At 37.0% G+C, this 72,089-nt stretch overlaps 2 protein-coding genes across 2 annotated transcripts in view; both read left to right on the top strand.

Moving 5' to 3' along the window:
- Window positions 1-3,797, top strand: part of LOC129262210 (arylsulfatase-like) — a 12,237-nt gene extending 8,440 nt beyond the window's left edge. The window contains exons 4-6 of the mRNA XM_054900293.2: window positions 407-629; window positions 1,958-2,122; window positions 2,553-3,797. Coding sequence (XP_054756268.2) covers window positions 407-629; window positions 1,958-2,122; window positions 2,553-3,229 — 1,065 coding nt within the window. The 3' untranslated portion in view covers window positions 3,230-3,797. The remainder of the gene's footprint in view (window positions 1-406; window positions 630-1,957; window positions 2,123-2,552) is intronic.
- Window positions 3,798-29,517: 25,720 nt separating this feature from the next.
- On the top strand, window positions 29,518-49,760 carry LOC129262211 (activating signal cointegrator 1-like). The gene is made up of 7 exons (XM_054900294.2): window positions 29,518-31,135; window positions 33,444-33,588; window positions 35,081-35,245; window positions 36,103-36,366; window positions 37,460-37,650; window positions 46,255-46,582; window positions 49,074-49,760. Exons 1-7 carry the CDS (start codon window positions 31,026-31,028, stop codon window positions 49,257-49,259), a joined length of 1,389 nt encoding a protein of 462 aa, XP_054756269.2. The 5' UTR covers window positions 29,518-31,025; the 3' UTR covers window positions 49,260-49,760.
- The last annotated feature ends 22,329 nt before the right edge of the window (window positions 49,761-72,089 follow it).

Below are 72,089 nucleotides of genomic sequence, written 5' to 3'. Positions count from 1 at the left end.
TGCTTTTTGAGATCTCATGGTCGCGCATGGTATCAGCTCGTGAATGGAAGTGGCCCCCCCCCCCCGGGGTTTAAGTTAAACCCGACTTCAGAATACGGGCCAAGAAGTTGTTGTTTAATTCGGGGTGACCTGCCCGCTGTGAATCTGGGGAGTGTTTCATGAAAAAGAAGTAAGGGATTTCCACTGACCAATTTGATCGCAGTCAATCAGATGCAAGGATTTCGGTAGCTTAAGCCATAACAATCACTATTATTTTGTTTGTTGAACCGCCTCTTTGTGTGTTTTTTTTTAGGGGGGGTGGTTGCTCCATGTGAGAATATGAAAAAAAAATCCTCATTTGATTTGTCTTCTTATATTAAATGAAATACATGTATTTCTGTGTGCTTCTTCACGTTTGCGCTTATAGCTTCACAAGGACTTCCCCGATAGCGACAAATGCTACCTCTACTACAATGCCACTCTGATGACCCAACCGTACCAGCATAAGGGACTCACCCAGCTCTTCACTAACGATGCTATCGGTTTCATGGAAGACAACGCAGCCGATCCTTTCTTTCTCTACGTGGCCTTCGCTCACATGCACACCAGTCTTTTCTCCAGTGACGAATTCGCTTGCACTTCACGACGTGGTAAGTGCAATAATGTAATATTAAAAAAAAAAAGAAAATGGCCCTTTGTATAATAAAGAGCTCCTCATCTGCGACAGCTTTAATGTAGTAGCTTCCATGGTAACGACTATTTAGCCAGTCGAAATCAATATTTCCATGGCAGTTTTGATAATTGCAAAGTTGCATATATCTTACGGAAACGATAACCTATAGCACCAGAAAGTCCCTGACAATGGATTCCTACGTAGCATAAAACAAGACAGTAGAACATTTCATAAACACAAAAAAGGGGGCTTATTACAGCTATGAATTATGATTGTGAAATATTTCTATCGGTGGTGGGGGAGGGTACCGATTCATCATTTTGTTAAATTTGGCCTCCAATTGTTTGTGACTCCTTATTTTTCCGTCTAGACCACGAAGGACAACAGCATTGAAACCGACCTCACACCCTTTGTATGGTGTCAACTTAGCTTGTCAAAAAAAAATAAAAATTCGCCAAATGACAAAAAAAAGGACTTTAGAAATGTGTTTGTGCCGACAGCAGTTGCCTATACACAACATGCATACCAGGTTGTATTTATGGAGAAGAAGAAAGAGTGAAGCAAGGTCGTTTGACAAACAACAAGGATTGTGTGACCAATTTACAAGGCTCTGTGAACGATTTTTAAATAGGTAGACCTGGTTTAAATTTGGCAAGCCCTCCCCCTCCAAAAAAGTTTTCACTCCAAGATGGAGATGATTTCGACTGCATGTCTACTATTTAGTATACCTACCAGATTTCCAGAGGGTGCTGCCCCCGCTTCCTAGGGCCATGCTAATTTCTAGAACTTAAAGGCCATGCCGCCATCGTTGTACATAAATTAAAGCATGGAGACAGTTTTATACCATGCTGGAAAATTATGGACAAGAGGGATACATTGATTTAACTGATGAGAGTTGGCATCATCTTGTCTCGTTAGAATGAGTATACATGACTAAGGTATTGGTTTTAATTTCCATTAGGAATACTAAGGTATTGGTTTTAATTTCCATTAGAGAGATAATTATGTATGTCTTCTTATAGTTCTTAAAGCCTATCTTTAGCATTTGGTACGATGGTTCATTATTTTTAACCTATGTTCGTGTTGAGACTCTAGTATTCCTGATTTGGGATCGGTAGAGTTTTAAACAATCCCATCTCATGTTATAATATGTACAAACTTTTGCAGGAAACAATTTTACAATTGATGTGTATTACGAATTCTTTAAGAAGTGTGAGGAATCCAATACGAGCATCGATCACTATTCTCTTATAGAAATCCATGAAACAATATTAAGGCTCCTTTATCTTTTTTTTAACTAACAAGGCCGTTACGGTGATAACCTTCTGGAAATGCACGATGCTGTTGAGAAAATGGTTGCATCCTTGACTGAAAATGGTATCCTCGACAACACCATCATCTTCTTCATCTCTGACCACGGACCTCATCGTGAATACTGCGAAGAAGGAGGAGATGCAAACATCTTCCGAGGTAAGAGCAATAGCGTGTGGTGGGCAGTCCACCCCCATTAAATATTTGCGGGACAACCAAACCAACCCGCCTGTGCCCTGGAATGTTCAAAAGTCCATCAGCATATTAACTTATGACCCAAATTTGAAATAAAACGTTAGTACAACGTTTTATTAATAAGAAAACTAAATCATGAAAGAAATTGGAGTACAAAGTTCTGAATCTTCATATAGAGATTTTGGTCAAATTTTATGGCTATTCCATTCCTCTCAAAGGTATAAAAATTGAATTCATAATCAAAATGACGTCATGGCAAAAAGCTATTGATTTTAAGCCAATTTTGTTATAACTCATTACTCGAAATTAAAGAATTGCAACCAGTTAAGGTGGAGCAAGCGGTTTTTGACAATATTGATAACGGAGAATGCCATTTATGTTTTTTTTTTCTTAGGTGGCAAGTCCCATTCTTGGGAAGGCGGTCACCGCATCCCTTACATTGTTTACTGGCATGGAACCATTGCTCCTGGAGTCTCCAACGAACTCGTCACATCAATGGACGTTATTGCTACCGCAGCTGACCTCGGCGGCACCACTCTTCCAACAGACCGTATCTACGACGGAAAGAGCATCAAGGATGTCCTCCTCAACGGCGCTTCATCACCCCATGATAATTTCTTCTATTACTGCAAGGACAACCTGATGGCCGTCCGCGTCGGCAAGTACAAGGCCCATTTCAAAACCCAGCGTGTCCGCGCCCAGCACGAGTACGGTGAAGAATGCGCAGGTGGTTTCCCGCTAGAGGACTACTTCGATTGCAATGAGTGCGAGGGAGATTGCGTGACCGAGCACGACCCACCTCTTCTCTTCGACCTCCACAAGGACCCAGGCGAAGCGTATCCTCTGGAAGCCTGCGGAAACGAAGATGTATACGTAACCATCAGGGAAGCAGTGGAGGCGCATAGGGCTGTTTTGGTCAAAGGGGAGTCTCTACTTGATACGCTCGACCACTCCATCGTACCATGTTGCAACCCAGAAACTGACTGTGTCTGCAACTATACGCAAGAATCAGGTATGCCAGAATGCTACCAGAATCTTGTTGAAACATCTGCAAGGTACTTCAAACCATAGAGTTCCTGATGATCTGCACCCGTCCATACGTGACAAACGACTGACCAATGCTACCCTCCCTTATTTGATATCTTCCAATGTTCTATTAAAGATATTTTCTAACTTTCGGATACTATAGTATTTCTTTGTCAAGGTAAATGGTATATCTTATCTTACTTATGTAGGCCTAATTTCCTCTATTAAGAATCAAAATTGAGCATTGATTTGTCTAACCCCTTGATTATTCTGATGTTCAGTGAACTTTTTGTTGAAAATATTCCTGACTCTGCTTATGATTTGGAGGAAGAATTAATTGGCTTTTGGGTATCATGATCATGATAATGGGTATTCGTTGTACATGTATAGCAAGGCCATGCAGTTGCATTAGTTGATGATTAATAATGAGAAAAAAAGACGAAATAACCTATAGTTCCTGATTCAACAATTCCCATACATTCATTTGAGAAGTGACACGAGTCATGCTTATCTATCCGATGTCTTCTAGCTTTATCATTTCCATATAGCATTGAGTACCCGAGCTATTTACCATGTTACAGATAAAAATAAACTAAAGTTATATTGACTACAATTTTTGTCTCGAAATTTGTCTTTTTTGTATCCTTATTGTTAGTGAATTAATTGTCACTTAATTATTACATTAATAATGACTTGATCCTTATAAAAGAAAATAGTGAACGTACAAACAAGATAAGATAAGATTAAACTATCTACCCTCGATCGGGAGTATGAGAGTCTCAACACAAACATTATTTACAATAATGGAGTTGCGTATAAAGATGAACAAATAATAGGAGAAAATTCAAATTTTACTTGCATAGGCGCAGTTTATTATGTTCATAGCAGGGAGAAGGGGAAATAGAAAGGTATGGGAAGAGGGACAAAGATAAATAGATAGAGAGAGGGCAGTGAGGTGTAAGAAAAGGCGTAAGATATAGAAAAGGAGAGAAAAAAAGATGGAGGGGTTGAGAGATTGGTAGAAAGGGAATGAGAACCTAGAGCCGAGACGGAGAAATAGCGACAACACTAGAGAAAGAAAAGAAAGAAAAAATCTCAGAATAATCGTAATTTTTGTACAGTTGTCGAAGTTCTCAACAATCATAAGTCCTAGACTCTTTGAACGTCCTATGATTGTCAAACCCGAAAAGGCATCCATGCACAGTAAAAAAAAATTATACAACGCTGTTTACTATATGAACCTTGTTTAAACAGTTTAAACAACTGTTTAAATCTTAAGCAACAAAGTTTAATTTTCAATATTTAAATTTCAATAAATTGAACATGATTGTTTAAATGGTTAAACAAATAATGTAAGGTTCATATAGTAAACAGCGTTTTTACTGTGTGGTATCATAATTATCATGTTTATGTTTCGGGAATCTATGCTAGAAGGGACTTTTTACAAATAACGCGACGCAGAACGAATTCTAGTACACATTTGAAAATGCCTGTCAAATGAACATCTGCATGATCTGGGAGGCTTTAAAAAAAAGAATTGGTGAACTGGAACAGCAGGTTCGTCTTAATTTTCAGAGCTGACGAAAAAAAAAACGCAAATATTTCGTTTGTCCAGAGTCAATACAGGACAAAACTGCTGTTTTGATTCGCCAATTTTTGACAAAGACTTCTTCGTTGCTTTTTGCCATGAAGGGCATTTGACCATACATTTGCTATGTTCTTGAAAGCGTTATACGCGTTGTGGTGTAAAAACTCCCTATTATATTTTGAACACTACATTTTGAACACAAAATATCGGTAAGTCTATTACCCCCCCCCCTTCTTCTCCATGTTTTCCAAGCTGCATCGATGGCGAAAAACCCTTCTGATTAGTCTCGGAGTACCCTTTGTAATTTCTGTATACAGGTATAATGATCAACTATTGCTTTGATTTCTGCTTGTGCAGATTTGGGTCAATAAATCTTGGCATGGATGTATCGAACTGAAGTCAAGCGAGTCCCCTCCGTTCCGAATCATCATATCCTGTTGAATGTCACACAGACATGCATGGTTCTTTCAATATGTTTAAGGGATGGTATAATTTGCAGTGCAAAATGGTGAAAATTTGATTTAAAATCGGATAACAAATTACAAAGTTATTGAATTTTAAAAAATTGCATTATTCCGGGGAAACAGTTCTAGGCATGTCTTCATGAATATTTATCAGGTCCGGCCTTAGTTTCGAGGCCGATTTCGCCAGACCTCAGTCTCGGCCTCACATTCCGCTGACTCGGCCTCACCCTTGTCCTCGGCCAAGAAAAGAGAAAAAAAAAAGATAGGAAAGGGGTGAAATATTTTAGTGTTTTCTGAAAATTATGTCAAGATTATTTTACATTTATAATCAAATTTTTGTATCAGGCCTAGAAAGGTCAAACAATGTTGCGCGCTCGCCCGCAGCTATTTAGAAATGTTGCCCTATGTGCACTATATCTAGCACCCTCAAAATCTCGCATACAACCGTAATTCCGAAGCTTCGTTATTCCGAAGGTTCGGATATTCCGAAGGTTCGTATTTCCGAAGGTTCGTTATTCCGCCGAAAACGAAGTGAGGTTCGTAATTCCGAAGGTTCGTTAATCCGAAAAAGAAATGAGGTTCGTAATTCCGAAGGTTCGTTAGTCCGAAAACTAAATGATTAACTAACCTTATTTCGTTTTCGGACTAACGAACCTTCGGAACAACGAACCTTATTTCGTTTTCGGATTAACGAACCTTCGGAACAACGAACCTTATTTCGTTTTCGGATTAACGAACCTTCGGAACATCGAACCTTATTTCGTTTTCGGATTATCGAACCTTCGGAAAAACGAACCTTCGGAATAAAGCCACAAATGTTCGGATTAACGAACCCTTTTACGTTTTCGGATTAACGAACATCGAGGTATAGGCAATTTACGTGTTTCGGAATTACGAACCTTCGGAATAAAGAACCTTTGGAATTATGAAGTGTAACCCAAAATCTTTGGCTCAATACACTAATGACTTTAATCATCAACGAACTTGTTTTCATGTTTATAAACCATTACTTATACATCGATGGCTATCATTAGTTATTAGATTACATTTTTAAAGCGATAATAATACGTAAATATTGTTTCCAATAAAGAAGTCTGCAGCTTCATTTGGTTGTTCAAATGAGGATAAATTGTTTTGTTTTATGGGGAAGGGGGTGGACTACTATACGCTCCCCAGACCCGTTGCATAAAACTTTGGACATAAAAACCCTGGCAAATTTGTTGCCAGAGTCTCTTTAATGTGTAGTTTTCAATGGCATAATTTTGTTTGCCAGAGTTTTTATGGCAAAAGTTTTATGCCTACACACATACTGCTGCAAGAGTTACAAATACCTCTGCCACTTTAATTGATTTGATATTTGTATCAGACAAAGAACTATACAGTGAATGGTGAATGTTTGAAACTAGTATAAGTGATCATTATTTGGTGTATACAATTCGCGATTTCAGTGCTAAGATGTATAAAGATTCCGAATATGCAGAATTTCGTTCATTTAAAAATATTGATGAGGAAACATTTTATAGTGAATTGAGAAATATTCCTTGGCAGGTCGTAAAAGATATAGATGATGTTGATGTTGCTTGGGATGTATGGTTGACTTTTTTTCAATGATGTAATCAACAGGCACATTCCCCTTTTGTAAAAAGCGGATAAGAAAAAAAGCTTGTCCTTGGATATCTGACGAGGTCGGCAAGCTAATGAAGGAACGTGATAAGTTTCTAAAAACAGTTAAAGCTAACAAAAATAATGATATTTGGGACACATACAAATTTCTGAAAAATAAAGTTATTCATCTCATGAGAAAAAGTCAAAAAGAATATAATGCAAACCAGATTTCAGAAAATCATAACAATAGTATAGAAAATGTGGAGATGTTTGAGAGAACTTGTGCCCAAGTCATTACCTATTTCTCCCAACACCATAAACGTAGATGGAACAGATGTATCGGGCAATGCAATATTGCTGAAGCATTTAATGAATTTTTCATTTCAAATGCTACTAATATTACTAAGGACCTGCAAAGGGATACGTCTCAACAGAGAGTTCAAGTAGAAGATGATACAAATGTTGGTTCAATTCACTCTCAATTTGAGCTTAAGTTGATTACTAGAGATTTTGTTTTGAAACAGATTGATAATCTGAGTATAGATAAATCAACTGGGGAAGATCATGTCAGCTGCAAACTTTTAAAGATGACAAAAAGTGTTATCGCAGACGCAGAGTCCCTTTGTGATATTATTAACAAAGCCCTTTCTACTGGAGTTGTTCCTCGTGAATGGAAAAAGGCCCATGTAGTACCAATATTTAAATCTGGTGATATGTCTTCGTTGAATAATTACCGCCCCATTTCTATATTACCAATCGTGAGTAAAATTTTAGAAAGGGCTGTTCACCAACAGCTAGGTGAATTCTTAGACGTGAATGATTTATTACACCCAAATCAATCTGGTTTTCGGCCTACGCATTCAACAACTATACTGCCCTTGCAATGCTTGTAAATCAGTGGTCGTTAAACATTGATAACAATTTAATTTCTGGAGTTGCGTTCATAGATCTTCGGAAGGCCTTTGATACCGTGGACCATGAGCTGTTTTTAAAGAAATAAGCTTGCATTGGTTGCAGTAATAGGACTATCACTTGGTTCAAATCATATTTATTTGATCGACAACAAGTGACACAATTCAAAGGAGCCAAATCGCACCCTTCAATCGTCAAATTAGGCGTGCCAGCACAAGGGTCAATTCTAGGTCCCCTTTTATTTTCAATATATGTTAATAGTTTACCTGAATGTATTCATGAAGGTATCATAGATAAAAGTACGCTGACGACACGACACTTACCGTCAGTGCGAATGATGCGACAGTTTTGGAAGAAAAATTAAATGTTGCATTAAACAAGGTCATGGCATGGATTAAAGATAATCAGCTCGTCCTCAACACTGAAAAAACTTGTGTCATGATAAAAGGTTCTCTTGCTAATCTCAGGAAAATAGATTCTTTCACGATTTCGTTAAACGGTGATTAGATAAATAGAGTTCAATTCACCAAATGCTTAGGAGTTTTGATAGATGAAGAAAGATGAAAATGTATGTAAACTTACTCAGAAAATTATTGGCATAATAAAGAGAGCGAAACGTTCTTTGCCTGTGCAGTCCTTAAATTTGCTTTATAACAGTTTAGTGTTGCCAAGATTTGATTACTGTTCTGCTGTATGGTCGAATAGATTATATTCCCATACGATTAAGCTGCAAAAAATTCAGAAGAGGGCTGCAAGAATAATATTGAACAAGACATACGACCCACCGTCGGCTGATTTGTTCGCAAGTCTTAAATGAATGACACTAGACAAACGATTTGAGCTCAGTCGCGTTTTGATGATATATAAATGTGTTAATAATTTAGCACCTTCTTACCTTCAGGTAAACTTAACCAATCCAAATGATGTACATGAACATCATACCAGACAGAGAGACAGTGGATATTTACGCGTGCCCAAGTTTCGCACTGATTGTTATAAGTGTAGTCCAATTGTATCTTCAGTATTTTAAAGCTTGGTAATTCAATCAGAACAGCTCCTTCTGTCATTTCATTTAAGATAATGTTTAGAAGAACTTGTAATTTATAAATAACTCGCGGAACATCCTCTGTTGTGCGTATTTTGTGTTAGCATGACCTTGATGATTTGGTGTATATTATCAGTATTTTCAAGATGTCGTTCTTAGTTAATTTGATTTATTGATATTTGATTATACGTCAAACGAGTGCCCGTCTGCGTTTTGTTTGCTGCTAAGTTTGTTAATGTTTCGTTTTACATTCAAATCCTTATGGGAATCTTAATGCCGTAACATTCTGTACATATGTTATGCATTTTGTAAATATGTTTATTGTTATTCAGGGCCCCATGGAAGACCACTACTTATTGGTGAATGGGCTACCCTGTCAAAATATCAGAAATAAATAAATAAATAAAATTAATAAATAAATAAATAAATAAATTCACTGGCGTACATAGGGGGCTGATCCAAATCAAATTTTACGACCAAAAAAAGTGAACAAAAAATAATGGAAACGATAGGGGAAATAGAAATAAATGTAATTTTTTTTCAAGATTATGTCAAAATCTTACACAAAATTAGATTTTGTATTGAAAAGGTAAAAAAAAATTGCTCGTTCGCTACACTCACTCGCTGCTTTTTCGAAAAATTTGCCCCCATACACCGCCATGCCTGGCCCCTTAGAAATTTTTGCCTCATTACTCTTTTGTATAAATTTATATGATTAGGGATTACGATCAACTATCATCTCATAAATCCATGCATGGCATTTTGATAAAGCACAGTTTGACTATATTGAATGAAAAAGTATGATACTATTTTTTTTTCAAGCATGTCGGCACTCCATACAGATGAAAACCATGAAAAATTTATAAGCGAGATTGAGAAAGGAAAAAGAAGAAGAAGAAAAGAAGAAAAGAAGAAGGAGGAGGAAGAGGAGGAAGAGAAGAAGAAGTTTCTGCAAGTCTAATTTTATTTTTGTTATCCGGATGGCGGCATTTTCCTCGTTCCGGTGGTGAAAGAACGTACAGAGTATGCGGTGGTGAAAATAAAAATGCAGAGTATTTGCAGACCAATATTTTTAACTTCTATTATTTTGTTTTCTTTACAAAGTGTATTTAGTAAAGGAAGAAATAGATCCTTAGGCTATATTGCTTTTGATTTGAAATATGAGAATATGTGATCATGGCGGCATGCATTGAATGACTAAATTAGCAGTGGCCGAGTGGTCTCAGTGCCAGACGAGACTCTCCGGGGAGCGTTTCATAAAAGGACTTGTCGGGTTATCGGTTTTATATCTGACAGTAACCATAGTAACATTGCTTCTCAGCCAATCAAAAAAGTTGTCAGATCGGACAATTTGTCGGATACACCCACGGGGGGGGGGGGGGGGCGGTATCCCAGCCGGTATCCCAGCCACGGCACCGGCAAACTGAGTCGATTAAAATGCCTTGATCATGGGCATAGGTCCCAGTATGGAAATGCTGGATTGGCAACTGTGTGCTTGTTTGAATGAATAAATAAATAAATAAAATCATTGATAAATGAATAAAAATAACAAATAAACGCGAATAGTCAAGAGAGGGCAGCAACTATTTGAACTACAAAATAATGATGGTGCAATGGAGACGAACGTGGACTTCCCCAAATCCACTTCTCGTGTAATTTGCTGATGCCTGGAATTGTTCTTTTTGGACTTGCGGAAAACACTTGGCTTACCTTAAGAATACAACGCGTTATCTGCCGAAAAGAACGGTAAGTTTTTCATGAAACGGCTCTCTTCTTGTATACATGTTTAACTTGTTTTTGCAAGTCTAGTTCTTGACTTGTCTTCGGATCATCTGTTCGAAAATTCACTGTACGCTACACCGGTGGTTCCCCGTACGTTCCCTTGCGAGTGCCGCATGTTTACCGGCGCCACCGCAGTAAAACAAAAATAGACCCCGGGCGCGGCCCGGCCCTGTGGCCCAGGCGGCTTCTTGAGAGTAAAAATCATTTACTAACGTAGGCTTACTCTCAATGAAGCCAGGGAGTCCTTCCTATTCACCTACACGAAGGACCCCAAAACCTGAAACTTTAAGTTTCACCCCCGAGATTTCTACTTCTATAGACAGCTGGCAGCCGTCTGTTTCGAGGAGTTTTTTAACTTTTTTTTTTTTTTTATTTCTCCTCGTACACAGACGGCTCGCTAGCGTGCACCCACCATTAGGGGACTTGCAATGCAAAATCCCCCCGTCGGGGCCCTTCAATTTTTGTCTTTAATGAATAAAAATTTTTAAAATTAACGCGACCAAAATGCAAATTAATATTCCCTCTTGGCATTAATTGCCCAAAAATGGAGAAAAATCAAGTTAAAAGGAACAAAAACAGTGACTTACCTCGGCTGTCGCGCAAATTCACTTCCCCGTTTTATCCGATCTTAAGTACATAAACATATGGCCATTGAGTCCCCTGTACAGATCGCGCTAGAACTTCGGTCTCTGTATTTGGTGAGTGAAGCCAACGGAGTTCAGCTGAACAACCAACATAACAGGGACCAAAGCTTTTGGTCTACTACTTCTAAGAATAGATATAGGCCTAGCTCTAAGGTAGGCACGCTCACGCATCACAAGAGGGCGCTTTTTCGCGAGCTCCGTTCGCTGTACAAAAATTGCGACCGGCGGCGGCAGCGTGACGAAGCGAAATTGAGCTCCAGAGCCATGGCATGGCGTTCTTCAATCCACTCATACATGTATATATCGAATGCTAGAAAAATGATTTAGACACCATATGGCTGTGTGACGTATGGACTTACCTTCTGACTCATCGGCACTTCCAGCGAACCAACGAACGACGATCGAGAGGCCTGGAAAATCACTTGTAAGTACCAAATTTGCCTGATTTTGTAGAAATTTTGAGTTTTATGAATAATTATATTACTTGCACACTGATGCATCATGATTCATGATGAAGATGAAATTCTAAGCTTTAATTTAACACCGAAATTACGTGGGAAGAACTTAGCGGATGAAAGCGATTCAGCTTGATGCACAGGCCTGTTGCAGGCAAAATTGTCGCGATTTAGCGCCTTCGCGCTCTTGAATTTCGCGGGGGGGATTTGGCGTCTGCTTCATCTGCCCTGCACAGTCCCGCGTATCGCTTTCAGTGTGCACATTTGCACTCACTTATTACGTAGGTAATATTATTTTCTTCATTTGTTAGTCATGGACCAATTTAACATTTTATTCACTTTAAAAATGTATTATATTACAATGAACTAGATGCATAACAAAGCACACAACCTATTATTTCCTGTTCATTATGAATCATGATGGATTTACATCTTATTCTCAGACTTATGTTTTTACTTGTTTTCACTGTCTTCAGTTTATTTTTTATTTTTAGATCATTTATTGATATCGGAATATGGTATGATTTTTTTTTTTTTCCTTTTATGAATATTTGATCTATTATAGACTTGGGGAAATCGATTATTTTACACACTCAGTATTTCTATTTGTAAACTAATAAATTGTAAAATGCTAAAAAAAAATTTCAGAAATAAATTGGTGAAAGGGGGGGGGGGGGAGGTGCTCCGTTCTATATTATGATTTTTTTTTCCTTTAAATCTCTATGAAAATCACATGTATTTTTATTTTCAAAGCCCTTATTGAAAATCTTTTTGACTATGATTTGATTTATTTTCTTTTATTATTATTTTTGTTTCCTTCAGGTTTCGTAATCTATTCCTGAAAACGCTAAATCGAGTCCATTATCAACTCATCATCCGCATGTCTGGCGACTGGCGAGAAAATTTCCAGGCCGATAGTGAACATCAGTCCAGGCCAAGGATAAAGCCATGAACGACCATATCTGGCTAATGCCACATGACAAGATCTCTATGCTGGATTACAGCTAGCATATGACTAGCTTGAGAAATTTAAATATTCAAGAAAGAAACATAAGATTCTTATCTATTATTTTTTTATTATTTAGAGTTCTGTTTTGTTTGAATTTTTCGTTCTATTTTTCGTGTTTTGTTCTCGCAAAATTCTTGGAAAAAAATGATTTCTGTGTCATGTACTCCTAACAATTTCAGCACCAATTATTGCACATATTTTTTTCTGCACTGCACTGGGAAAGGGGAGGGGGGGAGTAATTTTTCTTCCAGTATTTTATCATGAGGTGTCATGACTTTTATCTTAATGGCACTTACGTTCTCAGGAATTTTTCTTCATATATGAACTGTGGTCGAAAATCTGAATTATGGAATTGTAATTACTATTATTCAATTGTTTAAAGGGTTTTTTCAGCAAGGTTGCATCATTATTTTGCCTTCCAGATATTATTATTTGGCTTTAATATAAGATCATGGCCAAAATGTCAGAAGAGGTGGATCATCTGCTCCAGCTACCAGCTGATAGGATTACTAATGGAGTTGTCATTGATCTACTGCCAAAACTCACAAGAGGAGAGGGAATTACATGGTCACAATTTCATGAAATAGTTCAAAACAAATATGACTCTGAATGTTCTTTAAAGGCCCTTCAGACCAAGTTAACAAGGATCTATGGAAGGTACATGAAACTAAACAAAACAAAACAAACTAAAGACCAAAATGATGTGAAGGTCAACTATCTGCAAGAACCTTTCGAGCCCCCAGGAAAAATTGTTCAACCTCCAAAGAATGCTAAAGTAGACCAAGATCACGATGCTGCTAGTCCTAAAAAGAGAAAAGTCTATTCCAATGATCAAGTAGAAAATTTAGGAAAAGAACTTGAGAGATTCAAGGACATAGTACAAAAAACAGAGAGGGAAGTAATGACTTACAAGAAGAAAGTGAAGCACCTTGAGAAGGAACTGAAAAAGAATAAAGAAAAGGTTCAGTCTTTCACATCTATATTTGGCAGTGTAAGAGGTGGAAGAAAACGGATTACCGAAACAATAAAGCGACTTAAACAATCTAAAAGGAAATGGAGGATAAACTACCAAATGACAAAGAGTGAAGAAAAACGGAAGACAATTGAAATTACGAGACTTCGAGCACAATTGCAAGAAGAAAAGAGAAGACGTCAAAGAATTCAAAAGAAATACACAGAGCAAGAAAAAATCAAGGTCGCCCAGAAGCAACAGGAGATTGAACAACTCAAAGAAACTGTTGAAAATCTTCAAGATGAAAAAAACAAGTCCCATCATCCTCAACAAATCCAAACCAAGATTGGTCAGTCCTACACCCCTCAGATAAGAGAAGCATCCTACTATTTACAGGTTGGCTTTGAATCAAGTTGATTTATAAAAAATAAAGTGATAGGAATTAAGTCATATAATGTTCATAATAGTAATTTCAAAACTCCCCTTGTGACATTTTTAATATGTAAAACAGGTAATTGATCAGATACATGATTGTTTCCTGTGATACAGTACTGGAAACTGATCACAAAGACCCAATTTCATAGAATATTGTAATATGGTAAACTTTGCCATTCCGGGGTAACTTGTCTGGAATCTTTGATTTTGATTGGTTGGTGATTAGCATTACCATGGGATGGCAAAATTACCATTATATTAGCTTGTATGCAAAGTTGCCCTGGTCTATGATATAAAAATTACCTACTTCAATTGTTATAAAAATGTAGCGATTATTGCTTTTACATTTTCATTAATAGCAAGGATGTTAAAAGGGATTGAAGTTCACTCAAATGCAAACTGAATAATTCAAGAATAGGATCTTTGAAACCTTGATAACAATTGGGCAAAAAAAGTTATGATGAGCATGTGTATGTTGATAACAGCATAGCTTATTATTTATCCAAAACTTCCTGTCTTCTACAGTTCAACTGGTTTCAAGGATTTCATTCCTCATTATTGTTCACAATGAAGTTATTTCTTCCTATATTTAAACCATTTTAGATAATTTTAAGTTTGACTCAGTAATCTATAAGCATGTACTAAATTTCTTAAGTTTAAGTAATTTTTACAAAGTTTAATACTGTTTTAATAACAAAAAGTTTCATTATAATTGTTCTGGCAAAAAAGACAAAGCCCAAATATGCTAACCCCAAATCTAACACTACACATTGATTTTCCTAACATAGTTTTAAACAAACTTCTGTCAAACCCTAACCGTAACCAACTGTCCTTGGATCAATTGCCACAAGAGCAAATGTCACATCATTCTGATAAAGATTGCATGCAAAATTATTACTGTATCCCTCCCCACCTTTAAAAATAAATTACAGAACCTAGGAGTCGCAGAAGGCAAAGTAAGTGAAGCAATTAGAGTTGTTGCAGAAACTCTATGTGATGTGACCTTCACGAATGAGCTACCGTCTCGGCAAACTCAAGGACGCTTTGCTTCTGAGATGAAGGCAATTTGTCGGGACCAGATTGAGGAGCATTTTGTGTCAAAAAGCAATACAACATTAAAGTATGATGGGACAACAAAATCGCGAGTTGGTCACCTAGTAGAATGCGAACTAGCTTCTAAAGAGAAAACGTACTTGGTAGGATTACGCCAGCAAGCTGGAGGAACAAGCGACGAATATATCAGTGCTATCAATGAATCTCTATCGGATGTGAATCCTTTACTGCTTGACGGCATAGCAAATACGATGACGGATCGAGCGAGTGTAAATACAGCAATAGACAGGAAACTTTCTGACCTGAAAGGGGAATCTCATATCAACAGCTTCAGATGTGGGATGCACCCTCTGGACACCCTTGGTAAGGCATGCGATACTGCATTAAAGGAGAGTGAAAGCCAAGATAAATATCATAGACTTTTCAAGAAGAGAGGGGAGAGTAATACCGCATGCCTCATCAGAAAGGTAGCTGATTTATTCCATAATGAGGCAACTGGATGTGGTATTGCTCTGACATCCTTTCTGAAGACTGCTGGTTGTCCAGCGACAACATTCCCAAGATGGGTAGGAAATCGATTTAACATTTTATTTAAATCTGCCAAGTGCTTAGTTGCAATGATGCCATTTATTTTGAATTACTTTCAGAAAGTTCAGAAGCCCACAAATGATTTACAATCAGCTTTGTACCAGTATCTTCAAGATCCCCACCTTCAGGCTTGTATTTGTTGTTTAGCTCTTATTTCACTCAAGATTACGGAGCCATGGATGAAGATGGTAGGTACAGCAGACAACATTCTTGGAATTAACACTGCATACCAGGAAGCAGTCAATTGTATGTCGAGTTGGGAGATGGATCCACAACTGATGCTCTCTACCAACACATGTGCCTTTGGAGAATGTGCAGCTATACCATTCATTGATGACATGAATGATGACAAAAAAGCTCCTCTATGTCCTATCTTGGGGAAAATGATGCACGAATGTGTCATTGTGTGCAAGAGACAACTAGAAGACCAATTGCAAGGGGGAGTCTTTTGGGAACCAGGACAGGATCTATGTGAAGCTGCTGCTACATGTTCATCTACAAACATATCTGGTGAACGTCAGTTTGCAAAGGCAGACTCTCTCTTACATAGAGCACCAAACATTTCAGTAGGAAAGATGGAAGCCAAGGTAATGTTTTCCTCCAATGACACAAGGGATTGGTTGGAAGGTAAATCTGCAGAAGAGAAAAAGAAAACAATTACTTCAGCAATGAAGAAAGGGAAGGAGGTACGTAAACATGATATAATTCTCTCATCGCATGTATCAAAAGCAGTAAAAGAGAAAAATGAAGCAAACAGACTTTCACTGACAGAAAAGGAGAAGAAACACAGAGAGAAAATTGAAGAAGTGATAGAGCATGTATTGGAGGAAGGTGTAATGGAAGGCACCTCATCAATTGACAAAGTTCTCTCCAAGAAGACATCGAAGACAAGCAAGAAAATTTTTCTTACAAATCAAATCAAATTTCAGCAATTTATTAATCCATCCCCAAACAAGCATTACCTATCAAAATGTAATGTTGAAGAACTACATCAGATCCTAGGAAATGAGTGTACCAGGAATCAAGGTGATGAAAAAATGAAAAATATCCTGATGTTGATCAAACACCCCACCTCCCTCATGAGAAAGAATTTCACCCAAAAATGGGAAGACAACCAAGGGGTGGAAGTGTGGTGGAATGGTGTCGTTCAAAACTATAATGGCAAGGAATATGAAATAGAGTTCAACGAATTAGAGGAGTTCTTCTATATGACCCAATCCGAAATTATTTGTGACATAATTTGTAATGACCTTAAAATCCTATAATGACACTGTGGATTGAAGCCTAACCAAAGGACGCGAGGCCACAATGGGATTGGAACAAATGACCCTCTGATAGCAAGGTGAGAATCCGAACCAACAAGTGGTCCAGTATCAAAACCTTTTTCCCCTGAGCATTATTCCTACACATCCAAGTCAAGGTAAGACAATTTTCTATTTATTCTATTAAGTATGGCAAAATCATAAATGTAGACCTAATATAATTATTATTATAGGAAAGATATTTCTAAAGTAATATTACCATAAATAATTATCACTCACTTGTTTTCTGAGGCCCATCTGGATCAGCGAACAATAGGGCTTGCCTGGAACTAAAAAAAAATCCTCCAACATAAAACTGATTCAAGGCAACAAAAAAGATAAGAAAATTGGGGTTAGATTTAAATAAATTTAAAATGAGTTATAGCTAGAATAAAGAAAAAAAAAAAAAACCTCCCCAAGAAGGTAACACAAACTTAAACCATTAGTGGACCCTCAACTTTCATGAGAAATTGGGAGGCACTAAGCTTGACCCCATCCCCCCCCCCCAAAAAAAAAAATGGCAAGATAACAATTACAAAAACCCCCAGCTATGTTTAACCAATCATATGATTGCCCCCCCCCCCCATCAAAAAAAGAAAAATATTCACTAAAGATTGTTTAAGGGGCACATCCTATATGTCCCCTTCCCCCCCCCCCCACCTCCCTAATCCGCCTCTGAACAACTAAAAATAGAACTTGTCAATTTCCAAGCAAACACATTTCAAGAGAAACAGCTGTGTTTACCTCATTATGCATGGGAAAAAACAATATTTATTCATGAATATGCATGTGAATGTGCGCGACGCGTCTACGCTGTTCCAATGAGGATTGCAGGCCTAGCGCTCCATCGCGCCGTAACCATGCCATGGCCCCACGCATACGCTACCCGCTCGGACCCGCCCAGCGTTGGTAAGGTGGGTCACGTGCGCGCTAGCTGGATGCGACTCTCGCCGAGCCGACGAAAGGCAATAGACGCAGCATTTTTAGTAAAAAATCTGATTTCCATGTTTTTCCGAGTTTTTCAACAAACCAAGTTAGGAAATGTTTTATTGAACATCTAATCTTTCTTTTGAGGTAAGTTTTATAAAATTTCATTGGAGTTGAAAATTTCCGTGAGCGTGCCTATCTAAGGGCCATATTAGCTAATATGCCCAGCCGCCATTAATACCGCTCATCTAAGTAAAAAATCCGGGACGGGCGCAAAACGCACACATATGAACACACGTGTACAGTGCTTCGCGAAGCGAGTGCTTCGCGAAGCGAAGCACTGTGTGTGTTCATATGTGTGCGTTTTGCGCCCGTCTCGGATTTTTTTGTTGGTAAAGCTTTACGCGGTATATATAAATCTTAATTTCACCAGCACGAGTGAATAGGTGAGCGTGGCGCAGTGCATAATACGTAGTCGTAGATATATAAACGTTCGTGGTTCGAAACTTAACAAGGTCCGTTTTTTTAAAGGGGATCGGGGATGTGAAGTATTTCGGTGCTATTTCTAAAGGTCGACATTCGTTTTTATTGCGTATTTCATGAACTTCAACAACTTTTCTATATTGCTTAAATCCGTATTTTCTTGAAATTTGTCACTCTATACTAGCACCTTAATATGCCCAAAAGAATTTTGAATAAAATTTGCTTTTCCTACTTTTCTCTTTTCGCTCTATCACCCCTCAGACATTTCGATCCCCCTGTCCGCTGCTTATATACCCCCAAAAGAAAACCCCTTTTCTCGCCCTCCGGGCCAACACGAATTATTAGAATCTTGGCTTGTTCATCACTCTATACTAGCACCTTAATATGCCCAACAACTCTTCAATATTGCTTTATTCCGTATTTTCATGAAGCTTGTCACTCTATACTAGCACCTTAATATGCCCAAAAGAATTTTGAATAAAATTTGCTTTTCCTACTTTTCTCTTTCGCTCTATCCCCCCTCAGACATTTCAATCCCCCTGTCCGCTGCTTATATACCCCCAAAAGAAAACCCCTTTTCTCGCCCTCCGGGCCAACACGAATTATTAGAATCTTGGCTTGTTCATCACTCTATACTAGCACCTTAATATGCCCAACAACTTTTCAATATTGCTTTATTCCGTATTTTCATGAAGCTTGTCACTCTATACTAGCACCTTAATATGCCCAAAAGAATTTTGAATAAAATTTGCTTTTCCTACTTTTCTCTTTTCGCTCTATCCCCCCTCAGACATTTCAATCCCCCTGTCCGCTGCTTATATACCCCCAAAAGAAAACCCCCTTTCTCGCCCTCTGGGCCAACACGAATTATTAGAATCTTGGCTTGTTCATCACTCTATACTAGCACCTTAATATGCCCCCCAACTTTTCAATATTGCTTTATTCCGTATTTTCATGAAGCTTGTCACTCTATACTAGCACCTTAATATGCCCAAAAGAATTTTGAATAAAATTTGCTTTTCCTACTTTTCTCTTTTCGCTCTATCCCCCCTCAGACATTTCAATCCCCCTGTCCGCTGCTTATATACCCCCAAAAGAAAACCCCTTTTCTCGCCCTCTGGGCCAACGCGAATTATTAGAATCTTGGCTTGTTCATCACTCTATACTAGCACCTTAATATGCCCCCCAACTTTTCAATATTGCTTTATTCCGTATTTTCATGAAGCTTGTCACTCTATACTAGCACCTTAATATGCCCAACAACTTTTATATATTGCTTTACTCCGTATTTTCATGAAGCTTGTCACTCTATACTAGCACCTTAATATGCCCAAAAGAGTTTTGATTAAAATATGCTTTCCTACTTTTCTATTTTCGCTCTATCCCCCCTCAGACATTTCAATCCCCCTGTCCGCTGCTTATATACCCCGAAAAAGAAAACCCCTTTTCTCGCCCTCCGGGCCAACACGAATTATTAGAATCTTGGCTTGTTCATCACTCTATACTAGCACCTTAATATGCCCAACAACTCTTCAATATTGCTTTATTCCGTATTTTCATGAAGCTTGTCACTCTATACTAGCACCTTAATATGCCCAACATTTTTATATATTGCTTTTTTCCATATTTTCATGAAGCTTGTGACTCTATACTAGCACCTTAATATGCCCAAAAGAGTTTTGATTAAAATATGCTTTCCTACTTTTCTCTTTTCGCTCTACCCCCCCTCAGACATTTCAATCCCCCTGTCCGCTGCTTATATACCCCCAAAAGAAAACCCCTTTTCTCGCCCTCCGGGCCAACACGAATTATTAGAATCTTGGCTTGTTCATCACTCTATACTAGCACCTTAATATGCCCAACAACTCTTCAATATTGCTTTATTCCGTATTTTCATGAAGCTTGTCACTCTATACTAGCACCTTAATATGCCCAAAAGAATTTTGAATAAAATTTGCTTTTCCTACTTTTCTCTTTCGCTCTATCCCCCCTCAGACATTTCAATCCCCCTGTCCGCTGCTTATATACCCCCAAAAGAAAACCCCTTTTCTCGCCCTCCGGGCCAACACGAATTATTAGAATCTTGGCTTGTTCTTCACTCTATACTAGCACCTTAATATGCCCAACAACTTTTATATATTGCTTTATTCCGTATTTTCATGAAGCTTGTCACTCTATACTAGCACCTTAATATGCCCAAAAGAGTTTTGATTAAAATATGCTTTCCTACTTTTCTCTTTTCGCTCTATCCCCCCTCAGACATTTCAATCCCCCTGTCCGCTGCTTATATACCCCCAAAAGAAAACCCCTTTTCTCGCCCTCCGGGCCAACACGAATTATTAGAATCTTGGCTTGTTCATCACTCTATACTAGCACCTTAATATGCCCAACAACTCTTCAATATTGCTTTATTCCGTATTTTCATGAAGCTTGTCACTCTATACAGGGCTCCACACTAACCCATTTTTTCTACTGGTCCAACCTATTCATGTCGGACCAGTAGATACCCAGTTTTTCAAATTTTTACTGGTCCGAACCTAAAATCTACTGGTCCAAAAAAATAAAGAAAACATTAAAAAAAAGGCGCAAGTTTATTTTTCTAGCCTTTCGTTACCCCCCCCCCCCAAATAAAAAGAAGGAATGAAGGACAAAAAGAAAGCAAGACAGAAACGAACAAGGAAAGAAAGAAAGAAAGAAAGAAAGGAAGGAAGGAAAAGAAAGAAAGAATACAAGAAAGGAAGGAAGCAAGGAAAGGAAGGAAGGAAAAGAAAGAAAGAATAAAAGAAAGGAAGGATAGATGTGAAGGAAGGAAAAAAAGAAAGAACTAAAGAAGGAAAGGAAGGAAGGAATAAAGAAGGAACAAAAATAAGAAAGAAAGAAAAGAAAAAAGAAATGAAGGAAAGAAAGAAATGAAGCAAGCAATACAGAAAGAAAGAACAAATCCAGAAAGTAGTAAAGGAAAGAAAGAAGAAGCAATACAAAAGAAAGGGTATAAGGAGAGATGGAAAGAAGGACAAAAGAAAGAAAGAGAGGAAGGAAGGATTGAAAGAAGGAAGAAAGGAATCAAGGAAGAAATAAAGGAAAGGTAAAATGATAGATAGAAGGAAATAAATAAATAAAGGAAGGGAAGGAAGGAAAGAAGCAAGCAATATAAAAAGAAAAAGTAAAAGAATAGATGAAAGGAAGAAAAAAAAAAGACTGAGAGACAAAGAAAGGAAGGAATGAAAGAATAAAGGAGAGAAAGGAAGCAAGCAGTCAAAAAAAGAAGAAAGGAAAGGTAAAAGGATAGATTTAACAAAGGGAAAAGGAAAGAACAAGACATAGAAGAAAGGAAGGAATGAATGAAAGAGAGAGCTGAAAGAAGGAAAAAATTAAAAAAAAAACAAGAAAGGGTAAATAAATGATGGATGGAAGGAAGAAAGAAACAAAGAAAGTAACGAAGAATGAAGGAAAGAAAAGGGTAAAAAGAAGGAAGGAAAGAAAGGAAGAAGAGAAGAGATGAATATAGGATGGATGGACTCAAGAATTAAAGAAAGAAAAATATCAAAAAAAAAGAAAGGAAGGAAGAAAGAGAGAAAGAAAGAAAGAAAAAAAGAAAGAAAGAGAGAGAGAGAGAAAAAAGAAATAGAGAAAAATATTTTTTATACGGATAGAAAGAATGAAAGAACGAATTAAAGAAAAAAAGGAAAATAAAAAAGAAAGACAGTACCAAAAAAATGAAAGAAGAGAGGGAAGAAACAAAGAAAGATTGAAAAGAAAGAAGGAAAGAAAGATAGGAAGAAAACAGAGGAAGAAAGCTAAAACTATCATGATAAATAATTTATCAGTATCTTTTTGGCTCAATTAAAATAGCTACGAAAGAAAGTCAGAAACCAAGTGTATCAACACACACATAAATGCATATGTGGGGCTAATATGTATTCAGACGATATCACCCGAAACCCGATCTGTTTGAACCAAACAGAAGTGAAAATTTCTCCTTTTACTGCTTACAAATGACAGAGTTACTCCAATTTTTAGGAAATATGGACATTATAAGAGCCTTTCATGAGTATGAACCGTGAATTTTGATAGTTCTGTGAGAGATTTCTGCCAGAGTTTAGCCAAGTTTCGTTCGCGCAGCCAGTAGAGAATTTACCACGTGGGTTGTGTGGCTGGCTACATGTACACTGTATGTACTCTAGTAACACTTACGTGTAATTCATTCTGTGTGTATTCTGTGTGTGAATGACAGAATTTGTCGGGGGGAAATGGTTTGCAGTGAATTTGACCATTTCTGGAAAAGTTATTGGCCCAACAATGGTTTTCATTACTGGTCATGTCGGACCCTTAAAATCTTGCTATTTTTGGAAAAATTACTGGCCCGACAATGATATTTTTTACTGGTCATGTCGGACCAGTAAATCTTCCTATTTCTGAAAATCTACCGGCCCGACAGCAATTTTTACCGGTCTGGGACCGTCGGACCGCCGCTAGTGTCGAGCCCTGCTCTATACTAGCACCTTAATATGCCCAACAACTTTTATATATTGCTTTACTCCGTATTTTCATGAAATTTGTCACTCTATACTAGCACCTTAATACGCCCAAAAGAATTTTGATTAAAATATGCTTTCCTACTTTTATATTTTCGCTCTATCCCCCCTCAGACATTTCAATCCCCCTGTCCGCAGCTTATATACCCCCAAAAGAAAACCCCTTTTCTCGCCCTCCGGGCCAACACGAATTATTAGAATATTGGCTTGTTCATCACTCTATACTAGCACCTTAATATGCCGAACAACTCTTCAATATTGCTTTATTCCGTATTTTCATGAAGCTTGTCACTCTATACTAGCACCTTAATATGCCCAACAACTTTTATATATTGCTTTTTTCCGTATTTTCATGAAATTTGTCACTCTATACTAGCACCTTAATATGCCCAAAAGAATTTTGATTAAAATATGCTTTCCTACTTTTCTCTTTTCGCTCTATCCCCCCTCAGACATTTCAATCCCCCTGTCCGCAGCTTATATACCCCCAAAAGAAAACCCCTTTTCTCGCCCTCCGGGCCAACACGAATTATTAGAATCTTGGCTTGTTCATCACTCTATACTAGCACCTTAATATGCCCAACAACTTTTCTATATTGCTTTATTCCGTATATTTATGAAGTTTGTCACTCTATACTAGCACCTTAATATACCCACAGAATATTAAATTGTGTTCAAAATTTTCTATATCGCTTTATTCTGTATTTTGATAAGTTTGTCACTTTATACCAGCACCTTAAATGGGAATCCAACCCAAATAAAAAATTGTTTTTATAAGGAAAAGAAAAATCAGACAAGTTGATAGGTGAAAGTTTGAACAATATTGGACAAACAACAAGAAAGTTATGAATTTTTAAAAGTTGTAAATATTGGTAATCACTGTACCCATGGAGACTTCAAATTGGCTGCATATGGGATGTCATAGTGATGTAAGGCAAGGACTACTCTTCCATGTACTCCAATTCATATTATGGCAAAAATGTGATTTTTTCCCAAAAGTTTTATTTCAAATTAATATTTTTCTTTCATGAGGACATAAAACAATATACTACCTGGGTTATATTTAGATGACTGCCCCAGGGGAATGGGTACTTAGGAGAAAACCACTAATCCCTGATAATAAAGTACATGGCCTATGGGAAAGTTGTCCTTGCCCCTTGTCATAATTTACTTATCCAGTTGCCAATTTGAAATCTACATAGTATTAGTAATCTCAATTTTAAAGCAGCTATAACTTTCTTATTGCTTGTCCGATTTCTTTCAAACTTTCACCATTCTGTTTAATTTATTTTTCTCCTTCCCAACACAACATTTAATGGCCAAGGCTAGATTCCCCTTTAATATGCCAACATTTCTGTTTTGCTTTATTCTGTATATTTTGTATGCAGTCACTATATACTGCATCAAATTAATACGGACTAAAGCAATAGAGAATTAAGAATCTTGGCTCGATCATCACTTAGTACTTTATGCCCACAAACTTTTCTTTATTCCGTATTTTGGTAAAGCTTGTCACTCTTTATTAGCACCTTAATAATTATGCCCCCCCCCCAAAAAAAAAAAAAAAAAAAAAATATATTATTGCGTTTCAACTTTACTATATCGGTTTTTACGTATTTTGTTGAAGTTTTTATACTAACACCCTAATATGCCTCCCATTTTTGTTGCCTTACTTTTCCTTCGCTCTTCGCCCAGCCAAACATTTCAAACCCAGAACACCACTTTTCCCGCCCTCCGGTCAATAGTAATTATTAGAATCTCGGTTGATTTGTCCCTATATATGCTCACCAAGTTTTCTCTATAAGCTTTATCCCGTATTTAGTGAAGTTTGTCACTATACTAGCACCTTAATAAATTTGCCCATCAAAAAATTCAAATTGCGTTTTAACATATGTTTTTCCTTTATTCCGTATTTGTAGCTAATCACCTTTGGAATATACATCTGTACCATTAAAAGTTTGTCTTGCTCTTTCTTGAGGAAAATAAAAATAAGCTAACATTGACAAAATCCATTTATGATAGAGTGACGATGGAAGAGTAGAAAAGATACGCAAAAATGTTGGACATAATAAGATGCTCTATATAGAGTTTAACAATTACGGAATAAAGCAATATTGCGAAGGAGGAAAATTGAGAAACAACATAAAAATACAGCATAAAGTGAAAGTTCATGAATAAATAAAATCATGAACAGATGAAAAAAAGAAAAAAAAACACAGAGACACGTAATAAAGCAATATACACCATAAAGAATGAAGACTATAAACAAACATAACAAATGTATTTATTTATTTAAATATCTTTATACCGGATAACAAGCTCAGATTCACTGTTTTTAAACATGGTCCTGTTAAAATGAAATAACAATATATACAAAAAGATAAAAGTGTAACTTAGGTTCTATACAAATAGTGAATGAATTCGATATCAATAACATTAAAATCAGAATCATCACTAGTAAAACAATTGTATAAAAATAACATATTCAATTTTTGAGGAATCAATTAAATGAGAACATTTCTCTCTTGCTTTATTCCATATTTCAAGAAATTTGGGCCTGTATACTAGCAACTTAATATGCCCACCAACTTTTCTATATTGCTTTATTCCGTATATTTATGAAGTTTGTCACTCTATACTAGCACCTTAATATACCCACAGAAAATTAAATTGTGTTCAAAATTTTCTATATCGCTTTATTCCGTATTTTGATAAGTTTGTCACTTTATACCAGCACCTTAATATGCCAACATTTCTGTATTGCTTTATTCTGTATATTTTGTATGCAGTCACTCTATACTGCATCAAATTGATACGGACTAAAGCAATAGAGAATTAAGAATCTTGGCTCGATCATCACTTAGTACTTTATGCCCACAAACTTTTCTTTATTACTTTATTCCGTATTTTGGTGAAGCTTAAATGTCACTCTTTATTAGCACCTAAATAATTATGCCCCCCCCCCCCCAAAAAAAATAATAATCTATTATTGCGTTTCAACTTTACTATATCGGTTTTTACGTATTTTGTTGAAGATTTTATACTAACACCCGAATATGCCTCCCATTTTTGTTGCCTCATATACTTTTCCTTCGCTCTACCCCCCGCCCAGCCAGACATTTCAAACCCAGAACACCACTTTTCCCGCCCTCCGGTCAATAGTAATTATTAGAATCTCGGTTGATTAGTCCCTATGCTCACCAAGTTTTCTCTATAAGCTTTATCCCGTATTTAGTGAAGTTTGTCACTATACTAGCACCTTAATCAATTTGCCCATCAAAAAATTCAAATTGCGTTTTAACATATGTTTTTCCTTTATTCCGTATATTTGCAGCTAATCACCTTTGAAATATACATCTGTACCATTAAAAGTTCGTCTTGCTCTTTCTTGAGGAAAATAAAAATAAGCTAACATTGACAAAATCCATTTATGATAGGGTGACGATGGAAGAGTAGAAAAGATACGTAAAAATGTTGGACATAATAAAATGCCCTATATAGAGTTTAACAATTACGGAATAAAGCAATATTGCGAAGGAGGAAAATTGAGAAACAACATAAAAATACAGCATAAAGTGAAAGTTCATGAATAAATAAAATCATGAACAGATGAAAAAAAAAAAAAAAAAAAAAAGACACAGAGACACGTAATAAAGCAATATACACCATAAAGAATGAAGACTATAAACAAACATAACAAATTTATTTATTTATTTAAATATCTTTATACAGGATAACAAGCTCAGATTCACTGTTTTTAAACATGGTCCTGTTAAAATGAAATAACAATATATACAAAAAGATAAAAGTGTAACTTATAGGTTCTATACAAATAGTGAATGAATTCGATATCAATAACATTAAAATCAGAATCATCACTAGTAAAACAATTGTATAAAAATAACATATTCAATTTTTGAGGAATCAATTAAATGAGAACATTTCTCTCTTGCTTTATTCCATATTTCAAGAAATTTGGGCCTGTATACTAGCAACTTAATATGCCCACCAACTTTTCTATATTGCTTTATTCCGTATATTTATGAAATTTGTCACTCTATACTAGCACCTTAATATACCCACAGAAAATTAAATTGTGTTCAAAATTTTCTATATCGCTTTATTCCGTATTTTGATAAGTTTGTCACTTTATACCAGCACCTTAATATGCCAACATTTCTGTATTGCTTTATTCTGTATATTTTTTATGCAGTCACTCTATACTCCATCAAATTGATACGGACTAAAGCAATAGAGAATTAAGAATCTTGGCTCGATCATCACTTAGTACTTTATGCCCACAAACTTTTCTTTATTACTTTATTCCGTATTTTGGTGAAGCTTAATTGTCACTCTTTATTAGCACCTAAATAATTATGCCCCCCCCCAAAAAAAAAAAAAAAAATATTATTGCGTTTCAACTTTACTATATCGGTTTTTACGTATTTTGTTGAAGATTTTATACTAACACCCGAATATGCCTCCCATTTTTGTTGCCTTATATACTTTTCCTTCGCTCTACCCCCCGCCCAGCCAGACATTTCAAACCCAGAACACCACTTTTCCCGCCCTCCGGTCAATAGTAATTATTATAATCTCGGTTGATTCGTCCCTATGCTCACCAAGTTTTCCGTTTTCTCTATAAGCTTTATCCCGTATTTAGTGAAGTTTGTCACTATACTAACACCTTAATCAATTTGCCCATCAAAAAAATCAAATTGCGTTTTAACATATGTTTTTCCTTTAATCCGTATTTGTAGCTAATCACCTTTGGAATATACATCTGTACCATTAAAAGTCCGTCTTGCTCTTTCTTGAGGAAAATAAAAATAAGCTAACATTGACAAAATCCATTTATGATAGGGTGACGATGGAAGAGTAGAAAAGATACGCAAAAATGTTGGACATAATAAAATGCCCTATATAGAGTTTAACAATTACGGAATAAAGCAATAACGCGAAGGAGGAAAATTGAGAAACAACATAAAAATACAGCATAAAGTGAAAGTTCATGAATATATAAAATCATGCATAAAAGTTTATGCATTATGTGCGAGATGCGGCAAGACACATCTTGATGTCAGTGGGGCACGATTGACATGGAGGGCGCAACTTTTCGCAGAGGATTAGAGTGAGGATTGTTTGAGAGGATTAGAGTGAAGAAAGAAAGGTTTGAGAGAGATGATTGATGAGCTTGCCGGGCGAAAAAAAAAATGAGGAAATTTGTTGACTTGGAATATTTTGGCGGAAGGAGTGAAGGAGGTTAAAATTCAATATAACGGGGCATTTATATATAACCAAGAAGGATAACGCAAAAGTGAGTATATGAAATTATTTACAATTTCTTGTGCATACTTTTTTTTTCAATTTTGCCGTGCCTACCAAAATGCCACATTTATTTGAAAATATCCGAGAAGATCGTATATTGGCGGACCGATAGCGACATGAGGTTTGCTGTAGAGGGGATAACTTGGGAGTTTAGAATGAAAAAAAGGAAGCTATATATATGTTAAAATAAAGTTTTAGGCCTACACGCCGACTACGAACATCAAGTGCAAACTAGTTGCGTGAGTTATTTTGTTCAATGTTTAGACCCCCTGTTGCCTAAACAGAGAAATGTTCCGGGTGTTATTTCAGGTGACTCAATATACTCAATAGTAAACGCACATCGTGTTAAAATACATAGCGATAATATAAACGAAGTGAAAAAAATAACAAAATCCTGTTTGGAATTATTGGTACCATTATCTATAGCCCCTGGATCCTTAAATATATATATTTTCTAATGAATTAAATCACTGATCGTTGATTCCCTGGCCTGCTATAACTGCCGCCGGGGAAACCTCCGTACGACTTGAGCGCTAAACCAGTTTCGGCTGTCAGCTCATCTCATGTGGCATGCTGACTACGATGCTGGACTGCAGATCAGAAGGTTCAAGTTCGATCCCCATCAAGGACAGAAAAAATAAGGTTAGTAAAACAATGTTATGTAATATGATATGAAATGAAATGCACAGTATGATGAATAAATTGGATGGAATGAATGAATGAGGAATAAATCTACCCACCATGTATCATACAGAAAACACAAAAAGAAAACGAAAATACGATGCACATAGTATTTTATTGAAAACCCGCCGATTTCATATATTTTAGTGCCCCTTCACCCCCCCCCCAATCCCTAATCCCTGCCCCTCTCTCGCACAGCTGTAATACCCATTAACACGCCACTTCTCTGAACGCCGATATCCCGCTGACTGAGCTTTGTTATTGTGCGGTCATGTGTGACACCGGTCGCACATGCTCTTACGCACGTCTAGCGATAAGAATTTTCACTGGGCTGAGCAGTTTTAATGGCGCTTGGGCACAATAGCGATTTGGCCGCTCTAAGTCTAAATCATGTTATACCGAGGTTGTTTTACCTGACTGCTAAGAAAGCACGAATGCCTGTGAGCAAGCAACCAGGGGACCAACGGCTTAAGGTCCTCTCCGAGGGACCTGAATGATGTACATGGTCATGGACATGGGATAACTTCATTTCTGACATTTCTACGCTCTCGTTGTTATTTTAAAACAAGAATTCATCAAAAAAATGAGAAAAATATTGTGAAAAGACGGAAGAGACTTGCCCGATGTTTACGCCGCCATCTTGTTTCCTATTGTACTTCCCCAACGTTCGCGATTATTTTACAAGTTGTTCATTTTGCTACATCAAACTAGGCCTACATGCATTTAGACTTTTTTAGTGACTGGTTTAGAATATGTTAGACAGGAATAGCCGTTGTTTCTTGGGATTTATTTAACAATTTCTGACATTTTAGTATAGTAACAATTTCTGACATTTTAGTATAGTACTGTATATATAGCCTAAGCTAGGATCATGAATTGGTGAGTGGAGCCAACGCAGTTCAGCAGAACAACCAAATACAGAGACTGAAACTTTTGGTCTAGTTTAGAAGTAGAACTTGGATTTGGAGTAACTTTACAAATTACAATTCAATGAATTGATTTCATGGATAGATCACACTGTAGACGTAGTGTAACATTAGTGTTAGAACGAGGCATCACAGTCACACTTCAGTTCCTGACATTGGATTCTAAAGGTAAGCCTAGAACTTTACAGAAGTGTGTCAAGTGAAGGTTGCAATAATTGCATACTTTCGCCAACGCTCCAATTGTCATGAGCAATGAATTTGGTTCTGTAAGACGGTAACTGTAGAGGAAGAGATCTCCTGGCTCTACAATCGAAGAAATTCCTGACGTAGTCTTCGGTGATGATCTTAGACTCGCATACAGTCGATGTCTATAGGAGCTAAGAAAGCTATCGGATGCTGTTGGGGTGAATGTCGGACAAAAGAAGTGGATTGATAGTAGAACACCAAACATGCCAGGAATCCTTCATCCTCTTAAATATCACTTCGTTAGCTAATCCCCCAATCAAGGAAAACTGACATTGGTCATTCAAGACCCAGAAGGTAAAGGTATATCAAGCTGGGAGAAGCTGGCTGCCACTAAGTTCGATAAAATCATTTCATAATTAAAATTGAAGCAATCAATAAACACCTTCTACAGACAGGTTCATGAAATCTGTTGGATCACCACCAGTGTGCTTTTAAATGGGAAGGCCCCCCTTGCAAGCATTTTACTATGTATGCAAGTGTGGGTGTGGGTGCATGTGCGTTTGCCCCTGGATTTATACAAATTGAAAGTTGTTGTAAAATGCGTGATTGAATAATCAAATCGTTGAAGCTAATTATTTTTCTGTCTTTAAGAGATCCCACAACAAAACGAATCGATGAAAATACAAAGAAATAGCCTACATAAATTCAAAGAACAATGAAATATATTGTATTTTAAGGGCCATACAATTATTCATAAAGATGCAAATGCTATTTGTACCAAAAATTATAAACGTAGAACTGAAATTATCAAATGATAGCATGATATTGCCAAATATGCATAAATTTGCAAAATTAATTAACCGCTGCAAACAGTGTATGCAGGATTTTGCAGCATTCATAACCTACATGTGATCCTTCAAGAACTTTTTCTTCTTCATTACTATGCAGGTATACTGTCAAGGCAGAATGGCTGTTTCTCCATCTCTGGTGACATGGTGTACTGAAGAGCTTAATCGTCTACTTGCATCAGATGTGACTCCTGAGTGGGTCAGGTATGTGTTTTCACAAAAGTTATCAGCACTTATCAGGTCTGGGGACTGTTTCACAAACAGTTGAATATTACTAATACTGTGCACTGTCTTTAACATTTTTTTTTGTACCAGCTACATAGATGTATACACTGTCTATAGGTGGTTTGAATAAAAATGAATAAAATGACTGTTTTTGACTTGCCGTATGCCCGAATGGCCGCCTTAGGGTAAATATGTCTGGCAGTATTGATATCATGCTTAATAACAGACGTGCACATGATTTTTGTCTCGCCCACCAGAGGTGAAGGCGAGACTTAGGGATCCAAATGTCGTCCGTCCGTCGTTTGTCCGTCACAAACTCTATGACACATAACTCCACAACCGTAAGTCACTTTTCAACCAAACTTGGATGGTAGATGGACTTGGGGGACCTGCATGTTCTGCTGCAGTCGGAGGTCACATGGTAAGGTCAAAGGTCATTTTCAGGTCAACGTTAAAGTTTACATGCAAGACTCTCTTATGACACCTAACTCTGCAACCGTAAGTCACTTTTCAACCAAACTTAATTGGTAGATGGACTTGGGGGACCTGCATCTTATGCTGCAGTCGGAGGTCACATGGTAAGGTCAAAAGTCATTTTCAGGTCCACGTTAAAGTTTACATGCAAGACCCTCTTATGACACCTAACTCTGCAACCGTAAGTCACTTTTCAACCAAACTTGGATGGTAGATGTACCAAGGCGACCTGCACGTTATGCTGCAGTCGGAGGTCACATAGTAAAGTGAAAGGTCATTTTTCAGGTCAACATTAAAGTTTACATGCAAGACTCTTATGACAATTGTGTTATTCCATCCCAGTCATTTCACAATGAAGTTTCGATACAATGCTGTTGCGTGCCCTCGCAAATCACGATATTTCTGGTTATTTTCATAAGTGGGCGAGACACAAAATCGCTTTTGCCTTGTTAATGTAATCGTTGAGAAATACACTGTAGGTACGTTTCCCAGCATGCATCAAACAATGCAGTGATTTGTCTTATTCCACATGCAACTGAACTGGAAATTAAAGTGTGATTTTAAGTCACACTTACATCCTTGCGAAGCCATCCTCTTGTTTTCACTTTCAAACTGACAAAAAAACCACCTCAGATCACCAAATAGGGCATGGTTGAAACCTCTTCTTTCTATCACAACCTATATTAAAGACCAAATCAATTGAGTTTTATGAGGATTCACCAAACCAGAATTGGCAGTCACTTTTTGAAGTGCAGATGTGTGCATATACCGCAATCCTCATTTTCCTCTTTCTCTTCCAATTATTATTATTATTATTTTATTTGGCATTCAAAAAAATAAGAGTACAAACAGATCATCGTCTCTTACATGTTCTGATACAAACATGACATTTACTATTGATTTACAAATTGTGACCAGCCACCCAAAACCCAAAGTAAGTGGACTAAAACAAATATTGAGATTTTTATTTAGCTTGAAAATTCATTTCCTAACCTTTAAAATAATATGTTGAAATTGACCAACAATAACCGTTACAAGTACTTGATTGAATGCAGAGGAAATTCAGCAACAGTTTAAAAAATGAGGAGAAAACAAGGTGTGAAGTTTAGGATTCACTCAAGCAAGAGATGTGTATACTGTATAAACTCAGTGAAACTTCCAAGCAGTCTGAAAAAGTAGTGACCAAGATACTCTTGTATCTTTCACAACTTAAAATGTTCACACTATGAAGAAGAAGAATTGCTCTTTCAGATGAGCTATGTTTTTTTTAAGACTAAATTACTATTTTGGCTATTGACAGAGAACCTTAATACTTGGTGGCTTATTGGTGGTTTTGTGGTGGTAGGTCACATTTAGATTTTTATTGAAGTTTCAAAAGCACATCTGAAGCTTTAAGATGGTATGAAACTTATCAAAATTGATCAACAATAACCTGCACAAGTACTTGATTGAATGCAGAAGAAATTAAGCAAGGGCTTCACAAAATAAGGAGAAAATAATGTTTGAAGTTTGGGGTTCACTGGAGCATGAGATGTGCACACTGTGCAATTTCAATGAAACTTTCAAACAGTCTGCAAAAACTTGTGTCAAAGAATCTCTGGTATCTTGTTTTCTATTCAACTTTACAACTTGAAACTTTGATGCAGTAGTATGAAGAATTGGAAGCTTACTTTTATTATTATTTTTTAAAGGCCAAATTACTATTTTGCTATTTACAGAGAACCTTCCCTTGGGGGTGGTAACCGGTGGTTGGTCACAAGTTTTAGGTTTTTTTATCAACTTTCCATATTTTTTTTCTCATCTGTCTTCACAGTTATCTCCTTGATATTCAGGATGATCAGGAGCTTGAAGAATATCTATGCCAACTTCTAGATAACTCTGATGAAAGTAGCACAACATTCATAGAAGAATTAATGAAAAGAAGAAGCAGTGGGCCGGCTCTTCCAAAGAACTTCACTGTGAGTAGTTGAAAGTAAATCAAAGCTTAAAAGGCTGATGCATAATTTTGCATGACAAAAATTAAGGGGTTCAGACTGGTAGTGGGAGAGACACTAGTTTAATCTTTTTTTAATTAATAAATTACCAGGGTTTCAGGCCACACCATGCACTGAGGACAGCTATATTTTGGCTTTGATCTCAATGTCTTTCAAGGTCTGTGTTAGACCGTCTCTGCTGTATTTTCAATATGAACTGAGATTGGCGATCAATATTCATAGTGTAGTTTAGTTTACTCCAACGATGTTGTAGGACTAAGCCTGTTCATCGATCAAAGTAGAATGTCTATTGCTGCTCTCCTTCAGATAAATTAGATGCACTACTTGTGTTGGCAGGGATGCTTCTACATTGTACTGGTCCATGGCGCTACAAATATGTTCACTATTGTTGAACTTGAACTTTGTGCAGGCGTGAGGGCTTTTTTTTAGAGCTGAAATTAGTTTTCTGAAATGGGCATTTGGGCTGACTATTAATGTCTAGTATCACTAGTCATTTCATTTGTGTGAATACACTATGGAAGCGCTATGTTTAAAAACCAAGCTTGTAGGTGTGTAGCCTGGGGAGGCATCCAAGTCTATCAGCTGTGATTGACTCTTATATTGTTTTTCCCTTGTACAAAACATTGAAATTTGCCAGAATTCATGAAAGGAATGTCACACAATTCTACACCTATCTTTTTAAGCATGCAGAGTAATATGAAAGTACTGTCAGCAAGATTTATTTGCCATTTCTACTTCTGATCTATCCCTTTAAGGGAGAAAGTGAAGAAAGAAAACAAGATTGACCTGCTGTCGATAAATAGATGTTTCTCAATAGTTTGATGCTTGTCAGGGTGTATTTTTTCACTTGCATAAAGGTGTTTCCGATTCGAGCAAAATAAAAAAAAAGATGAAGGAACAAATTCCTACATCAGCCTTTTATGCCCCCCCCCTCCCCAGACTTGTGTAGGTTTTGTCAGAATCTCATGACCATCTTGAATCTTTATAATGGATATGATTCATACTGTGAACAGATGGTAACACTTGAGTAGAATTTCAGCCAGTTTTGTGAATTTTCATTTCACTAATGATGTAGTATTTCAGCACTTTCAGCACCTTTATCCTATGCTTGCCAGTGACAATAAACTCTGATTAGCAATGAGGAGTTTCCGGTTTCCAAGGTACTTTGTAAAAGTTTGTAATACCAATATGAAATCAGAGCCATACTTGCGGGCGATAAAAAATCATCCATGATTCTTTGCCACATATGATCAACTTTGGCAAACTCTCGGCACAAGAGGTGTGGTATGAAAATACTGGTGATGTCATTTGACCAACAAAAGTGTGTATTATTAGTTTGTATTATTTGTGTATATTGATTGAAGATTTCACAAGCTATATTGTAGTAGTATTCACAAGTTCTTTCATGTATTTCAGAATAATTACCTGCATAATTTCATTTTGATCATTGCTATAGGTTTATAGAAAATCTTCAACTCAAGAAGATTTGAAAAAGGACACCTCAAAGCACAAAGGCAAATCAAAAAGCAAGGAGAAAAGAACAGTTCTCGAGGCAGTTTCACCATCAAATCTGAAATCTAATACATCATCTCAATTACCATTACAAATCCAGCCAAATCAGGTAACACCAGTTCCTATGCTCTTCACTTCCTTACACATGTATTACGGTACACCATCACATATATATACCGTGAGGAGCATGTTTATGTCCAACAACATTCCTCGGATGATTCAATTCAATTCTTGTACTTGACCATGATTATTTCACTAATAAGGAGGAAAGCCTTTGAGTTTGGCAGTTTTGCTTGTCAGGATACCTACATGTACATGTGCTAATATTTTTATCAAGGATGAATTTTACTCTTGAGTTCAGGCCCATCATTGATGAAAATGTATATTTTTTAGTATTTCATTATAATGATATCCACTTGTAGAAAGAATATTCTTGTAAAACTTCAACATTTCTGTGGTGCTGTTCATTGTTCCTGTCAAGTCACTCCATTTCCAAATACGTGTACACCAGTTGCTGATTGCAGAAATACTTACAATCAACTGCGAACCCAAAAATTAAATGCAAATTTGTATTTTCATCAAATCAGAAGTTTGGCAATGGGACCCCAGGAGATGTTTCACTTTTTTTTCATGAGATTTATTATGAATTATATGTGAATATTAAAAATGGCATTTTCTTCTTTGCTCTCCTAATGAGATAACAAATTTCATCTCACAATATAATATTCCATGTGTAAAGCCATATGTCGTTTTTTTTTTAACACCCACATTTACAATTATCCCCGGTTATAGCCAAAACTCACTTGTAAGCCACAGCCACATCTTCCATCTTCTGCTACCCAGTGAATAGTTTACAAACACTACATACATGTACATACAGTAGAGATGCAAAGATTCCTGACTTCATGAATACCTGCTTTGAAAATTATGGAACATCCAATCATTTGACACTTTCTTTTCTTCCAGCTCCAACAACAACCGACCGGCAATGGCCTCACCCATGAGGTGGATGATCATGCTCTAGCCCTTCAACAAGGGGCCCGACGGAAGACCAAATTTGTTTCACTCTACAGCCAGGAAGGTGAAGCCCGTACCGCCATTCACCTTCCCGGACGTCATCCTTGTGAGTGCCAGGCTCACAAGCATGCCTTAGTCTCAAACTGTCTAGAGTGTGGGAGAGTGGTATGCAGTCAGGAGGGGTCAGGCCCATGTTTGTTCTGTGGTGCTTTGGTAAGCTAGGTTGATGTACTTACTCCATCGCATACTAGACAACCTCTATGCAACCTGATTATGCAGATAAATGTTCTAGTATTTCATATTAAAAGTAAAAAAAAAGGTTCTATAATTTCATATATAACTTTAGAAATGAGAAATATGCCAAGGACTGTTCTTAATTTTAATCTGAATAATAAGGTTGAAAATCGTTGCTTTTCAAATCTTAATACAGTCCGACCTCTCTTATCCGGACACGCTGGGACCAGCACCAATCTGGATAAGGGATTTATCCGGATCTGGGAGACCCAATATGAAATACACGTAGCGCGCAGCTGCCTCCCCAACGCGGTCGCTACACGTAACAGGGATGCCAAAAAACTGCAATGCAAAAAATCTCATAATTTTCATTGGTTACAAGTGGTGTTCCTGCTATTAGGAGCAATAACTAAATCAGTCAGTAACATTGTTCTGTGAAGCAAAATAATGACTAATGAAAGTAGTGCTTTAAGTATTTTCATCTTCAAATTCAATTCAATTCAATTCAATTTATTTCACATTTGCATAAAAAGACAATACATATAATAAAAGTGATAAAAGGCATATAATACATGAGATCACACAAAATACAGAGAATACAAATGTGTGGAATTTAACAAAGGCCAAAGGCCTATCAAAGGCAAATCCCAAACGGTTGCAAATAAGATTATAATATCTGTTAATAAGTGCAAAGTGGGATTTGTTCCAATATTATTCCAGCAGACTAGTCTTGTAGTAAATTAGGTTGATGTATGCACCATCTCTGTAATGTATGGGAAGGAATAGTGGAGAGCTTTATAGGCAGTAGATCACTATGAAAATAAAAATCATTCCTGGCTTTCTGTTTGTTGATTTTTCTCATTTCTCTTTTTTAATCTTTTATTTTGAATTCCATATTTATCTCACACCTCATATGATATTACATTTTCTAACATTTCTATGTCTTTTGACCTTGTTTATTCTCTTCTCTTCCTTTTTTGTTCTTCTCTCTTGTATATATTTTTTTTGTAAACTTCATCTGTGTTATTTTCCTATCCTTACATCTTTGCATCTTCATGTCTTCCATTTGCAGGTGTGCAATAAAGAGGAGCAAGAGATTCTGGCCAGGAATTCCAAGAAGAGTGATAAGTTACGGAAGAAGCTGATGGGAGAGACCCTTGTCAATGGTGACGCGCCACCTCAGAAACCATCGGGCAAAAACCCAAGCAGTATCGACCGAGCCATAGCACACAAAGACAAGCTTATTGAGTTTGATAAAACAAGGTTTGTACTGGATAGAGTGTTGTCCTTCACCATCACCTCAGTGGCATGTGTCTTGTTAGAACAGACACACTCGCTTCCCCTTCCCTTCTAAAAGAAATGTTGTACATAAAACTTTTTAAGCAATATGGGCGTCAGCTTTCTTCATGAGGAGTGGATTATTTTTTGCTGGCCGCACGCTTAGTGAAAAGCACTGGAAAGACCTGTAGTAGATATATATTTTCGGAAAGCAGACTTGATATACCAGGATGCTTTGGATAAGCTCGGCGTAGCCTCAGGCAACGAGGGAAAGTGAGATAATGGCTTTAACCATAAGGCAGTTATCAGTGACATTACATAATGTCTGTTGGTCATTAACCCTTTGCGTGCGGGCCCGTGAAACCGGATACCTCTCCCTGCGGCGAAGCCGTTTTGGTACATTGCTGGTTTTTGGATCTGTGGGGGTGTTTTCCGAATCAATTGCTAATTGCGCCAAACTGATGTATTTTCATGATTTTTTGTAAATGTAAAGATGAAAGATCAGACATTTTTCTTTCTAGAAATAAAGGTTTCGCTTCGAGAATCAACAGAATAGTTAAATTTACGAGGAAAAAGTTGTGTTATTTTGTCAAATCTTCGCTTTTTCCCAAGTCAATAGGCACTGTGTACAAAAATGCGTAAGGGCAATCAACACACGCGGACAGTTCGGGTTCGATCGATACCGTTTTGTTGTCTGCTCTAGTGCTTTTTTCATTGCCTATTGTCATGCTACTCATGAATTTTACCTTCTTGTATAGAGATCATTTGCAAAGTGTATAATTACGACGATAATCCGGTTTTGGGTGAAATCACAGCATACCAACTACATGTACCTTTATTTTCCAGAATGAATAAAAAGGGTGAATATTCCCTTGCAAGTACGATGATGATGCTGCGCAACAAAAGTCCGAAACTATTTTGTGATTTTGGGCTTCTGGGCTTCAATACGATGGCCTCAATGTTTCACAAACAAATTGCCTTTGGTATCTTCTTTTCATAAATCATAGTTTGTAATAAAAAATAATTTTGTTCGATTTTGTTCGATTTGTTTTCCTGTTGCAAAGAGGGAAGGGGGTAAATGTGACTCAAATAGTAGATCTGAAATCATATCTCCCAACGCTCTCCTTATCTCGTTCTACGTTTCATTTATCTATCTCCCTTTTCCCTCCAAAATAACCATGCTACCGATTACTGTTCGTCACAATGAGAGAAAGTAAATTATTTTTATCTATGCAATTATAACATCTAAATTATAAGTGTTTTATTTTGTTCTTTCATTTTATTCATTTTTTTAACCGTTCTGGGGTTTTTCACAACCGAAAACAAAAGTAATAAATAAATCGTGAAAGATTTGTATACCGTTTTGTCTCTATCTTTTAATCATTCAATTAAATAGTATAGAGGCGTTGGAGTCGGTAGGAGGCGTCAGTCCACCCCCCCCCCCCATTCAGCAAACGTATACAAAAACGCGAAGTCCATAAATTTGTGATTTTGGGGGGCCGGATCACTCCCCCCACATTCAGCTCAACCCCTCCATTATCAAAAACGCTCAGCGGCCCCTGTTATATATACATCTTTTTCAAATATTTTAGTGTTGATGCTCACCGGGGTAAGCGCCCCAAAAGTATGTTTGCCGTAAAGGAAAAATATAAGGTCAACCTGCCTTTTTTTTCTTTATATGGATCCTTTTCTACCACGTTATTCGCCAGAAAAAAACAAAAGACAAAAAAAGAAAGTAACTGGCGAAAAAGTAGGAAAATTATTAACATTTTTTAGGGGGGGGTGGATGTAAGATTGAGAGGGGTTTGTCGGGACACACCAAACAAACGTGTTTTATTTAGGTGGATGCCTCAACGTAAATTCTCATTCTATTTCCTCAATTTCCGGCGAGGAAACGTTTCTGGAACTTTACAAATATTACATAAATTATCATTTTTAATTTTCCATTTGCAAAGGTTGTCTTTACTTGGTAGTATTCTATGAATTAATTTAAAATTAAATTGTTTAATCCTGTTGTCGTTTATAAAATCCAGTTTAAACTCTAATAATCGTTTCCAATTAAATTCAAGAGGCAAGCCCAAGAAATCGTTCCAAAAATAAATACAAGGGAGGTCTCTTTTCTCCTTTTCAATCATCAAATGATAAAAATGTCTGGCTTTCATGCCATTGATTTCTATACAGTCACCTGTTGATATTTCAATAGTGCTGGATTTCGATGACATGCTATTTACATTTCGTGCACTATAACGTAACTTGTCAAGCCAGAACTTCGGGAACGCATTTTTTATTTTCAACAATTCAAAGGTAGAAAGTAATTCCCTTTCTTTAAAAATAGTGCATATTGAATCAATCTTCTTCCATTCACCACCTGTTACGATTTGTTTAACTTTCAAAATATTGTTCTTTATCCAGATAGGAAAATATAATACATCTTTTTTATACTTTATGTTACTATTGTACCAAATAATTTCGTTTTCAATATTCGTTACTTTAAACATACAATGTATCAATATACTTTAAATCAGCCCATGAACAGAACATGTCAACATAAAATATGGGCAAATGTTTTTTCATACAAATACGATACATATCACTCTTTTTGCAATTAAAAGTCAAACAAAGAGGCAAATCCTCGCCGATTTTATGAGTCCAATATTCAAACAGGGTTTTCCAAGCACTGTCTTCACCTGTAAAATATTTATTGATCCATGATAAACGTAGTGATCGACATTTTGTCTTTAAGTCAACCATTCCTAATCCCCCTTCTTTTTCAGGATTATGACAAATATTACGTTTCACCATTTCTTTTTTGGAATTCCACAAAAAATTGTAAACTAGTTTATTAATATCTTTGATTATTTTAGAAGGGATTGGTACTGCCGTAGCAGTATGTACTATCTGTGACATTGCTAAAAATGTTATTACCACCATGGGTTACATTATACCTTTTTGGTCTATTTCCTCTTTTCCCTCTCATCCTTTCTGTCGTTTTATCATTCTCCTATACATGTATCTCGAGAAGCTCAAGAAGAAAATGTTCTTGCCATGTCTTAAGCGCCTGCATGTTTTGTCAATAAAGGAGTAAACATTTACTTTTTTAATGTTAACCCTAAGAGCTTTTTGTATTGCTAAATACGAAAAGCATTCAGTAGGTCATCCTGACGAAATACATGAATCTTCCTTTTATTCAGGGCGTTGGCTATTTGTCCCCTGCTATTTTTATAAGGAATTTGTTTGAGCGTCAGCCATGACTTTCTTTTGTTTGGTGAGTACCGATATCAAGAACTGCATTTTCATTTTCAAAAGAGCAGAGGATAAACGGTGTTCTAAATTGCTTTATTTTCTGTTTGAAATAGAAGACAAAAATAAGAGCAATAAGATGAGAGAATGAGAGAAAGCGGGGGAGGGGGGGGGGGTTCAAAAGTGCACCAGGGGCCCGTTTTATATAAAATTTGTTTACAAATTTTCAATAACACTTGAAAGCTACTGAAATCCTTCTATTTGACTGGCGGATGGTAAATTTGTTTCAGTTATTGCGCATTTGTCAAAATAAAATATACATGTATTTAAAAAATGGTACCAAGGGATTTCCTTGTTTTCCCTTTCTCTGGTTTCTAACTTGTAACTGAATGTATTATCTACCGCTTTCAGTCCCTTTCTTATGTCTATCGTATTTCTATATCCCCTCCCTGCTACACCTTTTTTTCTCTGAGTTCTCATTTAAATCATATCTGTATCGTCTTCCTTCTCCCCTATTGGGATTACGAGGTATATACCCGCCCCCATCCCCCTCTATCCGTTCTCTCTGATTTTTTTCTTCTTAGTACCTGTCATTTTACATTATATGTAATGCCCCCCCCCCCTCTCTCTCTTCATCGGAAACCGTTCCAAGAGTATGCCTCGATTTTGCCAACTTGTATTGATTGGAGATTGTTGCATTTGTAGGCCTCTCGTCCTATTGTATCGTGGCCATCACGTCGAAAATTTAGGGGTTTTCCCCCCAGTTTCTCAAATAATGTCCCGAAAAACCTTTTAAAACTACTATTATAACTGTCATTTCACAATAAATTCTATATCATCTTCCATTTTCTATATTGATAATGTGGGAAGATATCTTTCGCAAAAGACAATATGATGATGATCATCATCGTATAAAAATGCACGACTAAACTATTTTTTTTTACTTGGGGCTTAGGGTTATGGCAAGACAGAGGCCTCCATCTTTCACCAATAGTCATTTTTTATAGATTTTTATCATAAATTATATGTCTCATTTAATTCGATTTTCCACGCAGCTATAACTATAATAAAATAGTTTTGTTCCTGAAGTTTGCACACTGGTATTCGATTTGTAATATCCTGAAATTATTTCAAAGAGTTAAACGAGTAAAAGTGACTAAAATTGTAAGTCTGAAATCATACCTCCCAACTCTCTCCTTGTCACTTTCTACGTTTCTTTCTTTATCTTATTTTCCCTCAAAAACAGCCATGCTAGAAATTACTGAAAGTAAGAGAAAGTATTTTTCTTGAATAAATTATAGCATCCTCAATCAAAAGTTTTTTTTTATTTGTTCTTTCGTTTTGTTCTATTTTTAATTTGTCTCCTTGATTTCACAACCGAAAAAAAGTAATAAATAAATCATAAAAAAAACATTCATAATAGTTAAAATTCATTTTTGTCTCTATCGTTTTAATCGTTCAATCTAATACCACAGAGGCGGCGGAGTTGGTAGAAAGTTTCATTCCTCACCCCCTTCAGCAAACATGTACAAAAAAATCCGAAGTCTATATAAATTTGTGATTTTTCTTTTGGCCGGTCCACTCCCTCCCACATTCAGCTCAACCCCTCCATTATCAAAAACGCTCAGTGGCCCCTGTTTTTATTTTTTTGAAAATCATATATTTTGGTTTTGATGCCAACCAGGGTAAGCGCCCAAATGTTTGTTTGCAGTAACGGAAACAGAAATGGGTGGGTCAGTTTTTTCTATATGAATCTTTTCTACCACGCTATTTGCCGGTTAAAAAAAGAAGAAAGAAATTGGCGAAAAAGTAGGAAATTCAATCATATTTGGGTTGGTATCAACATTTTTTTGGGGGGTGGGGGTGTAGGTCACACATGAATAAAAGTTTGAAGGATTGAGAGGGTTCTGTCGGGACACGCCAGACAAACGTGTTTTCTTTATAGGGGATGCCTTAATGTAATTTTTCTTCCTATATCATTCTATTTCCTCCATTTTGGGCGAGGAAACCATGGTAAGCGCTCCAAATGCGATTTTTTTTTTTTGGGTCGTAACAGGAAAAAATTGGCCAGGACAGTCGATATTCTAAACTTTTCTACCGCGTTACTTGCAATTAAAAACAGAAAATTTCATATGGGGGGAGGCTAGGTCAAACAAGAATAATAATAAAAAGTCATCAGTTTGACAAGGGTCTGAGGACCAAGTTGCGACAAACAAACGTGGGATTTTGTTTAAGTAATCTAACCCAAAAATAAAGTCATGTTATTATTTGTTTAAGTAGATATTCATGGAATTGTAGCACACTTGTCTATTCCCCCTTTTATCGCTGTCTCTCATTCTCTCTCGTTCTCCGTGACATCTGAACATTTTTTTTCTATAATTTCCCTAGATAATTCTTCTTTCATCCTTATATGCATCATTACCCAGGGGAAGCGCTTTTATGCAATATGAATCACTGACGAACGTCATAAGCACCTGTGTTGTCGGTAAATGAGACAAAGTTTATTTTTAGATATGATATGTTGGTCGAAAAAGAGTATTCATAAAAGCTTTTTGTATTGCTAAGTACGAAAAGCATTCAATAGGTCATCCTGCTGATAAACACTAATCTTCCTTTTGTTCGGGGCATTGACCATCTGTATCCTGCTCTTTTCAGAAGGAATTTGTTTGGATGGCCGCCCAGACATTCTTTTGTTTGGGTAGTGCCGATATCATTAACTACATGGACGTTTCCCTTTTGAAAAGAGCGTAAGATGAATGGTATGCTAAACTGCTTTCTTTTCTTCTTTTTTCAGAAGAGTAGACAAAAATAATGAGAAGAGGGTAGGGAAAAAGTTCAAAAGTGCACCGAGATCAGCTCAAAGTACTAAGACATTACTTTTGTAAAAGCTTGTTGTTTTTCTGAAAATACAATCGATGAAACCAAAGAGATGTCATTCTAGAGTGATATCTCCTTGATGAAACAAATAATAAGACGAAAATGGTGAATAAACGCGAAGCTTATTACATGACGATCTTGCAAAAAAATTTAGCGTATCTATCAGAACAACGATATGGATCAAATCACGTGATCAGGCCTTGCGCGCGTGCGTGCTCGTCACAGAATTTATCGTCCCCGTCTGACTCCAACGAAAAAATCGGGTAAAGTTGAAATGATTTCCTATTTTCACGATTTTTTCCCACGTAGCTGTGTATTTTTTTCATTCTGTTATCGAAATAGGTTTATAAAGGAAATAGTAGCAGAAATTTTAGCACATAAATAACAATTACGAAAAAGCTGAAAAAATTCATCGAATTAAACCAAACAAATCTCGGCTTCTGTAGAAGCCCGTCGTAGCTAAATAAAGTGAATGACTCGCTGGGCTTCTGTGGAAGCCCGTTGCACTCAAAGGGTTAATGTCTTCCACACTCTGTGTAATTGGCATCCGAATTGTTTTAATTAAATTCCCAATGTAAACTGACGCACATAGCTCTTTAATACTGTATTTTCATTAACTAACCTGCACAGCAGTGTCCATGTTCAGGAGAAGAATTCAAAGATCCCAACTTTAAAGACCAGCGTGTAGAGATTTAAAGGACATGAATCCATGATATTGTGTGAGATCTACAGATGTCATGTATGAGATCTGACTAACAAGTGAAGGCTTTGATATAGGTGTTAGAAAGAATTTTGGATGAGCAGGAGCCATTTGGAGCTGTTAGCCTCATGCCTATAACCCTGTGGGGACAATGATTTTCTCTTTCATACAATGGTGTTTTTAAAATATGAACACCTGTAATTCTGTTTCAAAATTAAAGGAAACTTTCGTTTATAATAGTATATATACATACATACATAACAGGTACTTATACAGCCCTTTACCAAAAATATGATCAAAGCGCTTTACAATGATCAACTAATGAAATTACATTGAACAGTACTTAAAAAATGTATCTATGGGGACAGGTGCCTGATCTTAATGCCCTGTTCACCCACAGTTCAAGGAACTTGCCCAGAAGGCAATCCGGCAGGCTCATAACTCACAAGGGCTCTAAAAACAGGCCCGTTGCATAACACTTTTTACCTGAGAAAACTCAGGCTGTTTTTACCCGAGTTTTTGCCCTGTGTTAAAGTCAATGGCAGAAATCAGACTAACCTTAGTTTTCAGTTTTTACCAGAGTTTTCTCAGGCTTAACCCTAAAACATGCAAGGACGATTCCATGTGTCGTGCGGGACATTTCGACAATAATTTCTAGTCTCTTAGCTGAATGTTTCAGCAAATTTTTTTTTCAACTATAAATCTATAGTCGGCAGTTATGTGAAAAACTGATGACCAACGAAAAAAATATTTGATTATGGGTGAATTAAAGGTGAAAATAATGTGTGTCGTACAGGACTCAGAAATGTCCCAAATTTATACCAGTTAACAAAAATCATTGTCCCTAGTATATGGGGCTGAGAATGTCTGAGATTTCACATTGGTGAGTGTAAAGCACAACTGCTGGAACCTGTGTTAATTATTCAGTATAATTATTTACTCCTGGGTCTTTAACATGGCCATCTGAAGAAGAAAAAAAAGGATTGGTCATAGAAACCACACACCGAACCAAATTCCAATAGTTTCCACCCTGGGGCCTGTCCAAGGTCACATTCACCATGTGGTAATCTCTTCAAATTACACCCGGACATGTTGTTTTGTAGCATTATCCAGCCAATCAGAACTCTGGATTTCATTCTACTCAGAAATTTCAGAAATCTTGTCTTGTATCTTGATGGGAATAGCTGGATCCTGACCCATTTGCAATGTGCCACATATCAAGATTGACATTGTGAGAAAGTACAAAGAATGAGCTTTACAATGATATAGATATTATTTGGACTCAAAATATAGTTTTACACAATTTGCAAGAGAAAACAGAGGGAGAAAATTCTGTATTGAGACATCTTTTCAGGCTTTATCAAAATGTTTCATTCAAAATAAATGACCATTATAAAAGAGTGACATTTACTCTTTCCTATTGTGTAATAATATTCAATTTTACTTGAAGATAAAGTGGTAAAATTCTTTCAGAAAGAAAGTCTCACAATTTACACGATTTTGCAGGGAGGTGAATTTAGCCACAGGAGGGTTAGAATAAATCTTGCCTATATGCTCATTAGTACAGGGCCCTGCAGTCTGATTATCTTACTCTGTATATATCTTTCACGGAATTTTAATGGAAAAAATGAAATAAAATGTTGTTACAATGGTCAGATATTGAACCATGGACTTGGTATGTGGTTGGACACTTTGACCTCATGACCAGGATACCTGGAATGATGATGCACATGCGGTCAATCAATTGCTTGTATGTTACATTTATTTTACAGTGTAAGGAGAACCAAGGTCCATGATGACCAATCGGACTACTTCTCTAGTGACACGAATCAATGGCTGAGCACCAAAGAGCGAACTGAACTCAAGAAAAGGGAAGAGGACCTTCGGGAGAAGAAACATGGTTCCAGACTAAACAAGAATTTCACCCTGGACTTTGCAGGGAGGAAGGTTGTTGAGGAGGAGGTGGAGGAGATGTACAACAGCCAGGATGAGGTTGTACAGAGGGTTATCTTTGGAAATAAACCGAGAGGCGAGGAAGTGTCGAGGGGAGGGCATGATGCCACAATATTGAACCCCAGCATTACAAGAGAGGCTCCCAAGGTAGGAATGCTGTACTCAGAAACATTTTTTTGGGGGACGGGGCCATTTTTTTTTACATGCCAAAGATTGTACTATTGGACTTCACCTTTATTTGCAGCAGTCAACAAAAATACAAGTGGCAGGTGGGATAGCTCAGTCAGTTAGAGCACCTGTTTTGGATAAGATGATATGCCAAGTTAGTTTGACTCCTGCTAATACCGTAATAATCTAACAAAAGAAAAAAATTGATGCTATAACATTTGTGTTAGCATGCCTCACTTCTGGAATCAGTGCAGGTGTGAATGCGGGGGAAAACACTCCGTCCATTGGAAAGGATGCAAGTGTTGGTCCCATACATACATGTAGATGAGTCACAACTATGTGTGTGAAATCAATTTACCATCCATCATATATTAGGGGGTTCAACCTACTGGTCCCTTGAGTTTTTACTTTATGAATTTTATTGCTTAAATGGAAATTGTCAGCGACACTATATCAGTTGCAAATGGCATGAAATTGATTGCTTTTAATCAGTAAAGGTATGATACATTTATGAATTTTGGCTGCATACATAATTTGTTTATGATTTGTTCATGAAATCGAATTTTTTTAGCATACTTTTTGGCTGACATGCCCAAACAAAATGATGCATAACTTCGGATCTGTGTACCTGGGCATTGAAGGAAAAAGTTATGAAACATGGTGAAATATTTTAGCTTGAAAAATGTTAAGGGGGGCTAAAGCAGCCCCATCACCCCCCCCCCCCCCCAGGCTAGATAGAGTTAATCCAAAGTCCTTTCCATGTCATTGAACTGTATGGAACTCCATACTTGAGTCGCAGGATTGTGCACTTGACATAACCTTTCAAGACCTTTAGTAGATATTTAGATTTTAATGCAGTTGAATTGATGCTCAATGTAGATGTTCGTTGTACAGGTATATCAATAGGTTATGCTATATTCATTTCAGTATTGATAGGCAGTTGTCAGCACCTCATTTCCGTCCATGAGAAAAAAATTTCAACATTGCACGCTCATCTCTTCCTGATTTCGGTTTGGATTCTCCCTATGGGTCATTCAACTAGCTCACAGAATTCCCTTCAGCAGTGTACAAGACGTGAGGAATGACCAATCTGTACGTTGCATACAGATCAGTTACTCAAGGACAACACTTATACCTTTGTAACCCCCATGATGATGATGGTGATTTACATTCATATGTGAACAGAACAATTTCACAAACCATGGACACTTCTTGCTTGAGGGAATGTAGCTTGAAAATATTTTCACCTGCACAGCTTTGTAAATTATTACAGTGTACTCACAAAGCAGATAATTGTACAATGTACAAACTCTTTTTTTATTTTTTATAATCTTTTATTCCTCAAAAGTGCATTTTGTTTCAAATTCAAAGATCTGATATCTCATATTTAAACCATTCTTATTTTTGAAAGGTGTCTTCTTGCTGAACTAGATCCTTGCAAGGATTATCATTAACAGTCTTTGTACGGGAAGCCGACTCTAATGGCCTTCCTGCGGGAAGGCGATGAACAGTGCGTGCTTACGGTCTTTGTGCGGGAAGGCGACGTGATCATACATAAATTCCTCTCGGTCAAAATGAACAATGTTTTTTCACAGGCTAGCTTCAATTAATAAAGCAGAATCCAAATTAGTAAAGATTATTGAAGCCAGCTTGTGTAGAAAGAAATATTGTTCATTTTGACTGAGTGGAATTCTACTGTGCCCTTGTATAGTTTGATCAGTTTCTTTTGGAACCCGGTTTATATTTACCACTCTCCACCCAGTTGTAGTAAATGGGAATTCCGGAAATGCTCGAGAGCCTGGTCAGGGTAGCTGTATTTAAACTAGTGTAATAGTATGCAGCAGTTAGAAAATTTGTTTAAAGGGATGCTCCGGCTGAAGATATTTATAGCTAAATAAATAGAGTAAAATTCACAGAGCAAAATGCTGAAAATTTGATCAAAATTGGATAACAAATAACATAGTTATTGAATTTTAAAGACTTGCATTATTCTGGTAAAACTGTGCATGTCTTCATGAATATTTATTAGGTGGGCTGTATTTTATTTTATGAAATTAGGTTTATTAAATTTTTTTCTACCAAGAACTAAAACAATTGGATTGACAAGTGATTAAATGCATTACTTATTTCTTGCTGTATTTTGTTTCATCATAATGGAGACACGTCATTTACACATTTATGAAAAAATGAAAGTTATGATTTCATGTAATAAAACTAATAACATAAGAAAAAGGAAAGTGGGAAAGAAAATTCATGAGGACATGCCTAGAACTGGTTCACCAGAATAATGCAAATCTTTAAAGTTCAATAACTTTGTTATTTGCTCTCTGATTTTGATGAAATTTTCAGCATTTTGCTCTGTGAATTGTACTCTCTTTATTGAGATATAATAGATATCTTCAGCCCACAGCATCCCTTTAAAGCACTATATAAATGTTGACCACTATTGTGATTACATTTATCATTGCAGTTTGTTTCCAATGTACCCACCAACTTACACCAAGGATCAAGCAATCAGATATCATCAAGAGAAGGATCATCGAGAACCAACCATCGAGTTCAAGATAAAGAATTAATGGAAATGTCTGATGAAGGACAGTGTCTCAGCATGCATCAACCATGGGCATCGTTGCTCGTTGCTGGTATAAAGAAGTAAGTCCAATTTCATATCAGGTAGCAGCACCTGCCACCCATGACAGTATCTTATCATGTATCTACATTGGGCATCGTTACTTGTGGCTGGTATGAAGAAGTGAGTCCAATTTTATATCAGGTAGCAGAACAACAGTTGCATCTATTCAATCGAGGGGGAGTGGTGCCCCCCTGCCTTGCCTTTGCTATATAAAGTGACTAAGACTTTTGTGAACTTACCATATTGATACGCCTTTGCTCTGTTACATTTATTATCATTGGGTGTGTCAAACCTGGAGGTCGGGGATTCAAGCCCCATCCGCTTCAGACCAAAATACGTTAAAAGATCGGAGATGCTGCTACACTGTTAGAGTTCAACGATGTAAAAGATAGAGCAACATCGATCTCACGCTGCACAGTAGCTGCTGGGCCAATGATCACTTGGGCAAAATGAGTTTTCGTAGTATTTCTATTTCAGATTTTATTTCAAACAATAAATATGGATTTTAATTTTAAAAAACATCTCAAAATATATGATAAAAAAAAAACAGAATTAATTAATTCATGAATGTAACAACTGCTTTAAAAGGCAAAGGAACCTTATTGGTGCTACTACCAAGAAAGAGCAAATACAAAAAACCTATATGTGTACACCTAAACATAAAGGAGGGTACAGCATGAAATATGTGAAAAAGGTCCAATAATATTTTGGTCATTCTGTAAAAATTATAATAATAATATATAATAATAATCCGTTTTTTATATAGCGCTTAATACATCGGAACGACGTGTCTAAGCGTTTTACAGATATATTATTACCCCGGTCATTGGATTCAATCAGTCATTCCCGCACACAATGTGTGCACATCCTCCACTCCCTGGGGAGTATTCCAGTCAGTCGCCGGTGAGGCGCACACAGTACTGGACAAGCTACAATGACTTTCACATCCTACCGGGTACCCATTTAGCACCTGGGTCGAGAGTGGCAAAGTGTGGGTTAACGCCTTGCCAAAGGACGCCAGACCGCGGTGGGATTCGAACACACGACCCTCTGTTTACAAGGCGAGAGTCAGAACCACTACACCACGGTTCCTCCACAAAATTATTGTATCCCCCGAACAGAGTTCGGAGGATACTATGGATTTGGCCTCGTCGCGTCGCGTCCACGGCCGCAGAGATTTCCTTGTGAGCGCTCTATCAGCTGCATTTCTTCTCCGATCATCTTCAAATTTGGCATGAAGGTTGAGTATGGTATAGCGAAGCCGCCTATCGATTTTGGTGTGGGCGGAGACATTGTTGCCATGGCAACAGGTCAACATTAAAGTTTACATGCAAGACTCTTATGACACCTAACTCTGCAACTGTAAGTCACTTTTCAACCAAACTTGGATGGTAGATGGACTTGAGGAACCTGCATGTTATGCTGCAGTCGGAGGTCACATGGTATAAAGGTCAAAGGTCATTTAAGGTCAATGTTGAAGTTTACATGCAAGACTCTTTCTCCGCAATCATAAGTCCCTTTTCAACCACACTTGGATGGTAGATGGGCTTGGGGGACCTGCATGCTAGGGTCACTGTCGCCATGATAGTTGTATTTATTTGTCAAATTTCTGTGTGAGCTCTATATATCGCAATGATGGATGACGTGGTGGGTTCGGGGGATACATGTGCTCCGCTGCGCGACCCGCCAAGCATCTCTAGTTTCATCCTCCTTTTGAAAGCTGACATAGCATGACTGTTTCTTTATGCAATGGTTGATTATTCCAGATCATGGGACCTTTTAAGAAATAGATTTGTGTACGTTGTTATTCTTGTCATTGGCAAGTGGAAATGAGAGGGACTACATACGTGTTGGAATAAAACATGCCATTAAAAAGGAAATTATTTTTGGAAAGCTACTGAACAATCCCATGTCTTGACCAGCTCCCCTTGAAAAATACAGCAGGAACTTTATTACCATAGGAGTGTCACAGACTTAAGTTCCACAAGATAAGGGTATTTGATTGTCAGTTGAACCAGAATGGTGACTCAAGTCATGATGATGAATACATTGGGTGATTTTAAGTTTATTGTTGTTAGGTGTTGGAAGCGTGATTGCTGAATTTCAGGGGCTATATCTCTTTAATTTTAGTAAGGGCAGTTCTCATTATTATGCTTTATATATAAAGCAGAAAATCAATTTGCATGTATGCAAATTGATTTTCTATAAACTTTCTTTAATATTGTTGTAGCAGATATTGGCGCAACTTAAGAAAAGTTGGTCACCCGAAACTTGCATTCAATTTGGGAATTTTAGGGGGGATTTGGGCTGTCATAAGGCAGGTTCGCAAACTACCTCTTTTTTCCAGGAGTTACCACGTTTTAAAGATTTTTTATCAACCAAAAAGAGGAGCACTCCACTTTTGTCTCGCCTGCATATCAGAGCGAGGCTATAGGCGTTGAAATCTTAACCAAATTTTTGAAATGTCATCATAACTTAATAAGTTTATGGACCTAGTTCATGAAACTTGGACATAAGAGTAACCAAGTATTACTGTACATCCTGCCTGAGTTTCAGGTCACATGACCAAGGTCAAAGGTCATTTAGGGTCAATGAACTTGGACCATGTTGGGGGAATCAATATTGAAATCTTAACCAAGGTTAAGTTTTTGAAATGTCATTATAACTTCGAAAGTATATGGCCCTAGTTCATGAAACTTGGACATAAGGGTGATAGTGTATCATTAAAGATCCTGCCTAAGTTTCAGGTCACATGACCAAGGTCAAAGGTCACTTAGGGTCAACAAACTTTGACCATGTTGGGGGTATTTGTGGAATCGTCATCATAACTTTGAAATTTTATGAATCTAGTTGATAAAACCTAGCCATAAAAGCAATTATGTATCCCTGAAAATCCTGTGCGATTTTCAGGTCACATGACCAAGGTCAAAGGTCATTTAGGGTCAACAAATTTGATAATGTTGGGGGTATTTGTGGAATTGTCATCTTAACTTTAAAAAATTATAGATCTAGTTCATAGGAACTTGGGACATAAGAGTAACCATGTATCCCTGAATATCTTGAGCTTGTTTTAGGTCACATGACCAAAATCAAAGGTCATTTAGGGTCAATGAACTTTGGCCGTGTTGGGGGCCGGTATTTGTTGAATTGGCATCATAACTTAGAAAGTTTATGGATCTATACATGTCATTCATGAAACAAAGACATAAGGGTAATCAAGTTGTTTTGCACATGTTTGAGGTCACATGATCATGTTCAAAGGTCATGTTGGGTATTAAAATGGACATAGTATTTTATTATCATATAAGTGTTTTCATTTATGAGTAATTATTTAATAGCTGTTTTCAAAGTCAGCACTGCTTGTATATCAAATCGTGTAATGCAGGCGAGACTGCAAGAGGCGTTCCACTTGTTCCATTAATTTAAGATAAGAAATAAATAGCCCATGTGTATTTGGGTGGTGGGGTATGGGTGTGTATATAGGTGCAGGAGTAATATAATGAAGTTCAACACTTGTAATTTTTCAATGTTAAATATATACAAATGCTAAACATGTCTTAATTAAAAAAAAAGGTGAGGGGAAAAACACCTGACATCGAGCAGAAAAATTTGCGCCGCATGATTAGGACTCCTTTTTGTCATTTTCAAGTGTTGACAGGCCTGATAAGGGCAAAATGGCCCATCGCCCTCATGTATTGCCTATGCTAGTGGCATTTAATGTTAATTATGATCATTATGGCTGTCAATCTTTCAGTAGTACTTTACTCAAAACCTTTGATACCTCCAAGTTTAAAGGGGAATCCAGCTTTGGCCATAAAATGTTGTGTTGGGAAGGAGATAAATAAACCAAACAGAATAGTGAAAGTTTGAAAGAAATCGGACAAGCAATAAAAATTAAATTAAAATTGAGATCACTAGTAGTATGTAGATTTCAACTTGTCTGATTTTTCTTTTTCTTATAAAAACAAGTTTTTATTTGGGTTGGATTCCCCTTTAAAGCCCTGGGACATTGACTATGGAGGCGGGTCGTGTGGTCCAGTGGTTAGAGCATTGGACTCATAATCGCAAGGTTGTGAGTTCGAATCCCAACTCTGCCATTGTCTCCACTTTGATAAAAAGGCCCAAGAGTGATATCTGTCGTCTATTACGTCAGCCACTATGACTGATTAATCTAGACGGAAAATGTTTCCAAGGTAAGTGGGTATATACCAGCTTGGCGTTTACCAGCAAAATGCTGTCCTGCCGAGTTCCTACGGGAGTTACCACAAACAGAAACAGAAACAGAGGCACTGTGATCTAGTGGTTACAACCCTCATCTTTCAATCAGAGGAACGTGCATTCAAATCCCAACAATGGCCTGTTTTTCTTCAAGCAAGAAATTTACCCACATTGCACTGCACTCAACCCAGATGAGGTGAAGGGTACCCGGCAGGATTAATTCCTTCAATGCACCAGGCGTAATATTCGGTGTGCTGGCCATTGAATAGGCAACTAGATAATCAGCACTTCATACTGTATATACTATTATCATCATTATATTCATTATTATTATTACCATTATTATTATCATCGGTATTATTATTGTTAATATTATTATGATTATCATTGTATTTCCTTTGTTTATATCCCTTTTAAATTGTTGAAATTACAGTATCAAAGAATTTAGGCACAATGCTACATTTATGAAGTAGTTTTGTGCCTATATGAATGGAATTTGATACTTTTTTCGAACTTCTTACCGCAAAATATCACGAAAATATTAACAAAAAAACTGCAGTAGAGCTGTGTGAACTTATTTTTCTCTGATGGCCATCATAGCTTCGGAAACCTTGATATAAAACATCCCTAAAATGTTAGCTTTATGTAACTTAATCCATTCAATGCCATTATTTTGGTAGTTTATAATAGGAGCCTACATGTATAAGGACCAAGTTATATCATGAAGAAAAATATATTTCATCCAGCATCAAAAAGACATTTTTGGTTTCATTGTGAAGCAGAAAGATACAGAAAAAGCAACAGTTCACAAACAAGTTGGAAAGGATGAAGTATGAAAATTTGACTTTTCAACATTTCAATTATAAAGGTCTCAAGTTTATGTGTTGTTAAGAATGAAAATGTGATTAATTATTATTGATACCTACCTGTATAAAGCATACTTTTTTGTGGCAAATATGTTCCATAGTTTGCATTCTCTGCTTTCACAGCAGTCGTACCATATTTTCTCTCTTCTGGTTTTCCCATTGACTTTGTGCGTATATTTGGCTGCAGGCGATATTCGTGAAAACCTGTTGAAACTACATGTACATGTAGATTGTGAAGCAACGTAGTGTAGATAATGCATGGTGCGGCTTTTGTAGTGCATGATCCAGTATTCCCAATTTTACCATGTCATCAATCCTGGTCCTCTGCATCACGTGTAAAGCAAAAGAGGGACCTCTTTTCCCCAAATATCAAATTTTTTATCATTTTAATCTAATATAACTATGCCAGCCAGTTATAATAGGTGTCTACTTCCCTAGGTACGTGAATTGACAAATATTAGGAAATTGTTTACAGTTCAGACTGAAAATTACTGGAAAATGTGAAATGAACAAAGATCTCACAGGCTTATTTATTTATTTAATAATGTAATAATTTTATTTATTTATTTTTTTATCTATTTATTTATATATATATATATTTATTTATTTATTTATTTATGTATATTTATTTCATGATTATTTCTCCTTCTGTCTGTCTTTCTGTCTTTCTTTTCTTTCTTTGCTTATTTTTTTTTATTTGACATGGTAGTCTCTAATCCAGCAGACCTGCTCTCCCAGAAAGCCCTGCATACACATTAGAAATTCATGGCAGATAGTGTTACTTACAAGCAGCTTTGATATCAAAACATCATTATTCTTTTTGCTTTGACATTCAGTTCCCAGTCATCTGAATATACTGTACATCTTTAAAATAAAACACACGTTTTTGAAAAAAAGTATTTTGTAATGTTTTCTTCTCCACTCAAATGTTAAAACCTGAACTAAAAGATAATAATAATAATATAGAGTATTTCTAAAGCGCCAAATCCACATTGATTATGTGCTCAAGGCGCCGAAATATACTTGGTATATCATTATTACCCCGGCTGTAGCTGAGCGGCCATATATAAAGGCGCTAAAGCATTCAAGGAATAAATCCTACCGGGTACCCATTCACCTCACCTGGGTCGAGTGCAGCACAATGTGGATAAATTTCTTGCCAAAGGAAATTACGCCATGGCTGGGATTCGAACCCACGACCCTCTGTTTCAAAGTCCGAAAACTAATCCACTGGGCCACAACGCTCCAAGATGAGCATTTGTGCAATGCTTTTGAAATTTAAATTGGTGGAATGCTTCCTAGGGAGTAGGGAATGCAGAATGATCTCAAGTGATAAACCGTGGAAATGATACCACTGTTAATGATTGCATTTTGATGTTGCAACCGGTGTGCAGTGTCCTCGTGTCAGAGCAAACATTTTTGCATCCCAAGGAGTAGAATGAATGTAGGACAACTTTGTGAACTTTGTAGTTGGTATTAAAGCTTGTCCAAACTCTCTTGAAATTCAAATACATCATCTTTTGTAGTGCCAGGGGAACACATTTCCTCTGCTGAAGCCATTATTAGATATATTTATCAGATGACATTTTTCAGATTTACGTTTGATTTTTTTTTAACCAACTGAGAAGCGCACTGGGTAGAGAGTTAAGAAGTAAAGAAAAATTGATCTCTCAGGGAATTGCATGTGACAACATGATTCTGATGGAAAGAATTCAGAGGGTGTAATTAATTCTTTAAAAGGTTTGTGGGGGGTATTGAATCAGACTCTTGACTTAATGAAATCATTTTGAAAATAAAAAATTTCTGTAGGTTTTCTGTTGCTTATAGTCTACATGTAGCACATTGACCTTTGTCGTACCAGTTTAATACAAAGCGAGCCTGCAACGTGATTTGGTTCAAACTTGTGCCTGATTATCATTTTTCTTACCTTGAATCTGGACTCTATGGATGAAACTGGATAGATGCATTCAATTCAATGGTCCGATGAATGTGCGGGTAAACAGACAAATGCATTATTAACCAAGGTGTACTAAACTTGTGGTTGCCATTATTTGATGAATGCTTTTTTGCCACATCATGCACAAGCAATCGCTATGTTAGACCAACAGATCTGTGTAAGTCGATTCTGATGCAAGTCTAATATTCCAAAGAATCCTCTGCAGGGACAAGTATAAATGCATTTAATATAAACATGTAGTATCTTATGACAAGTTTTTTTTGCAAGAGTAATCTGTTAATTTGGATGGGAAACTTGAGGATGTGTGACCTGCTATTCCAGCTTCCATTTTTTTTTCATAATGAAGTGTATAAAAGTTACAAAGTTATGATGCTGGAAATCCTTGATTTCTGTTCTTGTTTACTTGGTTAAGTTCTAACTTGTGATATGCATTCATAAGAATTCCTTTTTTTTTTTGGACCAGAAAGATGCCATATGAGTCCGGAAAGAAATTTTCAATCAAAATTAGCAGGGATAGCAAAACCTACATGTAATACAACAAAGTATGTACTTGTAGTGGGTAAAACAATCGTTGCCAAAAACATACAGTTCTTTGTGTTTTGGGTGAATGGAACTGCAGGGGAAATATGCACTTGTTTCTTTTTCATTGTGTCTGTGTGAACTAAGCTTGTCAGCACAGTTGATAACATATGGGTAGTATAAATTTAGCTCTAAACATGATTTTTAAAACCTTCATCTATTTTCTGTTTCCCAATACTCTCTTTGTAGCCATACATGTAGAAGAGTGAACTCTTTGTAACCCAAACTCATTATCAGGGGGGAAAAACAAGGCTTCACAATACATGCAGGGCAGGGGTGCAAAGCACATGATTTATTTTTTTCACATTTTTTCCCTCTAAAAAATGCATTACCAAATTCAATTCTTCGAAGAAAAAAGACAAAATTTTATCCTCACTTCTAAAGTAACATTATGTTATGCTGGGCCCACTAGAACTGAAGTGGCTACCCTGGATTTGATAAGAAGGGGAGCACAACTTATTACTTTTGTACACACTTTGATCTACAAGGGCGGGGGTTTGCACCCTGTGGTAACAAGAGTTTTTGTGGAAATAGAGGATGTCCTTGTGAGCGCTCTACCAGCTGCATTTCTTCTCCGATCATCTTTGAATGTGGCATGAAGGTCCATTATGGTAAAGCAAAGCCGCCTATTGATTTAGCTATGGGCGGAAACATCGTTGCCACGGTAACAAGCGTTTTTGTGGAATAGCAGAGATGCCCTTGTGAGCGCTCTACCAGCTGCATTTCTTCTCCGATCATCTTCAAATGTGGCATGAAGGTCCATTAAGCAAAGCCGCCTATTGATTTTGGTGTGGGCGGAGACATCATTGCCATGGTAACAAGAGTTTTTGTGGAAAATTTGGTAAAACCTGTAACTTCTGCTTTTTTTCCAGTTTGTCATAACGGTTGGCACACAGAAGCAATATTAGAAGGTGAAGCGAAGATGCCTATCATTTTTGGTGGGGGGTCTTAGGGTAAGGTTTACAAAACATATCCAGGTTACTCTATAATTGTATTCCCAACAGGTGATACTGGACAATACTTTAGATTCTGCAGTCGCGCTGCTGCGTCATATTATTGTCATCAAATTTGGTACCCACAGGCAAAATGGGCAGGGTCATTGTCGCCATGATAATTGCATTTATTTGTCAAATTTCTGTGTGAGCTCTATATATCACAATGACGGATGACGCAGTGGGTTGGGGGATACATGTGCTCGGCCGCACGACCCGCCGAGCATCTCTTTGTAAAGTTGGATTAGCCTATAATCATTTTGTTTTTTAATTTCTTCTGTAAATATTGAAATTCAATCTCGAAATTTTATTGTCAAAATAGAAAAGCTAATTTTGTTGATTATTGGTGTTTGCAAATATTGTTCAGTATAAAGTTAACATGACATTGACATGCAAAATAAATGGTATACTCTGATTACATGTTATTTGGTATCTTTTTAAAATCACTTCCTAAATGGTTCCTTTGGTAATTATAATTTTGTTTTATCAAAGTTTTTTTTTCATCGATCATAATAAATTTTACTGATGCAAGGTCAGCTGTGTCCATGACATTTCAATTTTCTCTTAAAAACCATGTTGGAACAAATTATAAATGTACATATTTTTACATGTTAATAATAGTCTTGAAAAAAAATCCTTTTACATACATGTATGAATGTAAATAGTTTTAAGGATTGTTCAGTAAATGCAAATGTGAAGTTTAACTTCCTCCCCCAAGACCTTGACAATATTTCTTCCCATCATAATAGCATTCAAAGAAAATGAGACTCAATAGTCAAGATTAATTTAAAACTTCAACAGATTCTCCAAAAATTATTTTTCTAAGAGGAAAAACAAACCCATACAAGCTCTACTGTATAATATTAAAGTGCAAAATTCCTGCAAAAGTTCAAAATGCTCTCCTACTTCTCTATATGTTGCAAATTGTTCTATATTGTTGGCACTTTATGTCTTAATGAAAAATGAAGCATTAAAGTGTTCATACTGTACTGTACATGATGATTATGTTCATTTATTGTACATAACACAAACAAAATAATTATTAAACGCATATTGCTAAGCACTCCTGGTGAAAAAATCATGCTTATGTTCGAACAATAATCAAATATGTAATTAAATGATTAAATTCCAAGAATCAAATTATCGACCTACTTATTTTGGCACTGTAATAAGAAGCACAGTGGCGTATCTACATGTACAGTGGGGGGGGGGGGGGTTAGAGGCTAAAACCCCCACCCCGACTCCCTAAAAATAATTTAAAAAAGGGATCAAACTCCAAACCCCTTCCCTGTTTACGAGAAACACGCATGCTGAACAGTGGTGGATCTACAGGGGGAGGGGGTCAAACCAACTTGTCAAATCCCCCTCTTAGCAAAAAGCTAAATCTGCCACTGAAGCATATTCTGTTCTTATTCTTTTGAAAGAAAAGGGAGAGTTGAACTTGACTTATAAACTTCAAATACATTGTAGGTATTTTTGCTGGCAGAATATTTTTAAAAAGGTGAAATAAATGCATTATAAAGCAATCTCAGTACAATACTGTGTGAAACTGTTCAGTGTTTACTAATGGTATGAATACCTGTCATATCATATGTGAACTGAATCATCGTGATTGTTCATCTAATGTCAAGTGTTAATTGAATTTCATGGTTATTTTCTGCTCATACCTGTCCCTCCTTCCCTGCAGGCACGAGGGTAGGACTTGGTATTCCCCTCACAGGGGAAGACTATGGATAGCAGCGGCAGCTAAAGTAGCCAGCCAGGAGGAAATTGAAGCGGTGGAAGCAACTCACAGGCAGATTCATGACGGTAAGATACCCAGAATGCCATGCTTTCATCAATATCCCATGGTGTTTGAGTACGATGTGCCCTTTTACAACCCTTTCTCTTTCTAAATCATTACTTGTGCTGTATTTCATCTCCAGATTCTATTATCTTGTTTTTGCATGTCCTTACCTGTATACATGGAGTCCTCAAATGATACACAATTATATTTTTTTAATTCTGTTTAATAGTTGTCATTTATTACATATTTTGTCTCTATTTCATTTACTCGTATCTTCACCTCCCAAGCCATCTGCCAACTTATAAGAATAACCGTTTGATTATAATACTTTCATAGTATATCTATAGGCAAAGTCCTTCCTCATAGATTTCTGATGCTCTCTTTATTTTTTTTCTCCTTATAGAGCTTGGTCTTACTTTATAATATGTAGTAACTTTAGGCACTCGGGAAGTTTGAAACGTGTCTTTTATTTAGACACTTTGTAAAAGGCACAGCCTGTTTTCCCATTAACTTTTTTCTTGCTTAATAGTAGCTTAAAGTGTTTACTTTCTCTTTTAAATTGAAGCACAAGTGGAGTTAGCCTTTAATGAAACATACTTTGATATTTTATGCCCTTTCCTCATTCTCTAGTCCCAAACACTTAATGATGAATAATTTTATTAGATATTTGTACTTTCATTTTGCTTCTGTTGTATTTACTTGCCTTTATTGTTTTGTGGGTTTTTTTTGTCTTAAAGAGCTGTACAGTATTCAAATGATGCATGCACATGAGTTCATTATGCGATCTATCCTCACGCCAGTTGAGGCTCTGTTCTATCCATTGCATAAAGACGTTAGGCTGAGTGCAATGGGTTGGACACAGCCTCAATGAGAATGGATAGGTCGCATTATGGACAAATATAGATTACATTTAGATCATGTTATTTTACAAAATAAAGGTAGAAGAAAATAAAAACAAAAGATGGATTAGAATATATTTGGCTTTGTCCAGCAACTCATTTTCTCTGATATGATCATTTTCCCCATGTAAGAAAGCAGTTACTTTTATTCATTAAATTCTGTTAAATAGTAGTAGTAGTAGTAGTAGTTAATTCTTCATTAAAAATCACACCTGTCAGCCGACGGCTGGCCTAAGAAGGCCTATGAGTGATGTTACGCACACAAAATAAACCTAACATGAATAGCACATTAATGTATACGTTAAAAAATGGAGGTAAAATACTTCTTGAGTACAATTTCTTTATTGGAGTGAAAATTCATTTGCATATCTGGCTATTGAGCAGCAGAGTGTTTTGTTCTTATTTTACGCGCTTTGAATCATGAATCTACATGTGCACAGTCAGCCAATGTTGGTGCGCTTACTTTGATGCGCGCAAACACACACACAGTATACAAAATGTACGCATACACACATTGCTCAGTGATACACACTGATGGAGAGAGCTCAACCGTGCAATGAAAAAATAAAAAATGCACGGTCACCGTGCATTGGAAAATGAAATTTGCATGCGGCACAAAATGACAATAATCTTTGCATGAATTGTATTAAAAATGTGATATGTAGGAATGATTCTTTTCTGGCCAGACTATAGTTACATGATTCTATTGTGAGATATAATATGAGTATTTTCCCATATCAAATCTTAATTTCTCCTATTGCTTCTCTCTTTTGTCTCTCTCTCTCTTTCTTTCTCTTTCTCTTTTTCTTTCTTAACTTAAAGGAGAATGAAACCTTTGGAACAAGATAGCTTGTGTGAAGAAAGAAAAATCAAAGAAACAGATCAACGAAAGTTTGAGAAAATCAGACAAAAATCATGAGAAAGTTATGAGCATTTGCATATTGCGATCACTAATGCTATGGAGATCCTCAAATTAGCAATGCGACAAAGATGTGTGATGTCACTTGTGAACAACTCTCCCAATTATTTTAGTATATATTTCACTTAAATTGCCTCTTTTATCACATCTATCAGTAGATCATGTGTTCTTTCTGTAGGAGTGCATGTAATACAGATTTTTAAAGAATACATCATGGATAAAGAGTTTGTATCACCACAAAAAAAGCAGAAAGAGACATTTTGAGGGTATTTTATAGTCCATCAAAGGGAAAGTTGTTCGCATGTGACATCACACATCCTTGTCGCATTGCCAATGGGAGGATCTTCATAGCACTAGTGATTGCAATATTCAAATGCTCATAACTTTCTCATTATTTGTCAGATTTTTCTCAAACTTTCTTTGTTCTTATTCTTTGATTTTTCTGTTTCGACACAAGCCTACTTAATTCAACGGTTTCATTCCCCTTTAACTTCGGTCAGTGATTAGTTCTCCATACATACTAAGCTTTATTTCATTCTTTTTTAAAATTATATTCTTTTACTGTGTTAATGATGCCTCTCCATTCTGTTCTGAAATTCTCTGTTTATCTCTAAATTTTGATTTCCCATGATGATACATGTACATGTAGATTGATTGCTTCATTCTCCCATTTATTTATTTTTTAATTTAATTCCCTTTTCTTTCCTCTCTCCATTTCTCAATGTGCAGTCATTCTCAGCCAACATCATTGGGTTCTGTTGTTTTTTAATGGTCTATTTGGCTTATTTCTTACCAAGTCAGAAATTCAGTGGCATATACATGTATCTAGTTAGGGGTAATGGGACACATGCCCCTGGTACCATTAGCAGGGGGCACATAAAAAGGGGAAAAAATATTAAAAAACAAATGCCCACCTGTGTCAAAAGTTGAAAGGGGGAATTTCAGCGCCCTTGAGTTGCATTTAAGGATGGGGTGTAATTCCAGCATTGCCCTGGGTGCTAATTTTGCTAGATACATGTACTATCCAAATAAATCTTCCTTATTCTTCGTGGTTAACCCAGAAGCCTCTCATGTTAATGAACATTGATGTGTACATGAATTATGAAACACACAAATATGAACAACCACCGAGATATGAAAAAAATACCAATCAGTCTCGCTTTTAAAATAGATTTAGTACTTGTTGAAAACTCATCATTAATTTGTAGCAAAGCTAAAGACATACTTAAAGGGGAAGTTCACCCTGACAAAAAGTTTATTGTAAAAATAGCAGAAAAAAAAAAAAAAAATATTGCCGAAGGTTTGAGAAAAATTCATCAAATAATTAAAAAGTTATTAGAATTTCAATTATTTGATTTGTGACGTCATATGCGAGCAGCATTCCTACATAGCGAATGGTAAAAAATCAATGAAATGTCATTTTCTCAGAAAATTGAAAATGGTTTTCACTATAACTTTTGTATATCAATATACAAATCATTTCACACCCGATCATGAATAGAAAACAAAAATAAGTCATCAGGAACCATGCAAAATTTGAAATTCATGCATTTTATATTACATAACACATGGGGCAGCTGCTCGTCTATGACGTCACAAATCCAAAACTTTGAACTCTAATAACTTTCTTAATCTTTAATGGATTTTCCTCAAATCTTCACCAATATTTTTTACTATTTTTTCTGCTATTTTTACAACAAAGTTTTCTTCAGGGTGAACTTCCCCTTTAAAAAAACCAGCAATATTGAAAATAAAACGAATACAACGATTACAAATATCATAAGGAGAGGGGTATCGATCTTGCTCTCTTTTTTTTTTCTTTCCCTCAGATTTCTTGTTATAAATATCTTCAATGAGTTGATACAGTAGGCCTACACTCATGTCTTTGTGCTACATTTACATGTATATATAAATCAGTGCTTTATTGTCACCTCTTTTCTTTTATTTGGGGCGGAGGGGGGGGGCATATTTCTTTCCTTCATCTTCTAATCTTGTCCTTTGTATGTTATTGTATTCTTTCGCCCTTGCCTTCACTTTTCTTACCAGTCTTCACAGTTATATGCATACTGGTCTCTTGGTGATATATCGAGTGCTTCATTGTATTGATTCTTTTCTCACTTTGTATGAAGCCTTGAGTGTTTCATTTATTCCGTTTTCTATCACCTTATCTTTCTCTCTGAATTTCTTTCCATCCCCACACTACTTCACTCCTATTATTATGGTTCAGTGTTTTAATCTCATGGGAATTCTCAGTGCTTCATTGCTATTTATTTATAGATCTTGCATGTTCCTTGGAGATATAATGGATTATTATCAGAATTAATTTCACATTGGGCTTTATTATTTTCAATGTCTGTGCCATGTTCTCAAGCGTCTCTTCGACCACCTTCATATTGCATAAAAGCTGAGCGTATGAAACCACCTAGGAGCTGAGGAACAATTTCTTTTTTTTATTAGTGAGGCACACCAGTCTGTTTCTGTACCTTGTTCATTCCAACATGTCTCCCATCACAGAACTGGTTATTACCTCTGTGCCATGTTCTCAAGCGTCTCTTCGACCACCTTCATATTGCATAAAAGCTGAGCGTATGAAACCGCCTAGGAGCTGAGGAACAATTTCTTATTTTTATTAGTGAGGCACACCGGTCTGTTTCTGTACCTTGTTCATTCCAACATGTCTCCCATCACAAAACTGGTTATTACCTCATTCCGCCCATCATGGTTTATAAGCCTAACAAGCGGAAGGTGAGAGTTAGAGGCAGTGCTAAATTTGAAATTAAACACCTTGATGATTGGGCTTCCACATGAGCGGATGATATGAAGAATGGTGCCCCAGAGGGAGTCGACTCGTGTTCCCTCCCAATGTATCGGAATTGATTTGAAACTCGAAGAGAATCCTGCTCGGTCCGAAAATGCTCTGCCTTGTTTCATTAATCAAATCAACTTGGCTTTGATGGGTTTGTTATTGTGAGATAAAACTTGGGACTTAAATACCCAATCGAGTGATCTGCAAAGAGGTCTTATGGGAGCTTACTTTCAATGGTGCCAATGGCCTATCGGAGGATTGCTAGGATAATTTGGTTTGGTATTAAAGATGTGTTTTTAAGTATTAAAACTTTTTTACTGGTAATCATTCCCTCCCAAATTAATTGGTTACATAATTTTGCAGAAAATATTAACACCAGGCATTGCTCCAATGGGCAATTCCATAGATTGGTGGACATGAGCTTAAAAATTCAAATTCAATATTTTCTTGAATTTTCAAATACTTTAAGTCCTTCATACATGATAGTTTCAGGAACAAAAAATAAACAGTTTATTTTCATATGTATACTTTGGAAAAAAATGGTCGAAAGTTGTGTCTTCCATTCTGTACCAAAATACAAGAAAAATATTGAAAAATGAAATATGCCTAATTACCATTTTGTTATTGCAACATCATACCACTTTATATATTTCTGAAGTTAAGAAGAGTCAAATTACTTAAAATACGCAACAGCTTTTCAAGTAAATTTGTAGTACTCATTCAAAAATGATTATTGCAACCTACTCAGGTGATGTAACGTGAGTAACCAAAAAATCTGACTTTGTTTTCTGAGAGAAAAATTCTTCAGTTAATTGGTGGTATTTTAAATTCTCTTCCTTTTAATGATCTTTGATACGGTGATGACTGTCAAAATCATTAAAAAATACAAATTTTTATGAAAATTATGAAGAAAAACTGTAACGTGAGTAACTGTGTAACGTGAGTACGGTAACCATCATGTAATGTGAGTAACCAGTAAAAATTATGAAGTTAGGTTACATTTTCGGTGGGATGTCAAGTTTTAAGTCTCATGGTGAGTTGTGAAGTTATTTTTGGTTAATTAAAAGCAAAATGAGGGTTTTACATTTCTTTGATGTGACTCTTTTTTCATCAAAATATCAGTGGTCATACAATCACACAAAAAATTGAATAGAAGTATTCACAATGCGAGAGTGCATTAGTAAGACTCAAAGTTTAGATAAAACAAACTTTAAAGAGTGTTCGAACAATATATTGAATGCCCTTAACCCTATCTAGGCCGGGGTATTTTGGGAGTTCATATGGGGGGCCTGGGAGGCCACCCCTTGAGATCTCGGCCGTTGGCTGCACGATCGCGCCAAAAATTGGCACGCAGGTTGTCTTGGACTTAATCTACAAAACTGTATAGTAATTCATGCAAATTGGTATTAAGCGATTATGCGAAATCATACTTTTCCCTCTTACTCCCTAAATAAAGCTCCAATTGTTCCAATTTTGGGTATAAAAACTCGATAAAAATTGCGATATCAGATCAATTTCTTATTTATTGTATTGTTTTCTGCAATTTCTTATGTTTTTCGTTATTTTTTTTACCTTTTGTTTTTCATTGTTTTTTCAATGAAATTTGTTGGGGACTCTTTTGAGATCATAAATGGCATAAAATAAATACATTTAGACCAGCAAAACTAAAAATAATCATACATTTATTAATTTGCATTGACTTTGTACACAAAATCATGTTTTTTAGCAATTTTTGGTCCAACATGCACTCCCGGGGGGGGGGGGGGGGGGGGGCACTCGGTATATAATGCATAGTGGGTATGTGCCGCGGAGGGGGCCCCCATTTTTACACTTAAATTTCCGTTCCAAGGCATAGCATTTTTGTGTTATTGAGAAAAAGAACGGAGAAAGCCGCTCAAAAGCATAGCATTTTCTTCTTATCGAGAAAAACGAAGAAAGAAATCCACTCCAAAGCTTCGTATATTTTCCGTTACGCCGTTCCGCCTGCATTGATCTGCTACAATAAGCAGCAATTTTGATGAAAAGCAGCCACTGAGCGCTGTCCGACCATCGTCTCTGCGCTAGCGCACCCAGCGCCCGTGCCGCCGGGCTAGCTGCATGCACGTTCCATAGGGATGCATACGCACTCACACGCAGGCGACCCGTTCCAAGGACCCCCGTTTTCACAAACATTGTAGTTCCGAAGCCCGTTCCGAGGACCCCCCTTTTTACAATAAGCCCGCTCCGAGGCCCCTGTATTTTGTCTCGCCCGCGGCACATACCTACTACTTTTTTTCATTTTATGCATTTCCAAATCATGTAACGTGAGTTACCGACACATTGATTTGCCAGGAGCATAATAAAATTTCCCAAGTTTTGTTTTTATACAAAGGATAGTCAGACTGTGTACTTTGTTGTGATAAAGAGATGTTTAGTTCCTATCAATAATAATGGAGTTACAGCTCAAAGTATGAGTCAAGGTGTCTCCAAATGTAACGTGAGTAACCGTGGAATAGCCCCAGTGCTTTTTAATATTGTTGAATGTTTTCGTTGATTTGAGGTCCACATACATTGTATTAAAGGTAATTAACACGTGGGAGTGTATATTTCCCAGATTTTTGCTACAGCTCCTGTAGATACATGTATCCTTACATATAAAAATAATTACCATAATGGAAAATATCCCCTTTAGTTCAATAACTAAAAAACTACTGCAAGATATCAATTTGTATTTAATATGGTTGAGTGGTTGAAAAAACAAGGGGGGGGGGCAAATATTAGCAAGTTTATATATATGTGTGGGATAAGCAATTATGTCATGATTTGAAACAAAACACTGCTTGAAATTATTGGTTCGAGGTGTACGAGTATGATGGGTATAATCATACATTAATTGTGCACAAAAATTGCATTAACACTTATTGTAATGGCAAAATAATAAGAAAAGAATAGTATCTATCATTCAAAGAAAACAAATATTGATTTAGTTCACTTCAACAATACCCAGTGAAATGTGAATCATTCAATTATATTATTACAACTTGTACACAAATGAGAACCCTACAATATCAGCCATACTGCTTTTGTGCAACTGACATCACTTTGTAACCTATGGGACCAATTGAGACAAGCTTCTTTTTTTTTACTTTGACCCATTCACATGTGCAGTTATCTTGTCTGTGATTGTGTATGTATATTTTCATAGTTGAAATTAAAGTTTGATTGGATGTAAAACTGTGCTTATCTACTATAAAAGCAGTTTATCATGTTTCATCTGAACGTGGCTTGGGCCCAGTAACAGAAAGGTTAGCGATTAATCATACGCTTGATTTTCACAATTAATTTTACATTGTGGTGAATGCAATCAATCGTAGAAAAATGTTTTATGATCATTGCTAAGCTTTGTGTTACAGGCCCCTGAAGGGAGGTGAAATGCTTGTATGTAGTTTACTTGAAAAGAAATCATACACCAATAAGTCATTTAAATGCAAACCAATGTAGTATCAGATATGTATTATGTAAGAAGAAAGTCAAAAGGGGCCTAAGCTTTCGATCCTAGCAGAATCTTCGTCGGAGGCAAATTGACAAACATATAAAGTGGAACAACCATAATATAGACCACAGACAAGCTACAGCAACACTAGAAACAAGGAGACAAAAGGGGCATTAGTGAGTAGAGAAGACCAATCAGGTTAGTGAAGGGGATGAAAGAAAAGGAGTAGGCAGACACTAAAGGCGGTGCTGCACCATCCCGAGTTTGCTCAATCTTGAGATTTTAGCCCGATCGGCCCACTTCGCGATTAATCTCGAGATTCAAGAAACCCCGTCTGCACCATCGCAAGAAGAGCATTCCTGCTCGAGCAAGGCAACAAGCCCGATATTACGAGCATGCGCACTTTCGGATCTTGGAGTTTCAACGGCCCGCGCTTTTGAATAACTTCCCGCGATATGCAAGCAATGTACTCCTTTCACTAGCACTTTCGCCGAATTCAACCGGTGTTATGCAACAATCCTCTCAGCTCAGCGAGTGAAGAAGTGATGTATTCTTCGTTAAATATGATGGCGGAGTAGGAGGCAACGACAGAGACAGAGAGAGAGGGAGAGAAGGAGGAAAGAAATGCTATTTGCTCACATTTTGCGAAGGAATAAGACAACACTGCTGTCAGTGTTGTTATTGAATATGACCATCGTCGATGAGCGCCTCCCCCTTCGGTCTGGTCTCTCCCAAAATCCATTCACTGGTGGGACACCATCGTTGCTTGTGAACGCTATTCGCATGTATAAAGTTGACTTTCGCACGTGTTTATGTTTTGACCAAGGCGGAAGTGGAACGCGAATTGCATTATGGACTGACGTCATGAATAAATTACCCCGAGTCCAATCTCGAGTGCGTCTGCACCGACGAATTAGCGGGATAATTCGTAAAATAGCGCGCTATTTTGCAAATAAACCCGAGTTGACTTGGGATTGCAATCTCGAGATTAATCCTACGAACTAGCGCGATAATTGCGTCTGCACCGCCAACTATCTCGAGATTTTTCAGATCGGGATAATTTGCCGGATCAGAAATAGCGCGCTAATTTGAAAACTCGGGATGGTGCAGACGGCCCTAAAGGGAAGTTAGTGTAAGTAAGGCCAGTAAAAGACCTCAAGCCAAGAGGGATTAAGATAAGATAATGAGGCAGGCAACATCAAACAGGATCTGGAACAAAACAGTGATAGAGGGTATGAGGAAGAGATGAATAACAATAGAATTAGTGAGAGGTGGGTCAAACAGGTTACAAAGAAAGGCATAATACGCTGGTGCATAAGAGTGGGGGGGAAAAAAGGTAAAAGAATGGGGAACAACTGATAATGTGCAAAAGACATATAAGTATATATGATAAAGCATTAAACAAACTAAGAGAAGAAGGTAAGTGTAAATATTTATCTATAAGTGATATGTATGTAAATATATCCAAAAAAGAAATGTATATGAAAAAATATAAATACCCATATGGTGTAACTGATATTGTAATCCGCTAGGTGTGACGGGAAAAAAACATAAGACTATATAGTAGGGAAAAAAAAGAAAGAAAAAAAATCTGTATATGTGAAAAAGAGGAAGCAAATTGCCTAAAAAAAGGTAAAAGCAAATATAGAAGAGAGGGGGTGTATTATGAAGAAACCATAGTATACATGTATGTAAATAAGCAAATGTGGTAAATCTAAAAGAGTTGAGTGGAGAAAAAATATATATATATATATGATAATAATTATATCGACTGAATAAGGAAGGAAAAATTGGAGCTGAGCTTGTATGAGATATGGGAGGAAAGTAGAGGAAGAAACTATAATGTAACTATTCAAAAGAGCTGAGGGGAAATATTATTTGTATATATATAAATTGAAAGTGGATAGGAAAGAATAATCAGTCGTTCCCCTCTTGGATGTTCAGGCCATGAGGTTGGGTGGTGCAAAGTCGTCTCATCCAGAACTTCTCTCTGTTAGTACGGACTGCGTCAGGACGGGTACCTAAAGATTCGATGCCCTGTAGCATCATGTCAGTGATGGAGTGGTTGGGGAGGTTAAAATGGCGGCCAACTGGAGTGTCCAGCTTTGCTGTGTTGACGGTGGATCTATGCCCGTAGAATCGTTTCTTGAGTGTGGTCTTGGTTTCCCCTATGTAATGTACCCTACAAACTCTGCAAGTGATGAGATATACAACATTAGTGGTAGTGCATGTGATGTTGCCCTTAATTTGGTGAGACAGGCTGGTAGAGTTGCTGGTGAAAGTGTCGCCCTCGTGAAGGTGTATTTCACATATGATGCACCTGTTGCTGGTGCATTTGAAGGTGCCATGCTGTATGGGAGAAGAATGGTTAGTGAGGGAGGGCATTTCAGCACGAACAATGAGGTCCCTGAGATTCGGTGGGCGTCGGTATGCTAGAAGGGGAGTATCGGGAACGGCCTGTTGGAGACGATCAGAAGTGTGTAAAATGTGGTGGTTATCACACAGAATTTTGCGGAGAGGGGGTAGATTGGGATGGAAGGTGGTCACAAGCGGTATTCTGTCGGTATAGTCTCCTTGTCACTTTTTGGTTTGAGAACTTCAGATCTGGGGAGAGAACGAACTTTGTTAATTGCCAGTTGGACTGCCGTGGCCCCTGGCACAGAGATGTTTCTGCAAATTCCTGGCATGGAAGGAAAAATCAGGGTCCTCGGAGCAGATACGGCAAAGTCTGAGGGCTTGACTGTAAGCGATGCCGGTTTTGCAGTGACGGGGGTGGCAGCTGGATGAGTGGAGGTACTGGTGGGTATCTGTGGGTTTAGAGTATAGGGTAGTGGTGATACCGTTAGGCTTTTTCTGGACTGTGACATCAAGGAAGTGGGTTTCCTGTTGGGAGAAATCAGAAGTGAATTTGATGGTCCTGTGGAAGGAATTGATGTGGTCAATGAATGTATGGAGGCTATCTTCATCCCTGGTCCAGATGAAGAAAATGTCGTCCATGTAACGCCACCAAATCCATGGGCGACAGGGGGCTGAATCTAACATCTGCTGTTCCAGCTTGGTCATGAAGAGACAGGCGAATGAAGGAGCCATCCGGGTGCCCATTGCTGTACCGATTATCTGTAGGTAGTGCTTGCCCATGAATGTGAAGTTGTTTTTTGTTAGTACATGAGACATCAGATATTTGATATCGGATATGGGGGGACTGGAATGGCCACTGGCGGCCAAGGCTTCACATGATGCTTGGATACCTTCGTCGTGGGGAACGCTGGTGTACAGTGAAGAAACATCGAAAGTGCCGATGATCGCAGTCTCGGGTATCTGGTCCTTGATATCATTTAGTTTCCTGAGAAAGTCTGGAGTGTCGTGGATGTAAGAGGGTGCACATGAGACAAGGGGCTTAATGTGGTAATCAACAAAAAGGGAGATGTTCTCTGTTGAACCATTTCCTGAGAAGATGGGTCGACCGGGGTTGCCAGGTTTGTGGATCTTCGGGAGGAGATAGAAGCGGGCAGGTTTAGCATCAGTAGGGGAGAGAAATTTGTGGGCCTTCTCGGAGAGATGCTTGTGTTCTTTCATGTCATTCAGTGTCGATTGGATCTGTAGGGAGAAATTACAAGTAGGGTCAGAATCGAGGAGTGCATAGTGAGATCGATTATTGAGATGTTTCATGGCTTCATCGATGTACTGCTGGCGGTCCATAACACCGACGGCTGATCCTTTGTCTGCAGGCTTGATGATGATGTATTATGTAACACTGCTCAGGGAATTTCCCTCTCTACGAGTTTGTCCTTGCCTTTAGGGTTTAAGATGTAATTGAACTCCTAATTTCCAAATATCAAATGATGAAAGGCCTGTCAGGTCACACAATCTAAAAGCCGTATCAAATGATGACTATGATCGAATATTCATTGGCGATTGAAATTACTAGTTCATGGGAAAATCTGCCCCCTGTGGTCAAAGAAAAGAAACTGCTATTTTAGAGGATGAAGCTTGAAGGAATTTATGAAGGTTATTTAGATGTGGTTTAGAAATGAAGATAAAGGTAGAAAGAAAGAGAGAGAAAAAAGGGGAAAGAACCAAATGCACATTTTCCTATAAATGTTTCTGGCCTAAGATGAGTTCATATTGTTGTTACCTGTTACGTTGTTCATTTATTGCCCTTTTCTATGATTTTATTGAAAAAGGGTGATTTATGAAAAATAAATATTCTCCTGTTGTTTCAAAATGAGAAATAAAAACAACACTAATAGGAGACAACAATGCTTTTCTCTTTTCTCTGTTTTTTGTTTGAATTGTGTTATCTCTTTGATGGATTACAGTATTGTTTTGTTTTATTTATTTTTTCATTATTAAAGGAGAA

The sequence above is a fragment of the Lytechinus pictus genome, chromosome 5 (assembly GCF_037042905.1).
Source record: "Lytechinus pictus isolate F3 Inbred chromosome 5, Lp3.0, whole genome shotgun sequence".
In the NCBI taxonomy this organism is placed as follows: Eukaryota; Metazoa; Echinodermata; class Echinoidea; order Temnopleuroida; family Toxopneustidae; genus Lytechinus; species Lytechinus pictus.
This window is presented reverse-complemented; position numbering and strand designations above follow the sequence as displayed.

What these genes read in the sequence shown, in the direction of transcription:
- LOC129262211 (XM_054900294.2), top strand. Translation starts at nt 31,026, where the DNA reads ATGCAGGTATACTGTCAAGGCAGAATGGCTGTTTCTCCATCTCTGGTG. An exon ending in TACAAATCCAGCCAAATCAG is followed by an intron (nt 35,246 to 36,102) that starts GTAACACCAGTT and finishes CTTTTCTTCCAG; the next exon opens with CTCCAACAACAACCGACCGG. An exon ending in ATTGAGTTTGATAAAACAAG is followed by an intron (nt 37,651 to 46,254) that starts GTTTGTACTGGA and finishes TTTATTTTACAG; the next exon opens with TGTAAGGAGAACCAAGGTCC.